A 72089-nucleotide genomic window follows, 5' to 3' on the forward strand; every position below is an offset into this window, starting at 1 on the left:
AATAGGGTTAAGTATTTACGTTTCCATGGAGTAAAGCCCGATCACTCCGAATGTTTTCCAATGTTGATTGGGGTAATTTTAAATATGATGCCTATTAACTTGTTATGTTATTGGTTTTACTGTATATGATAAACTATCGTTATAACTCGTCATGTCTGTATTAATTAAATATTTGGAGAAGATTCTTAACAGCGATTGAATTGATTAGTGATTAACTTTCGTTAATATGAATACTTATAATCTTCTGATATTCAGTAGAGCGGGCCCGTTCCGTAGCCTAAAGTACATGGTCCTTGTAATCGATGAAGTCTTTTATTCGGAATTTTCGGAGTTGTTTCAGATTACAAAAACTTGAACGTGACAAAAAAAAGTCAAATCAATCAAAAGAAATAGTAGTAATGTGTGTTTATGAATAGACTGGTAGTATTTGAAAATAGTAGGACATTGGATAAGTACGAAACACGAACATGATTACAGTAGAGAGCCACATTTAAATAAAAACATCAAGGTTGTCTTCAACTCGAACCCTAACTTCCCATAAAATATACAACAAAGAATAATTAAATTATTTTAATATTTCTTTTTATTGTTTTTCTTTTTTAGACTTTACTCTTTGACGATGTCATCGGAGAACCGGATGGGACCCACAGTATTGACTGCGTTTTCAAGCTGTCCAACACGTGCTTTGAGTTATGGAAGGGTTTGTGCTACAAGTTGCTGACCTTTTGTTGCGGTTGCTGCATAGCGATGGAGTGGGGTTGCGAATTCGCCTACATCGCATTCGCCCATATTTGGTTCATATCACCTTGCTTGAAAGTCTGTGAAATCAATTGTGGAGTTTGCCAACGTATCTATACCACGTGTATCAACTGTTGTTGTACTCCGTGCTACGAGTCCCTTGGAGGAATATTCCATCATTTCAAGAGATGAAAACAAACTTCCTAAAAACTTATTGGGCTATCTTTTGAAAAACAGACTGTGCTTTCTTTCAATTCAGTGAAATGTCAAAAACTTACCCCTTTTACTATATTCTAGAATTATTGATCTGTATTGATATGTAGAGATGTTAATAAAGTTTACAAAATGTTGTTGCTTGTTTCAAATGATAAAGGTACTGCAATCATCAATACTGAATAATCAAGTGTTACGAGTTGCAAATTACATAAAGATATTTGGATGGTGTGTACTAGTTGTTATGGTTTTAACTTGCAAACATGGAAACGGCTGGGTTCGACTTTTGATCCCGGCACTGCGTAAGATATTACACATACAGACAGGCAGTAACTGTCCCTCTTCCAAGCGCACGGTATCCGAATAAGCACGTCTACGGTTCAGTAAGATACGACCTTAAGAACGGGTGTTGTTAATCGGCGGAACGGAAGATGTAAAGTATCGTATGCAGTAATACAATGAGACCAGTACTTTGTAAAATCAAAAGGCTTATTATGAAGAAGAGAAGCAGGAATTTCAGAATCCAGTTTCACATACTTCGTACCAATACACAATTATATATGTATTTTAAAACCAATATCTTACAATGAAACTATTTGGCAAGCGCCAGTGGTAACCATCCTTTTTCCCGCTTTGTAATTTTCCTACACCCAAATTTGAATTATGATGTAACCTCTTTCATTTCAACAGCTTTAACTAAACATAATCCTTTTAAACTGAACTAGCGTTCAATCGAACTAGATAGTTTAAAGAGAATTAAATATAAATTTAGTTCTACAGAATATACATATCACATCAAATTTAAACGCGAACGAGCCCGGTGTGTATAAATGGGATGATTGTACTGATACCCTACGGATTAGTATTGAACCTGAATAAATGCATCACGAAATAAAGGTTGTAACAGCACCTATGAAAACTAGAGTAAAGTGTCCGATCCATAATAAGGGGAATTAACAGATTTATTATAGGGTTAAACATTCTATTTGAAGAATTTATCGATGTAAAATTTTACTCACAAACTGAATAAAAGTGAAACGCGCCTTTGTGTTACGTTTGTGAGCAATGAATGGTTCAAATTGAAAAAAAGGTTTAATTTTTATAATTGCAATTCATTCACGGTATTATCAATTTCAAAAAGGAATTTCAAGAATAGTTTTCATGCACTACATTATTTGTTTGCAAGCGCGTATGCATATATAGCACTTTCAGATTTAGTGATGTGTAAATTCTTGTTAAGTTTTATTTTTGTTTAATAAAAACAAATATAATAAATAGCTTTTGAATTATTTCATAAAGTAGCTATAAGGCGAACGAAGGATTTAAACTTGAATATAATTAAAACGTCATATCCTTATAAATTTCGATGTTAAGATAGAAGTATCTAATGGCTATATGCATCCTGTTTTAAGAATACGTTGAACATTAAATAAATCCAAACAATTCATTTGTTTAAAATACCTATATCTAAGTACACGTACTTGTCTACCCGAAATTAGCAGAGAATCGTCCACATCTGATACGTACTTAAATGATTTATCGAACATAGATGTTAACGACAGACTAACAACTCAACTTTATGTGACAAACGAGATGATTTCAGCTTCTCCATCATCAACTTCTCATATTTATGTAGGAATATTCCATATTATGTAGGAATATTCCATCAGTATGTCATTGGGGCAAATGCTGTCTGACGTGTTTTATCAGTATTCAGTTGTTCTTTACACACTGTTTTTGACTTCGAATTCCATGTACTCAGTTTGCCTATATTCAAGGTACAAGATTTCACAGTGGGTGTACCTGGTCGACAGTGGATCCTTAATCCTCCTAGGCACTTGATCCCACCCCTGGTATATCCAGTGGTCAGTGTTTGTCGAATTCTCTATTTTGTGTTGCTGATAGGAGTTTTGAGATTAATCATTGTTCGTTATCTTCACCTTTTCATGAAACAAAAGGTTGCAACAAATATACATAGATGTGTATTGGAATTTCCAATTTCCTTGGAATTTTCATCAACAATTTGTGTTTACCCAAACAAAGCAATGTCTTTGCTATTACTATTGGTTTAATAGTTATCAATATGTATTCATGTACTGAAATAGCATCAAATGACAAGGTTTTGTTTGAGGAAAAGGTATATTTCGATATCAAATGAATGGGCACTGGAATTCAATCGATTGCTCCAATTTGTTGTATCAGGTATTGTGAGGATCGGAGAACAGAGAAAACCCTTCAGATATCTGTATTTGATAACAAACTGGTGATATCCTGAAATCTTCTTCAGATATTTGTATTTGATAACAAGCTGGTGATATCCTGAAATCTTCTTCAGATATCTGTATTTGATAACAAGCTGGTGATATCCTGAAATTTTCTGAAATACTCCTCGTGTACACGTGCATTTAAAAAAGAACAAGTTTGAGTAAGATTAATTAATCATCGCATTGTACAGCATCTTAATCTTCAGTATAATGTTAAAATTTCAGCATTCGAATGTACATGTAGTAAAGAATTTTGAAGTTTTTCCTCGACTTCCAACATTTTTCTCTCTCCCGCTTTTTAGAGCTTATACTCCAATCTCATGGAACATAATTATAAATGAAATATAACTCGACATCAAATGACATTAAGCTCGACATCAAATGACGTAGACCTTGACATCAAATGACGTAGAGCTCGACATCAAATGGTGTAGAGCTCGACATCAAATGACGTAGAGCTCAACATCAAATGACGTAAAGTTTTCAGTTAAGTTTGAAATAAGCAAATTCTCTACGGTATATAAAACTTATACGGTACCAATTTCGATGCCCCAGATGCGCATTTCGACAACTAATGTCTCTTCAGTGATGCTCAACCGAAATTTGGGAAATAGGAAGTAATAAACAAAGCTATTTTAGGGAAAAACAGAGTGCCAAAACTGGAGTCAAATTCGTCTAAGGATAAAAGCTATGCATGTGGGAGATAATCCTTGATTTTAAAATGAATTTCTAAATTTCATCACAGCAATTAAACATACATCCGTATTTCAAGCTAGTAACAAAGTATTTACCAACTGGGCTGTATATGTACATTCTATGTTGTAATTAAGGAAACCTCTTTCAGGCCCGTCATCGCCGAACTCCCTATTTTTGTATTGCTTATAGGAGTTATGAGATTGATCACTGTTCGTCATCTTCACCTTTCATACAAAAATGACTGGGTCTTCAAATTCTGTAAATGCTTTGGCAGGTGAGGAAAACATGTAGTGATGTGTTTTAATTGTATCAATAAAACTACAAACTAGGAAGCAAATGTTTGATATATGAATAATGCATTGATACATTTTTCCGATTATCATCGTTACTCAATGACAATTTAAAGGTCGTAAAGAGGAAACTCACTCCGAACAGGAAAAGATTGATTATTTCTTTAAAAACCAGCTTCCCATTGTTTAGGACTTGTGCTATTTGTTACTAACACAAACGCAAATTCACTCATAATAAGGCTAGAAAACCAAGACAAAAAATTTAAAACGTCATTGTCAATATCTATAATGACCGCTCGATAAAATCAAGTTCGAAGTGCATATTTGTATATCAATATAACGGGTCATTTCTTACCAATCAGAGTTTATTGACAAAGTCGTGTCTAATATTTATACAAATTTGTGAACCATAGTGACCAGACGCACTAGACCATTTGGACTCTTAAGACATCAGACGCAAGTTTTCCGTAAGAAAAGTACAATGGCGGACAAAACTGGAGAAATTGATTTGGTGAATAGGGATCCTAACGGCCTTAACAGTCATCTCGGGGTAGGGAAAATTCACATTCTATCATAAATTGATATAACTAGCGAGATGGATTAGATCTTGAGGAATAGAAATTAAATACTTAAATTTGATGGTAGAAAAAAAAACCGTTCAAGAAATGTATAAAGATGATAGCCAACGTTATGCAGACGGATCTGGGACAGATTTATTCTAATGTTTCCCTGAGGGCGAACCATAAGTCAATATACGCTTATATATTTTGTTTTATTAATAGAATAAATTTTGTATCCAACCAAAAGATATTGGATTCAATCCAACTGATTGTTTTATAGATCTTGCCTTAACAACCTCTTTCGATATTTGGGTGTGAATGTATTTTCAGGGTAAGTATACGACTCTTAATTAGACAAAGAAATTCACACTTATTAAGATGAGAAAATGTAATCAACATGCAAATAAAAGTTAATCGCAGGGTACCGAAAAAGCAGATTGTTAAAAATAATGGATGTAGTATTTTCTGAAAATTTCACCAATCAAAATATAGTTTTTATTTAATAGATCCATCGGAATATTTTACAACCGTAAAATGATATCAAGTCTTCATTTATCGAGAAAGATTTTTCCTTTTTAAGTACCTTTTTGGACACCGCTTTCGCTTCACAGCGGAAATTCGTGAGATCTGAGTTGTTTTTAATAGGTACGCAGCTATGTTAAGGCTTCCCTGAGTTTGAAATGCGTTCAAAACATACATTGAATTGCGAGGTCGGTTTTTGGTTTTCACTTGTAATTTATATACTTAAGTACAGACAATTTATATAGAAGGATCTCTCGGCTATATATTATCATATCCGCTATGATATCACATTACTTCGTTGATCACGTGACGGTCATTTATAATTGAAGTGTTTCACATAAATTGCTTCAGCGCAGTTGTTTTAACAATTATTTTTAACTTTTTGTTTGATAAATGAACTCACCGAATCCTTCTGTACCCGAAATGTGCTCGGGGAAAATGGTAGTATTATTTACGTACAAAATAAACGTATTTCAGGAATAGTTCAACTTACCGACACACTTACCTACACATTTTAGGGTAATCTGTATTCAAGCAAAGCCATCACACATTTTCCCAAGCAAGATTCGGGTAGAGAACAAATTCCTCTTACGATTTCCGTAAAAGATGAATCCTCATAAATTTCCTGCGCTAAACTCTTTTATAAACACATAAATAAATTCTACCTCTTACCACTGGTATAAAACAGAGTACATTTCAAAAGTATATTTTTCGAAAGCAGTTTAAACACGATGAATTTCAATCGAGGGTAATTAAACAAACTATTTTAAAACATTCGGACATATAAGATATTAAATACAATTCAGACACGTGAATTTTGCAATAACCTTCTGACATCTTATAGGCAGTTTGAAATAAGGTCTAAAGTTTTTGACACTCTCCTTGTTATAACAGCTCAAGTTTGAAGTGAGTTGACGTCATTCTCCATTATGACGTCATATATTGGCAGTTAAGAGAAGTAAAGACATAAAGTGCTCTGTTATATATTCTATAGGGAAGCCTTAACCTACCCGTGTATTGACCTTCTTCATTGTAAACCCGACATTCAAAGTGAAATTCAACGATATTAGATATGATGTAAAATCAGAGATACCACTCACTGCTGAAATCATCTGTACCTTGCGTTGTTGAAATCCAAACTTCAGTTGAGTTTCTTTAAATGAATTTAACCAACAGAAAATCGGAGATGCTAATGTGTTCTGACGATAGGTTTACAGTGAACCCTTTAATTCATTTACCCTTTGACTTAGTGTTTCCCAGTGCGCCACCTGACCACCATTTTAAGGTTCTAATCGAAAAGGACAGCAACCTCAACTAATGCCAACCACTTCGCAAAGATAAAGTTATTGATCTCTATTGATTAATAAAGTCTGACAATATCGGCAATATAATCGAACACCTATAGATCACTGCCAGGCTAATGGTAAGATGATCTAATCAAATTCAGTTTCTAATCAAAGTCATCAATTGAAATACCCCATTTAGTGAAGTACACCATTCCTGAAAATGAAGTTGGTCGAAGGAGAAGTTGACACTAAGTTCGCTGTCGTTTCGTCTATTTGTATTTTGCTTTCCTCCCCATTTTCATTGAACAAATCTAAATCAATAATTGCTTAATACATAAGGGACTATTTTACCATAGATAGCATTTTGTGTTCGTATGTTAATTTCATGACACGTTCTGTATTCAAAATACTGCGATAATTGATTACCTGGAGAGTACATGTTCACTATCACCAAATGTTCACTATCACCACATGTTCACTATTTTCTGTTTTCTTGCTTTTTCAATAGACCCTACTTTTCAATGACGTCATTGGAGAACCGGATGGGACCCACAGTATCGACTGCGTCTTCAAACTGTCCAACACCTGCTTTGAGTTATGGAAGGGTCTGTGCTACAAGTTGCTGACCTTTTGTTGCGGTTGCTGCATCGCTATCGAGTGGGGGTGCGAATTTGCCTACATCGCATTTGCCCATATTTGGTTCATATCACCTTGCTTAAAAGTCTGTGAAATCAATTGTGGAGTTTGTCAGCGAATCTATACCACGTGTATCAACTGTTGTTGTACTCCATGCTACGAATCCATTGGTGGAATATTCCATCATTTCAAGAGATGAAAACGAAGTCTTTAAAACATTTTTCAATATGTCTTTCTTAAAGCTGGCATGATATTCTTGTGTTTCCGTCCATCGGTATATGTATATTAGAATATATCTTGTACAATGTCAGACGTTTGTGATGTTATACATTATATGGTGAGTAGTGAAGATGTCGATGTCTAGTGACATTGGATGCGAATACTCAAAACGACATTTCTCAAATTCCATGGTAGTTATAACGATCTAGTTTACCCATTCAACCTGCCGTTGGGTCAATAATGTATGACATATTTCCTATTAATTGAGGACGTTCTTTACACACTGATTTGAACTACAGATCACTGCGTTTCCCCGATCGAGATATACATACATGTATGTAGGACTCACGACAGGTATGACCGGTCGACAGGAGATACTTACTCCACCTATGTACTTACTCCACCTTTGCACCTCATCCCAACTCTGATAAAAAAAAAAACGTTGCCAATCTCTTTATTTCGGTCTTCGGTAATTGTCCGCATATGCGCAGAATGTGGACAGAACATTACAGCATGATGCCCAATTAGAAAAAAAGCGCAAAGTTAGTCGAATAAGAAATTTGAAATATTTTGTAAGAAAGGGGGTAAAAACAGAGCGAAGTAAAACTTGGACATAAATTGAAATTTACCTGGGGTATCAGTATGACCGTTGGATAATCAAGAGATAGATGAAATTCACAGGAACTAAAGAATATACTGCTGATAAGTACATGTAATTGTCAAATCTCAAAACGTGTCAGCAGTTTAAAAATAAAACAGAGAAGTTCCGTTGAAATAATTATTAATACTCAACAACCCCATAATTGCTATTCAAACTTATGTGGGTTTTTTTTGGGTGGGGGTTTGTTTTTGATTTTGTATTTTTTTTTTAAAATAATTTATAAAACACCTTTGGTTTCATTCAAAAGTATGTGATGTTAATATATTTCATGTAAAAGTCTGAGTTGACATGCAAACAAATTTGGGTTATCTTCAGAGTGCGGTTGAGAGCAAATTATACATTGGAATAAATGCAAGGTGAAGATAACGAACAGTGAAATAAAATTTCAGCATTGATATGATTTCTTTCCTGTTTAGATATTTTTTAAATGTTGAAAATGAATTGTAATATCATCAGACATCTTCTATATATAGAAACGACTGGCTGTTCTGGATGGCACTTGATGTGATATAGAATATGAAAAAAGAAATACCCAATACAATAATTGATATTTTCATCCTGATTTTAAAAATACATCGAACACTAGATACATCTAAATATTTCTTCTGAGTAAAAATATTTAAGCAATGAAGCTAATTTTGACCTATGTTATACGATATAATGTAACTTGTCGCAGCTTACGCTTTATAATCTGCGAAGTTACATTATATCGTACAACATAGGTCAAAATTAGCTTCATTCCTAATACTTTAATGTAAAAAGACAAAACTACACTGTACAAGTCTTCATTTATACAAAAAAGTAAACAATCACTGAGAAATAGAAATCACTTGCACCGCGCAAGGATTCACTTAGCAACAGACCGAGGAAGCGTCGAACGAGAAAACCGCCATCTTAGTTCTATGCATAACCGGAGTATGTACTTTATTAATGAAAAGCGAGGATAACGAACAGTGATCGATCTCATAACTCATATAAGCAATACAAAATAGATAGTCGGGCATACACAGACCCCTAGACACACCAGAGGTGGGATCAGTTGCCTAGGAGGAGTAAGCATCCCCTGTCGACCGGTCACACCCGCCGTGAGCCCTATATCACGATCAAGTAAACGGAATTCTCCGTAGTCAAAATCAGTGTACCAAGAACGGCCCAACAATCGCTATAAAATACATCAGACAGCATTTGACCCAATGATAGGTTGTATTGACGAATTAGATCGTTATAACGACCATATAAGTTGCGAAATGCTGACTTCAATCGAGATTGTTGAATCCCCTGTATCATTAACTTGTTTGTCAGTACCTTGTCTCGATTTAAGAACTTACTATATACGCAGAATAAGCTCTTGCGTATCGAATCAGTTAAAATATATAAACATCATATGCAGGTGATAATGTAATATTGCTACATAGATATGGGAAGTTGACAATGGAGAAGCTGAAATCATCCCGTTTGTCATACAGTTGAATTGTCAGTTTGCCGTTAATGTCTACTTTTAATAAGATATCTAAGTATGAAGCAGAAGTGGACGACTCTGTGGTGTATTTTATTTCAAACTCACCGGGATATATCGAATCGACATATGAATGAAAGTTATTATTGTTAATAGACAGAATCAATTTGAAAACGCAAGATACACCACCTTATAAAAATATATATAGAAGATATGTGTAGGCTATATATGTAGGCCTAATGTTTACTGCAAGATCGAGATTTGAGACGCTCCAAGAAAAAGTACTTCCGGAGATTTTTTTTAAAAATTCTTTAAAAAAAAAATTTAAACCCGACATCACACAAAATACGTCATGCACCAGAAAATGCTAGATGAATTGCGGTTTAATGACTTTATAAAAGTTTTAAACTACATTATAACTTACCATCACATATGCAGCATGGTCACCTATTAAATCCGACACCGTGAAATGTAAACAATTCACAGAGTGCGATCCACATGTCATCGATTTGGCATGACATCATCTACTATAAATACATTTTGTAACACATGACGCATTAAATGGTTTAATAGGCGGATCAAGCAATCCCTCAAATGAAAATATATTTTATAATGAAACAGCAAAGTTGCAAGTACCTATCATACCATTATTTTGCAAATGATATCGTTGTGTCAAAATTAGTATCCGGTGAAATGTTACCCTTAATGTTTCATGCACTTTTAAGTAAAAAACTTACGCCTTGTTTAACATCGAGAAGTAAAATCAAACAATGGTATTTTAAGTAGTTCCAGCAGCTGGTTGTCGAGGTGTGTCGCCATAGCAAGTTATACTATACAAAATAATGTATGTTCCTCCATCAGTTTCAGCCAAAGAGATTGCGTGTTGAAAGTGAAATTAAATTATTATTATATAATAACAATAAAATGATGACTTAACAACGATGGTGTTTGGATGAAAAATTCGTTTGATTTCCTAGTAAAAAAAACTTCTTCTGGAGTTCATCTACACTAGAACACGCAGGACTACTTTTCTCTGGAATGCGTCTTCCCCGTCCTACTTTTATCGCTATTTATAGAACGGGAATTCCCAAGCAAGCATTGTAAAGGAAATACATTGGTTTAATTTTTTCATTCCTGCTAAAACTAAACACAATCAAAGATGTGAATGAAATAAAAATTTAACGTAACAACACACATAGTAATGACGTGGTAGAATAATCAACTCTATGACTTAGGACAGAAGTAGACATATTTCACGAGTTTCCGGTATGCATCATCTGCTTTACGAGTTCGATGACATGGCGGAGCAAGCGGCGACTTTTCATTTTGGAGATATTTATGACATTGAACTGCAGTATGTGGACCTCAATGATTTATATAAAGAGGTGTTGAGGTTTTCACTTGATTTTGAAATGGAGCTGAGTCGCATTCCACCGTTTATACGTCAAAATCATTGTTCAATGTCTCCTACAATATAATGTAGCACACATCCAAGCACTGCTTTCTCTCTTCCTTTATTATGTAAAATTCAGCTTTTATGCATTGCACCTTTAATTTGGCGTATAATCCATTTAATCATGCACATTATCTGTACCTGACCTGAACGTTCAGTCACTTTTGTTGTTGTTTTCATTGATACATATAGGTATTCCTGCGCGACATTTCTAAAACGTTACTTCGAGGTTTTTGATGAGAGTAACTTTGTTTTTCCATTTTAAAAACACAATTAAATGATAAGAAATAAAACTTATAATTCTTGTTTTGATGCATGTATCAAACAAAACATCGGACGGTAAATATTTTCATCAATGCGCTACGTGCATTAGTGAAGTTTTCAGTCCAAATCTTCGTTTGATACATGCATCAAAACAAGAATTATAAGCTTCATTTCTTAATTGAAAATCAAAATGTATGTGTAAGCACATGCATGCTCTACCCTGACGAAACAATCACTTTGCTACAAGTTCAAAGTCACCATATATTCGCACTAGAGGAACACCAAATGGTAAAGACGTATTTAAAGAAATGATGTAGGCAAATTACATGCAGAATACAATATCCTCTGTATCACGGATTGTAAGGACTGGAAAAGAGAATAGGAGATCTTCAGATATCTGTATTTGATAGCAAGCAGGTGATATCCTGATATTTTATGGAATAATCTTCATGTACACGTACATGTACCTTTGAGAAAGAACAAACTTGAATTAAATAATTTAATTATTGCATTGTAGAACATTTTAATCTTCAGTGTAAAGTTTAACATTTCAGTTGAAAGTTTCTTCTCGACTTCGGACATTTCTCTCTCTCTCTCTCTCTCTCTCTCTCTCTCTCTCTCTCTCTCTCTCTCTCCTGTTTTTAGAGTTTCTACTCAAATTTGAAAGAATTTGCCATCAGGTCACAATGGCCCACTTGTGTTTGAGATAAAAAAAAAAAAGAAGCATCTACGGTCTGTGTACATTGTAGGTTCTCGTCAAGGAAACCTCTTTCATTTATACTGGATAGACTGGCTCTTCAAATTCTGCGAAATTCTTGGCAGATAAAGAAAACATGTATAATGTATCTTAATTGTATCAATAACAGGACAAACGGGTAGGTAAATGTTTGATATAATAATGCGTGATGAAAATGTATGTATTCCGAGTTGTTATCGTTACTCAATAACGCTTTAAAGGTCACAAAGAGGAAAATAACTCCGAACAGGAAAAGATTGATTATTTCTTTAAAACCCAGTTTCCCATTGTGTAGGAATTGTGCTATTTGTTAACAACACAGACACAAATTCACTCACAAAAAAGCTAGAAAACCTACACAAGTTTAATAACGTCATTGTCAATATCTGTAATGACCGCTCGATAAAATCGAGTCCTAAGTGCTTGTTTGTATACCAACATAACGGGTCATTTCTTACCAATCAGAGTTTATTGACAAAGTCGTGTCTAATATTTATACAAATTTGTGAACCATAGTGACCAGACGCACTAGACCCGCTTGGACTCTTAACACATCGGACGCAACTTTTCCATAAGACAAGTACAATGGCGGACAAAACTGGAGAAATTGATTTGGAGAATAGGGATCCTAACGGCCTTAACAGTCATCTCGGGGTAGGGGAAATTCACATTCTATCATAAATTAATATGACTAACAAGATGGATTAAATCTTGAGGAATAGAAATTACATATAATTGCAATTGATGATTAGAAAGATCGTTCAAAAGGTGTAAAAAGATGACAATTAAAGTATTGCACTTGGATACGGGACAAATTTATTCTAATGTTTTCCCGAGTTCAAAACATTAGTGCATATATGCGTATATATTCTGTCTTTGTGATAAAATAGCTTTCTAACCCAACCACAGGATATTCTGTTCAATCCAGCTGAATACTTTACATGTGGCATCTTCCCTTAACATAATTTGGATTTGAATGTATTTTCAGGACAATGATAAGACTCTCAGTTAGACAAATAAATTACTTATAAATACATGTATAAGAAAACTCAATCAACATGCATAAAAATATTGATGGCAGGATAAGTAAGCTGTAGATAGGTAAAACAGTACATGTAGTATTTCCAGAGTCAGAAAAAAATTCATCAATCAAAATATAGTGATTATTCAATGGATGCATCAGACTATTTCACAAACACAAAATGATGAGTTTTAACTTATCGACATAAGTTTCTCCTTTGGAATTACCTTTGGTGGTTGCCAATCTCCCGTCCCAGCGGGAACTTGTTTGAAATTGGTAGTCACTGTTCCTTCGACGCAAACATGACATCAAAAGTGAAAATAAACGGGCATTAGCCATTAAAAACGGGTTCCAATCTCTGCTACGATCATTTGTACCTTGGATACATCAGAACTGTAGTCTATCGTATACATCTGGTGAAATCCAAATAGCCGTGGAAGTCTCTTGAATAGACGTAAACCAACAAAAAATCGAACAATGTTAAGATAAAATAAGGATAGGTCTACATAAAGTCCTTTAAGATAGTGGTCTCCAATGCGACACCAGATCACAATTTCAAGGTTCTTTTGGACACGGACAGCAACATCAACTAATGTCAACCACTTGGCAAAGAAACAGTTCGCTGATCGATGTTGATTGACGCAAGTCTGGTAACGTCGGTGATAAAATCGGCAATCTATATATCCTTACTAAATTATTACTAAAGATAAAATTGTCTAATTAAATTCAATTTCTAATCAAAATCATCAACTGAAATACCTTCATCATAAATATAGGGAAATATATCACTCATGAAAATAAATTTGGTTGTATGAGAGGCTGACACTGCATTGGCTGGTGTATCTCTCTGTACCTTGTGTTGCTTGCGATTTTTCCTTGAACATATTTAAACGTGTTGCTATGTAGATTTTTTTGTGACGCGTTCTGTATTCAAAATACTGATAGAAATGGCTATCTGAAGCTAAATGTCGGAGATTATCTTACATGTTCATTATTTTGAGTTTTATTCTTGTTCTTTCAATAGACCCTACTCTTCAATGACGTCATCGGAGAACCGGATGGGACCCACAGTATCGACTGCGTCTTCAAACTGTCCAACACCTGTTTTGAGTTATGGAAGGGTCTGTGCTACAAGTTGCTGACCTTTTGTTGCGGTTGCTGCATCGCTATAGAGTGGGGGTGCGAATTTGCGTATATCGCATTTGCCCATATTTGGTTCATATCACCTTGCTTGAAAGTCTGTGAAATCAATTGTGGAGTTTGTCAGCGAATCTATACCACGTGTATCAACTGTTGTTGTACTCCGTGCTACGAGTCCATTGGTGGAATATTCCATCATTTCAAGAGATGAAAACATACTTTTTAGATTATTTATCAAGATGTCTTTCTTAAAGCTGGAATAAGCTTTATTTCCTTTCCGTCCATTGTTGTATCAAAATATTAAATTAAAAATTGTTATACAAAGTCAGAGGTTTATTTTGTTTTTTATCATGATTTGGTGATACATGGTCAAGGTGTTGATATCTAGTGACATTGAATGCGAAAACACAAAACGGTATTTCTCATATTTTATGGTATTTATAACGATCTAGTTTATCACTGCAACATATCGTTGTGTCAATGCTGTTTGAATTTTTCATAAAAAATGAGACCGTCCTTTGCATTTTGACTACAGACAACTTTTTCTTTATAACGGTTATATTTGTTTGGAAACCTCTCTCTCTTATAAATGAAGAGTTTGAAGAAGACAACCCAATGAAGTTATTCACAAGATATAGTGAGTGTTAGTGGGGTATGGGATATATAGGAAGAAAATAACAGAAAACGTAACGAACATATTTCAATAGAGCAAGAAATACAGTGTAATTGTATTTGAACCTACCAGAGTTCTATTGATCTCCGTAAACTGTCACTCTCATGTTTATCAGAAAAGAAATTCTCGTGAATGATACATGTATACATATTCATCAGTATGCACTACGTACTTGGTTGGTTGGTTGTATGTTGCTTAACATCCAGCTCGAGAATATTTCACTCATATGGAAACATCCCAATTGTCTGTAAGGGGTTGCAACATCTAGGTCTATGCTCAGTGCTCACGGCCTTTGAGTAGGAATGGATCTTTATCGTGCAATACCTGCTGTAGCACGGGACCTCAGTTTTTGCAGTCTAATAAGCAGAACCTCCCCCATGTTCTCACCTCTTAGTGCAAGCAAGGAGGACTGAAGACTATTCTAAGCCGGATCCTCATGTATTTCGATATTGCATTGAACATAGATGTTGACGACCAACTAACAGCTCAATTTTATGACAAACGGGATGATGCCAGCTTCTCCACCGTCAATTTTCCATATTTTAGCAATATTTCATTATGACATGCACACGGTGATTATGTCTCTCATCTGATTCGATATACGAGAGCATGTTCTGTGCATGATTAATCGTACAATCGAGACTACCCATTAACAAACAAGTTGATGTTTCAACGGTTTCGACAGTCCATTTTAAGTCAGCATTTCGTACATTCTATAGTCGTTGTGATGCTTTGATTTGCAAACACAACTTGTCATTTGGCGAACGCTGTATGAAATGTTTCATAGGAATTGTTAGGCAGTTCTTTAGATACTGAATTTGATTAACCCGTTAACCTGATCAGTATATATGGCTCGGGGTGGGTGTAACCGGTCGACATACACCTCCTACATACCTGCTCCCACCTCTTTACAGGAATTTATGTTTGCTTTGCTTTTTATTTTGTATGATAGGATTTATGAGATTGATAACTGTTCTTTATGTTTACTTTCGCATATAATAATCGTGTAACATTGACGTAATTTTTGTTAGGTCACTATCATATTGTACAAAATCCTAGTTTGAAAAATAAGGATTGAATCTCTCAATATTCGCATATGGTAAGGAAAAGTAATTTAAATTTGGAAAATTCTGCTCGACGCCGAATATTCATTGGATGAATGTGTCAACTCAAATTCCTCTTCCTCTTTAGAGCTTGCCATCACATCATGTTCTGTATTATGTGTGAAATATACCAAGTATTCCCGGTTAAGATATATTTGGGGGTAGCTATTTTATCCAAGTCAAATACGTTTGACAGGTAAATGGAAATGAAGCGTGATGTATCGTGAGCGTACTTTTAGAAACAGAGACCGGGACGTTAATGTTCAATATATGAGTAACGTCAACGTATTGATAGTCGTTTATTTCGATTTGGTACTTTAAAGGTCACAAAGAGGAAAATAATTCCGAACAGGAAAAGAGATTATTTCTTTAAAAACCAGTTTCCTATTGTATAGAACTTGTGCTGTTTGTTGCTAAAACAGACACGAATTCATTCACAAAACAAGCGAGGAAAAGCTAGAGAAATTTAAAAACGTCATTGTCAATCACTGTAATGACCGCGGTATATAAACGAGTTTCAGGTGCCTATTTGTATATCAACGGGTCATTTCTTACCAATCAGAGTTTATTGACAAAGTCTTGTGTAATATGTATACAAAATCTGCGAACCATAGTGACCACCTCCACTAGACTCACTTGGACTCTTTACAGAGCGGACGCAGAGAGTTTTTCTGTATACGAAAAGTACAATGGCGGACAAAACGGGAGAAATTGATTTGGAGAACAGGGATCCTAACGGATTAAATAGTCATCTCGGGGTAGGGAGATACATCATTCTATGTCAAAGAAATCTTATTAGTGAAATGGTTAGGTCTCGTAAAATAGAAATAAAGTTCCCGTTTGGGAAAATGTACATGGATGAAATTTAACGTTTTGCAGGTGGATGTGGGAAACATTTTTTCCAATATTTTTTTTCTGCGTACGAAACACAAATGAATATTTATATGTAGACATTCTGTCTAATTAATACAATGAATTTTTATATTGAATCACAGATTATGTTCTTGAATCTGATTGAATGAATTTCATTATTTCCCTCTGAACTGCCTCTTTAGATGTGGTAACTGTATTCTAAGGATAAATATACGATTGATAGGTTAGATAATAGGCTCTCTTATTATAGATAATGTAAAAAAAAATAATATAGAGGAAATTCGATCTATGATAACGACATGATTTATAATTTTCGTTCATCTATTTTGCTAAATACATATCACTGTGCTATAAAATTAATTTCATTTACTTTTTAAAATAGACCTCCGCCATTGCATACTAAATTGAAACGTTTTAACATACTATTTATCATACCTGTGAAACCTTACGGTTTCTTTTCATCGCAATATGAGTCTTATTTTCAGAATTTTGTCTGAGTTTTGCATTGACATGTCTGTAATATAGAATAATAATACTAAATGCGATTATATTCCATTGACTACTCATGATTACAGTTTTTATTGTTCTGGTACATGTATTATTAGACTCTCTTTGTATTTGTATTTGTAGACCCTACTCTTCAATGACGTTATCGGAGAACCGGATGGGACCCACAGTATCGACTGCGTCTTCAAACTGTCCAACACCTGCTTTGAGTTATGGAAGGGTCTGTGCTATAAGTTGCTGACCTTTTGTTGCGGTTGCTGCATAGCGATGGAGTGGGGCTGTGAATTTGCCTACATCGCATTCGCCCATATTTGGTTCATATCACCTTGCTTGAAAGTCTGTGAAATCAATTGTGGAGTTTGTCAGCGAATCTATACCACGTGTATCAACTGTTGTTGTACTCCGTGCTACGAGTCCATTGGCGGGATATTCCATCATTTCAAGAGATAAAACCAAACTTTTTAAAATTATTTAACAAGATGTTCTATTTAATGCTGGCTTGAGTTTCTCTTCTTTCCGTCCATTGTTTCATGTATATTGAAATAAATCTTATACAATGTCAGATCTTTGTTATACTTTCTATTATGAATTTTTGATAAGAAAATATGGTGTAGATGTGATATGACATTGAATGCCGAATACTCAAAACAGCATTTCGCAAATTTTATGATCGCTACAACGATCTAATTTACCAATACAACCTATCATTAGGTAAAATGCCCTATGACATGTGTCATACCAATGGGGAAAGTTCTTTGAACACTAATTTTGACTACGGATTACTCCATAAACCCGATGGAAATATTGAGGTCACGGCGGTTATATTTATATTACAAATGTCATTTTCTCTATGAACCAACCAATTTCAGCACGTGACACAATCCGTTCATTTTGACTATAAACGGATTATAAACTAGCTTAAAGCACGCAACTGAGAGAGCGTAATGATTTGAAAAAAATACAACATGTGTTACAAAGATCTTGCAAACTCGCACTTCTGATTAAGATTGTGAACTTACGTGGATTATCATCCTAATCTTGTGGTCTCCTAGCTCCAAAATACAGTGCACCCTGCAATGTTGTTAAAGGCAGGGTAAGACGAACTGTGACGTCACGTTTATGTTTTGACGTACATCACAATACGATTGTGACATAGGTGGATCTTAGGAGTTCGTTTTATGCAACAAAATATTTCCTAACTTATATAAGCAGTGTAAACAAATGGTGATTAAGTAAATGAATATGAATATAAGAAATGAACATCACTTTTGAACTGTTCATGGTCAATATGAACGGATTTGGATTTAAGACAAATTTTTTGTGAATCTCTATTTTGTATTCTTTATAGGATTTATGAGATCAATCACTGTTTCTTATCTTCATCTTTCCATATCGTGATGGTATCTGAAGGGTCGTGCACTATTTGTGAAAACCCTTACAACCATTTTTGGCATAGTATGGTCAATATATAACATTGTTATAATTATTATGCTGACTGTCCATTTATTTCCAAATAGATGAATATCTACGATTAGATCGATCACTCCGAATGTACTTGAATGTTGAGAAAGGGGGTATTTCAAATTTTGTATGAATAGTTTGTTATTCTGTTGGATTATAACCATCAAAAATGGATCATAACTCATCATTTTTGTGTCAATCAAATATCAGGACAAGTGTTTTTATAACGGTTTTATTTGTTGGAAAACCTCTCTCTCTCTCTCTCTCTCTCTCTCTCTCTCTCTCTCTCTCTCTCTCTCTCTGTAAGACTCCAAAGTGCGATGGTTTCGCCAAAGTGCGATGGTCTGCGCCAAAGTGCGATGATTTGTTAACGTTACGGACACCAAAGTACGACGGTCACGCAAAAGTATGACGGTCTCTCTTCTATAGGCACGCTACGCCAAAATGCGATGGTCTGGCAAGCCAAAGTGCGATTAACTATCATTTATAGGCGCACCACGCCAAAGTGCGATGGTCTAACACTCCAAAGTTCGATGGTTGCGGGGTAGAGTAACGTTTGTGAAGTCATTTATTATGACGTCATTCGTAACTTCTTTCAAAATCCAACGTCAGTTTGCACCAACAAAGTTCTTTCTACTGGCAACAAGACCTTCGGGATGTCGGAGAAAGCCTGGGTGAATAAGATTTACATGGACGATAGCAAGGACAATGTATTGTAAGAACGGCAAAGTACTTCGACCAAACATGCTGTAATTCATGATCATTTCATTCTATCATTTGTGATATACACATAATAAATTACTTGGGGGAGGGGGTATGCTATAATGGAAAGTATTCTATGCGATTTTGCGCTTGAAAATTTTGTGTCCATTAACACGACAAATAAATGGTAATGAAATAAGTTTCTATTATTATAACTATTTTGCATTGATATTTAGGTGAAACAACACATGGTTGGTACAATCTGTACCAAAACACTGTGTGCATTCAGTTTGCAAACCAACGTGCCACTCCATCGCACTTTCGCGTGCCACACCATTGCACTTTGGCGCATTATTATGGAGTCCTACATATATAATTTAACCACGAATAGAGAAGAGCTGTGGGTCGTAATAGATGGCGTGTTAGCTTTGGAAGCGTGCTGCCATGATATCGAATTCGGGAATGGGAATGGGCACATTATTTATCTGAAGAGTTTGAAGAAAACAGAGTAAGCTTAAACAAAAAAGAGATAGTGTTAGTACGTTATGGAGATATATTATAAGTGAATACAATGTAATTTGAAGACGACAACACAATAGAATTATTCACAAGACATAGTGATAGTGTTAGTAGAGTATTGGCTATATTTTTATTTTTTTAATAGAGTAAGAAATAGTTGTATTTGAATCTCCAAAATTCAGTTGATCTTCATAAATAGTCACTTATATGCACAAAGTCTTCCATATCTACTCACAATCAAATCACATTAGCTCGATTGTGTTTGAGATATGCCAAGTATCCCTGATATAAAGATAGGTTTCGTTTGGGGTAGCCATTTTCATTCACGTCATAAAAAGTTTTGCAGGTCAACGAAAATGATGTATCTTCAGTGTGCCTTCAATAGATAAGTAACGGCGATGTATTGCTAGTGGTTTATCTAGATTTGCGAAGTTGTTGTCCTAATTCAATGGCACTTTAAAAGTCACAAAGAGGAATCATAACTCCGAACAGGAAAAGAGATTCTTTCTTTAAATGACAGTTTCGTGTGCTATTTGTTACTAACGCAGACACAAATTCGCTCAAAAAACAAGCGAGGAAAAGCTAAATAAGTTTCAAATCGTCATTGTCAATCTCTGTAATGACCTCTCCATATAATCGAGTCCCAAGTGCTTATTTGTATATCAACACAACGGGTTATTTCTTACCAATCAGAGTTTATTGACAAAGCCGTGTATAATATGTATACAAAATCTGCGAACCATAGTGACCAACTCCACTAGACCCATCTGGACTCTCAACACAGTGGACGCAGGTTTTCTGTAAGAAAATACAATGGCGGACAAAACTGGAGAAATTGATTTGGAGAACAGGGATCCTAACGGATTAAATAGTCATCTCGGGGTAGGGAGATACAGCATTCTATGTCAAAGAAATCTGATTAGTAAAATGGTTAGGTCTCGCAAAGTAGAAACAAGAGTACATTTGATAGTACAAAAACCGTTTGGAATAGTGTACATGGGCGAAATTTAACGTTTTGTAGTTGGATGTGGAACATATCTTTAAAGTTGTTTTTCTGAAAGCGAAACAAAAGTGAATATATGTCTACATATTCTGTCTAATTGATATAATGAATTCCATATCGAATCACAGATTATGCTATTGAATCAGATTGAATTATTATTATGATTTTCCCCTGAACTGCCTCTTTTCACGTGGTGGCTGTATTTTAAGGATACGTACATGTATGATATTGTTAGTTTAGACAATGGGCGTTTAAATCATAGGTAATGTAAATAAATACTATAGAGGAAATTCGATTTATGATAACGACAATTTTTCACTGCATGATGTGGAATGTTAATTTTCTGTCTATTTTACATAATAGACTCTACTTTTTTATAAATTAAATTCTATATACGTTTAAACATAAATGTAAGTCTCCGTATATAAAAAAAAAAGAAGTTTGGCATACTATGTGTGATGTTCATTTATTACATCTGCAACTCGTTTCGTGTTTTGGTTGTTTTTATCATCGCTATATGAGTCTTATTTTCACAATCTTGTCAGATAATTACTACTTAAATTTTGTATCGACATGTTTGTAAAATAGAAAGTATGCGTTGAATTACCAGATTTGATTGGATTCCAATAACTACTTCTAATTACAATTTTGATAATTTTGATGTATGTATACCGGAAGGCTTTAAGACACCCTTTTCGTATTTATAGACTCTACTCTTCAATGATGTCATCGGAGAACCGGATGGGACCCATAGTATCGACTGTGTCTTTAAGCTGTCCAACACATGTTTTGAGTGCTGGAAGGGTTTGTGCTACAAGTTGCTTACCTTGTGTTGCGGTTGCTGCATAGCTATCGAGTGGGGTTGCGAATTCGCCTACATCGCATTTGCCCATATTTGGTTCATAACACCTTGCTTCAAATGCTGTGAAATGAACTGTGCAATTTTCCAACGAATCTATACCACGTGTATCAACTGTTGTTGTACTCCATGCTACGAGTCCTTTGGAGGAATATTCCATCATTTCAAGAGATGAAAACAGACTCGTTGAATTATTTATTAAGATGTTCTTTTCAAAGCTGGAATGAACAATTTTCTTTTCTCTTCATTGTTATATTAAAATAAATTTTATAAAATATCAGACTTTTGTTACATTTTCGAATATGAATTGTTGATTATTAGTACTGGTGCCCAGTGACATTGAATACGAAATACTTAAAACGGTATACTATTAAATATATTTCAATAGAGTAAACACTAGTTGTATTGAAACGTACCACAGCTCCTGTAATCACTGTAAACAGGAACTACACGTCACTATTTAAATTCAGAAGATAACGAATAGTCACCAATCTCATAAAAGGAATACAACATAAAAAAAACCCTGAATATATCAGAGGTAGGATCAGGTGCCTAGGAAGAGTAAGCATCCCTTGATCAGTAATCCGCAGTCAAAATCAGTATGTCAACTCACTCTGACACCCCAATATTTTCATCGGAAACATTTTAGGGTTTCTAACAATCTTGAAACAAAGTATCCACTAAAATAGGATACTTTAAACGTATATCTGATGGCGTGTGTAGCTTCATTGTCCGCCGTAACACTGCTGTTTACAAGTCGACAACTGCATGCTATTTGTCAAGTGTTGACGATGATAGATATGCCTATTTTGCATTTCTTATGCATTCTGGATACACAATAAGTCAACTAAGTAATATCTACGCAGTTCGATCCCGAACCCAACATGGTTGTTATATTTGCATATGCATCAGTTGGTAACAGGGAAATCGTATAGTATGTGAAGAAGAAAAACCTGAATTCAACTAAAAATTATACTTTATGAACTTAGAATTTTCTTTTGCAATGCATAATGTATATATATATATATATATATATATATATATATATATATATATATATATATAGTCACATACCATACTTTTGGAGATTACTAATTAAAATTTAGGGATGATACCCATCCCAACCTTGATATCATATGAACGAGTGCTGAACAAACAAGTTTGTAACAATGTATAGTGAGATATTCATAATTTTAGGAATATATCTGCATGTTTTATGTTAATTTCAGGGTCTATGTTCATAGTTTCTTACAAAATGGTATTACATTTGTATACACACATCTCCTATTGTCCTAGTGGGGCCATTTCAGAAGTCAATACAACAAATTTCTTTCAATGATACAAGTACCTGTCATTATATTTCTCGTAAGCGAGATATAGAGCTCAGAAGATTTTTTAGTCTGGTATTAAAAAGACCAATCCCACATTTTTTCTTTAATACGTTTAATGAATATGAAAGCTTTCTAAGAAGTGTAATAGAATATACCAATATATACACGTATCATAGATGGCTTAATTAATGTCAAAGTTTACAAACTGTTATACGAACAATCTATAGATGTATCTTTTGAATGGAAAACGATAATGAGAAGGTGCATTTTGATTGGTTGAGAAATATATGTTTCTCTCGATTGTTTCGGGGTCTTTATCGTGAGAAATTTGCTCTGTAAATAAAGAACTCGGGACAAAATGTAGATTTTTAAATCATGTATGTATAGTTTGTTCTACATAAGACATATATTTACTCACGAAAGAAGCTTGGAAAAGCTAGACAAATTTTACATACGCCATGCATTGTTATTCACTGAAATAAACGCTCAATAAGTGTTTAATTGTATCTCAACATAACGGGTTATTTCTTACCAATCAGCGTTTATTGACAAAGTCTTGTATAATATTTATACAGTTATACGAACCATAGTGACCAGGTGTAACATACCCGCTTGGACACTTAACACTGCGGACGCAGAAAAAGTTTTCTGTTGGGAATCAAAACGATGGACAAAACTGGAGAAATTGATTTGGACAACCGAGATCCCAATGGATTGAACAGCCATCTCGGGGTAAGGGGTGTGCTCAGTTTCCGTAGAGTGACAATTTCTATAGGAATGTGAATTGGTTTTTCAACCAATAGTTAGATTTGTTGTTATCAAAGGTAAATTTTTTAAAAAAAAAGTAGAAAAACAGAACACACGCGCTGGAACAAGTATCATACTAAACGACAATTTAATGTTCTGTTGATTTATTATTTTACGCGAGTACTTTAAAATATGGCGAATATATACGTCAAATCGCGTGAACACGAATTCGCGGGTCGTCTGTTAATTAAGAGTTCTTGCACGTATTTTAGCAACAGAGAATTAGAAGCGAGTAATTTTATTTCGCGAGTTACGTCTCTCGCGATATTACGCGTATATTTCGGAATCTACAGGTACAGCTACAGATACAGTTTTAAACGTTCTATAATTTGATACGAAAATCATTTCACGAGTGTGACAGGGTTTGTTTATTTATTTTTCTTAAAAGTTTTATTTAGGAGTAAAGCATTTCTTCTAGAATAATTGAAGTTTAATTATTTGGTTTCCCAAGTAACTGCTATTTTGAAATTTGTGCAGAATCGGAACGACATGGTCCCGACAAATGTAGTGTCGCTTAATTGATAATTTTTTGATATAGATAGTATTAAATCGGACAGAATATGAAGAAAGTGTTTCCGGTGTGACAGATGTGTTTCAATGTGAAAACTGCAATTCTATTCGAGGACTTACAATACGCTTACGTATGGAAGTACTAATTGCACTACATTCGTCTGTCAGTGACGGGGTTATATCCCACAAAACTGCGATCATAAATTATCATTAGATGTCTGCGCATATATATTTTTGTAACGCACTATAATTAATTTATCTGCAAACCATTACGTTTTATCATCGCGCTATCAGTCTGACAAGGAATATGTAATACGTAATCTCCGAGTTGCCCGATAGTTATTTCCCTTTGTTAAACTCTTAGGCATGGTGAGGCGCAAAATCTGTTTACGTATTCTCGTGGTAGGTACAAATGCCTTCATATATTGCATAAAGGATGATTACAATACGTCATGCTACCACCCGAACTGCAGGGGCACACAAATTTAATAAGTTTATGAGAGTTTGACAATAAAATAGCTCAAACAAAAATCGGTAATCACTATCTTTATTTGAGAAAAGTATCACTCACGTAGAAGAGGAAATAGATAATGATTTCATATTTAGTTTAATGGTTTAATTCAATCAAATCATTTTCAATATGGTCAGTTCAATGTATACATGTAGCAATGGCTGACATAAACAAAACTTACGTTTTCGAAACTTTTAACCTTATTTCATTTATGCTTGCTCCTCCTGGGCACCTGTTCCCACATCTGGTATACCCAGAGGTCCGTGTTTGCCCAACTCTCTATTTTGTATTGCTTATAGGAGTTATTAGATTGATCACTGTTTCTTTATCTTCACCTTTCATTTACATAGTCAGTCTATACTATATATACTATATATATGTTACTTCTTGTACCCACCCAAACGTTCAACAGAATACTGAACGTACCTCCATCACAAAAGAGCTGATATCTCGGAAATTGCGAATTACTTTCACAACCGAAGTGAACCCCAACGCTGTAATGTATACGGAATATGAATAATTTCGAATGATATGTAGTGTTTTTGTATCGTCATGTTTTAAGTGCGAGTTCAAACTACTAAATTTAATTGATTTCCATTTACTACTCCTGATAACAGCTTTCATAATTTTGGTATGTGCATTAATAGAGTCTCTTTCTATTTGGATTTATAGACCCTACTCTTCAATGACGTCATCGGAGAACCGGATGGGACCCATAGTATCGACTGCGTCTTCAAGCTGTCCAACACGTGCTTTGAGTTATGGAAGGGTCTCTGCTACAAGTTGCTGACTTTTTGCTGCGGTTGCTGCATAGCGATGGAATGGGGTTGCGAATTCGCCTACATCGCATTCACTCATATTTGGTTTATAACACCGTGGTTGAAATGGTGTGAAATTAATTGTGGAGTTTGCCAGCGAATCTATACCACGTGTATCAACTGTTGTTGTACTCCGTGCTACGAGTCCATTGGCGGAATATTCCATCACTTCAAGAGATGAATACATTCTCCAACATATTTAGATATATGAATCAGGAATGAGATTACTCTCTCACCGTGCAAATATGATATTAGCATAATTATGTTTTTTTATTTCTTCTAAATTAATTGTTGGGTATTTCAGAATTAAAGTTTATTGTAAACTTTTGATTTGTTTTGCTCTTTATATTGCACCCATCTGTAATCAATGGATTGTTCGTAGCATTGTTTTTATCACGCCTCAGACAAAATTGTTGAAATCTGATTGGTCAGATCTTGGTCACATGACGCCGTGAAAAAAACCGTATCATGCGAGTAAAATCCGTATTGGGCGAGTAATTTTATTTATCGTCGGGTTCGACTTGCAGCCGTTTCAAAAGGAAAGACATTTGACTAAGTTGTATGATATAGACCCCCACATATACAGTTAGAGGTCTTCGACGTGATAAATTCGTTACACAGTCAGTTAGTGACCTGATACGGAAAAATACATGGTGTGAAAAGAACACCCGTATCGGGCTCGGCTTCGCCTCGCCCGATACGGGTTTTCTTTTCACACCATGTATTTTTCCGTATCAGGTCACTAACTAACTGTGTAACTAATAATGTTGTCTGGCTCTACAATGGGCATAACTAAATAATATAGTGGGATAATCGGTCCGGAATTGTGGTGTTTGTAAAACCATTGAATGTGTAAATCCCACCTCAATATAGCAAATCGATAGCAGAAATAGTTGCCCCCCCCCCCCAAAAAAAAAACATATAGTATTTCAAGACAGGTAGAGGCATCGATGTATATTTTGTTATATTTACATTGAACCAATGGTTTTGCCTTTGATGTCTTCACAAATTGTATCGTAATGATAGGCATTTGGTCACTCAGTTGCAAGCATTGCGCGTATAAATACGGACCTACTTGATAAATATACTTGTCTATTTCAACGGTAGGGGATTTTGACAATGATGGAAATAGAATGTAGATATTAGGTGAAAATACATGAGGGTATAAAATTCACGCCGGTGTATTTCATGAAATGCTAATGCGCTTGAACATGACGAAGTGCTGATGCGCTTAATGGCGTAGTACTAAAGCGGTTCATGACGTGGTGCAGATTAATGCGCGTCATGACGTAGTGCAGATTAATGCGCGTCATGACGTAGTGCGGATTAATGCGCGTCATGACGTTGTACGGATTAATGTGCGTCATGACGTAGTGAAGATTAATGCGCGTCATGACGTAGTGCAGATTAATGCGCGTCATGACGTAGTGCGGATTAATGCACGTCATGACGTAGTGCACATTAATGCGCGTCATAACGTAGTGCAGATTAATGCGCGTCATGACGTAGTGCAGACAAACTTCCACCAGAGTTCGTTTGCTCACAAACCAAACTCTTCCACTTAGGCATTATGGGATAGCGATTTCTTAGGCCGCGTATACTGTGACGTCACTGTAGAATGACGAAAAAACATAACGTCAAACGTAAACAACTTTCAAAACAAGAACGTAAACATCAAGTTCATTACTTTACACAATAATTTGAACAGAGTCTCCCTACTTTTTAATGACCTTTTGATCATTTTATGTTTAAAATAAAATCCATACTTTTATATTAATGCTCTTAATATCAATATCTTCAAACTTTTAACTGCGAACTACTTCTTTAGTTTTATTTGCCTGCAAGATAATCGCGGACTCACAATATACAAATCTGTATATTGTGCTGCGTCACATAGGAGAGGTCTATTCGTAGGTGACGTAATGAGGCCTCGACGGGGAGTTTGGTAGTGCAGATTAATGCGCGACATGACGTAGTGCAGATTAATGCGCGTCATGACGTAGTGCAGATTAATGCGCGTCATGACGTAGTGCTGATTAATGCGCGACATGACGTAGTGCAGATTAATGCGCGACATGACGTAGTGTAGATTAATGTGCGACATGACGTAGTGCAGATTAATGCGCGTCATGACGTAGTGCGGATTAATGCGTGTCATGACGTTGTGCGGATTAATGCGCGTCATAACGTAGTGCAGATTAATGCGCGTCATGACGTAGTGCAGATTAATGCGCGTCATGACGTAGTGCAGATTAATGCGCGACATGACGTAGTGCAGATTAATGCGCGACATGACGTAGTGCTAATAAGCTTTATGATGCTTGACGTTGTAGCGTCGTTGTTCATTTCCCATGTATTTTTCAAAAATGAAATTAATTTCTTAACGGAAATTGATTTTAAAGTCAAATTTCAGGAAATATACTTCCGATATTTACATGTACATGCGTTTGATAAGAATTATAATCATTATCATGTCTTTTTAAAAGTAGATGTGCCGTATTAATTGGATATTATGAAAGAAATGAAAATGTTCTTTTTATATCAAGTAATATAACTTACGCACTTTATGCAAATGCAATCTACATATGTAACTTCAACGGCTTAAAAAGCAAACAAGCTAATGTCCTATAATATCTACATGTATCATCATAGTAGGATTATAAACGTCCCGCTTCAAACCATGCATTGTCACGTGACGTCGCAAACTGGATTTAGAAAGAAAACGATAATGGCGGCACGAAAGCATGGATAGCCAACAGGCTGCTGACAGAACACATTCAGCCATAAGAGACAGTCAGACACGGGACGGGGTAGGGAGTTCACACATTACAAAGGGGAATTGTATCTTATGTTTTGAATTTAAAGATCAAATTACAGTAATCCGACTGCAGAAAGGTAAACGAAGTCCTTTTCTTTGGTGCTGTTTCTAATCCGTATTTGCGCACACCCATCATAAACATCAATCCTTCATAAATATGCATTAGAAAATCGCCGTTTTGACCTCGCATTAGATAGACCAATACTTCGTTGATATAAATCAATAATTTCTTGAAAATACCAGATATTATTATTTTACATAGTTTATCGCATACTGACTGGTCTTGTTTCCGACATCAAAAATATTGTTTAATACGACCCATATACTGCACCTTTAATCAAGTAACAAGGAAGCTTTGGGCACTTTTCATATCTATGAAATATTTTCCTACTATCCCATAATATAAGGATAAAAGGGGTAACACTTTTTAAAATTTCTATACAGAAAACTTTAAATAATTTACAATCAGAGAAATTCGTTATATTTCACCACCTTGAATATCAAATTGTGTGGAATTTTCTTATCTGCCAGACTTTAATCGACAGGGGGAGTATTGGCCTGCAATCCTTCACAATATCTCCACGCATTCGGGATGTTCCGGTTGGGATCCAAATCAGACAATCGATTTAGTGTCGTTTAACTCTAAATCCAATAGGTTGTTATAAGTAGATTGCGTAGCAAAATTACAAGCCTCGATTGCATGTACTATCTCTGAGACAGGATATTGACTTATCACTTAAAAAAAATTAGTGTCAGTGCATTACCCAGACAACCACAATAGGAAAACAAAAACCTAAAAAGTCTTATGAAGAACTTACGATTTTGTTTATTTATTAATTGTTTCATGAATGTGTTTACCTTTTTAAGTTCATTATGAACACTATCTACCAACAAGGAAACTTAACCTCTGATGACCTCATATTCATGAATAATTAACAGTGAAAATGTATTGGTCAATACTGATTGATTATAACGGAATGGACGGTGCCATAACAACAGGCATCATCCCATACAAACAAAAGAAGAGCACAAAGATTAAAACGAAGGAGATAAGCGTCATCCCCCTCATATTTCTCTGCAACAGGTGACTAGAAACGCGCAAAATGGTGGACAAAACCAGAGTGATTGATCTAGTGAACAGAGACCCTAATGGATTAAACAGTCATCTCGGGGTAAATATGGCGTTTCCTTCTGGTACGAAATAAACTGTCTGATGTGTACAGATACATTTTATAGCTGTGGAATTACTCGCCTCATATGTATTTTTTAGACTGCGTCTGATATGATAAGTTCGCAAGATTTAAGATTTAATTCGCACTTACTTATAGAAGAAACAGATATCTTGAATTATAATTTTTTTTTATATATATAGCAACAAAAATATTATGATAATAATATATAGATTTTTAAAAAAAAAATTAAAAATCGCTTTTAATAACATTTCAGATTTGCTCAAATACCGTCATCAAACAGTAACAAAAAATCATTGAATTTGAATAAAGAATATTCATTGCTAAAAATACATTAATACGACTGCTTAAACTAATATAGATATAAAATAAATATAGATATAAAAATGAAATAAATATGAAATTTCAAATGTCACAATGTATAGGGAGATGTAATCATTAAGGCGATTTCATCCTTTGATATATGAAGTAAATGGATTACTTATTGTACATGCTACATGAATGTAATCGTATAAGGATTTTATCATTGAATCTGATTTTCTGCCGTAACCGCAAAAACCAATTGGTAAAAATTACATCATACACTTCCATACACTAACGCTGCCAAAACCGGAGGAAGGTTTTTATTAAAAGAATGAACACTATATTACACACTGATTTTGACTACGGATAACTCCGTTTACCTGATCAAGATATAGGGTTCACGGCGTGTGTGACCGGTCGACAAGGGATGCTTACTCTTCCTAGGCACCTGCTCCCAACTCTGCTATATCCAGGGGTCCGTCTCTGTCCCACTCTTGTTTTGTAATCTTTGTGGGATTTATGAGATGAAGCACTCTTCACCATCACCACTTTTCATCTATATCTGAGCGTTTTAGCTGTGCAGGTTAAAAATTTGTAGAATGTAAAATCAATTATTTCGTGAAATAATTTTTTTGAAATTTGTTACAAAAGATAAATATGTTCTTGTGAACTTCATGTCGTTGTTGAAGCGTTACTATTATAGTGAATTTCATGGAATATTCCAATTCAAGTGATAATCCCCATCATAGAAACAGCAAAATGTCAACCATTACAAAAAAAGAAATTATTTCACAGCATTCGATTCACTTACTAAAAAAAAAAAAAGAATTTCATGTTAGACATTTACCTAAATGTCCAATGCAAGCAATTCAAATTGGAACATAAAAGGGCAAGCCCAAGTGATCAGATGTTTAGCTCTACTCAGAAAACGCGTGTTTTGACAGGTATGTTTTAAACACCTATATACATGCAGGCACAATGAGATATTGCAACAATACACTTGTAACGCGCTCATGAAAGTGATGTTGGTATTCTAATTAATTAGATAATTAAATAGATAATTAATTAGATAGTCTAAGGAAAAACATAACGTTTCGAATAGGAATTGTCAAGATTACCTATTGTATATTTAAAAAATTCAATAATTACTGGTCTGATTTTACATTCTACACGGTGACGTAAATGTATCCGGCCATATAGATTAAAACTGTCCTGTATTGACAAACATGTCTGTCGCCTATTTATATCATTACATGTACATCAGTTCCAGTGCGCAACTTTTCTAATATACTATGTCTGCTTTTAAACTCGACTAAGTTGCGATTTGAAAAAAAGGGCGAATCGAGTACATGTATGTACATTTGAATTAATTCACTTTCCTTCGAACTGAACAACACCTAATGGAAACCACTATGATGTAAAATTTTCTTGATCGTTTGATATAGCAATTATCGCAATAGATCCACATAACCCAATACATGTAAAACTCTCGTCCATTGACAGGATTATTGATATCTTTGAGAATCGGCCATTTTATTTTAAATTTCAATACACGAACGACTTAGAAGACCTGTTATAAACCTAACCATCGATTTTCAGAATCAATTGACATTTTTAAATGAAATTACATTATTGTTTGATAAGGTATAAACCAATTAGTGTACACAGTGACGTCACAATACAGCCTCTGTAGCAGCGGGAATCATAAAATCAATATTACATTGTTTTCTGTGTAAACGAAAAAATATATAGACCAAATTGTTTCAGTGTAGAGAATAAAGTACTGTAGACATATTTAATTCCACGGAGTCGTACGTTCGCACACTATCATTTTTGGCTTGGTTCGCGGGCAGAAAATTCCTCTGAGTTGCATGATTATGTTTTACATGAAATTAAATATTTTAAATCCTCTGGTATGAAATTACGTGAATCTCATGTGACCGCGGACTTAGCAGAAATAAGTGCCGCGTGTAAAAAAAAAATGTACATTTATAATCTCCTTTTTTGCCAGAACGACAACATACCCAGTTTACTTTTCTCAATTTCACTTTAAGGTCAATCTAGCCACGATAGGAATATTTGGGTATTCGTGTTTTAACAACATACTTTTTCTTCCAGACGTTACTGTTTAATGACGTTATCGGAGAACCGGATGGGACTCACAGCATCGACTTCATCTTCAAGCTGTCCAACACGTGCTTTGAGTGCTGGAAGGGTCTGTGCTACAAGTTGCTGACCTTCTATTGCGGTTGTTGCATCGCTATAGAGTGGGGTTGCGAATTTGCCTACATCGCATTCGCCCATATTTGGTTGATAACACCTTGCTTTAAATGCTGTGAAATTAATTGTGGAGTTTTTCAGCGAATCTATACCACGTGTATCAACTGTTGTTGTACTCCATGCTACGAGTCCTTTGGTGGAATATTCCATCATTTCAAGAGATGAAAGAAATACGTGTTGCACGTCCAGTATGCAGACAAGTCATTTTACAAATAACTGTTATAAATGCTCTAAGAAAATCTATGTGACGTAACATTCAATATGTTGAATTTGAAATAATAGATTGTCATAACATGTTAAAATATATGTTTACGTCTAGGTGAAATCTTTATAATAACGTATCTATTAAAATTCCTACTACAATACTGGGAAAAAAATGTTTGTGTCATTTTATCATAATATACCGTATAGCGGTGTTTTTTTCACGGGTGATAAATGTAGCTTATTTTAGCGGTTAGATAGCTTTCTGCTAAAATTTCACTCGCCAAATTGCACCCAATTGCGACTTCAGTATTTGCAATAGAACTAACTCTTCCTTGCCCGCCAAAATTTATTCCACTAAATTATTAGCATACATTTGAGCCAGCAAATCGCCAAATATTAGACCCGCGAAAAAAAAACTATACGGTACTAGTGCGTATTTTTTCTCGCAAGACCCTAATTGTGACGTCATGTCGTGAGGTGTTTATTTCTCTTGTTTCGTTTCATTTTATTGTTATTGTTATTACTACGTTATGTTATTATAATTACGAATATATTATCTTGATCATTTTCCCTTATTGCTTTTATTCATTAGTGTAATTCATCATCAGGCAATCGTATCTAAGGATTATTCTCTCGTATAAATCAACGTAAATCTTGCGAAAATAAAATGTTTCCTCTTTGGAATATCACCATGGTATGATATTAACATTTCTCTCATTATCACCAGTGTGAAATTGACTTTACCCAGGTGAGACAGCCATGTGAGATTAATAGAATCCTTCATTAGTACGAGTGTGGGATTGGGAAATTCCACCAAGGGGACAAGATTCACAGTATAGGACAAGGCTTTACCGATTCCTAGGCAGCGAATCTTGTTCCAGAGGTGGACGTTCCCTATCCCACACGAGTAAATAATGAAAGATTATTTTTCTCACATTTTACCTAAAGTTTAGTGCATAAATTTAGAAGACAATTAACTTGATGCTCCTGAAGTTCGTTTAAAGTCAGAATTTCGCAAATTCTATGGTCGATATAACAATTAAATTTACTGTACAATTTAATACAGCCTGTTATTAAGTCGAAGGCGGTCTGACGTGCTTTATGCCAATTGTTACGCTGTTCTTCACAAACTAATTATGAATACGGATTGCTTCATTACCTAATTAAGATATTGGACTCAAGGGTGTGACCGGTCAATAGGGCATGCTTACTCATCCTAGGCACCCACTATAGTGTGTCTAGGGGTCTGTAGTTGCCCTATTCTTAATTTTGTATTCTTTATAGCAGTTATGAGATTGACTACTGTTCGTTATTTTCATTTTAAACCTCATCTTTATATGGTCTCCATGTAGGTAGCCGTTGTTAATATGAAATGTCATCACTGGTGAATGGCCCTGGGTACTTAACATGGGACGAACTCTGTCCCAAGTTCTAAGGCTAAAACGATTCACGGAAATATCGACACTGTTCAATATACATGTAACGCTTGATTCAATGTTCGATTCAATGTCTCGATCTTCGTTTCCATTCATTTTTTAAAATCGTCTTCGGTAAAATCCATCGGGCTTGACCTGTATTTATTATTTTTACATGTACGAGGGACAAATTGGCGTCCGACAATGGTCAGACCGTTGTTAGCCTCGAGTCTGACAAAAACAATAATGAACTTATTCAGTTTAAATTACAGAGCGGACGGGCATCTTACCGTTCGGCGATTTGGAAACAGTTTATTTTTGAAATTTTGACTGTGAATCTTCGAAATTAATTTTTTCTTCTAATTTATTACTGGTTTCTTCTATAAAATGTATCGTAGTGAAAATAGTGAATCGTGATTTATGTATTGCAATATGTATGGTATCGTTTCAGCCCTAGTCTCAATCCCCTATAATTCAAGCTGGTAATCAGGGGTGGATCCAGGAATTGCGGTTACGGGGGGCGCTACTTTATGAGGCAGGGGGCGAAGCCCCCGAAAGCTCCTGCATTTTACAGATTTTATGGGGCTTGAAATATTTCTCCTATTTAGTCATTTGTACTATTTTCTATCATTTTGATAAGGTGAAATTAATAAAATGACCCAAATTTTAAGGGTTTTTTGGAAAAAATTAAGTTCTCCCAATAAAGTAATTCAAAAAATCAAAAGATTTCGTCATTTATTTCTCCAGGAGTGGAAGAAATTATTGCTTCTTTTATCGTTTAGTACATGTTCCGAAACAAGATTCCGCGATTTACTTTAAATTTGAAGAAAGAAAAAATTCGGGGGGGGGGGGGGAGGGGGGGGGGAGGCGGCGGATGCGCCCCCCTCTAATCCGCCACTGGTAATATATGAATTCTCCAGATCGTAAAATTCCAACCAATCAATCACACATTCAACCAATCGGGCAACCAATTGTCAGTGGATGTTAAGTTGGAGATGCTTATGGCTTACATTCACTTAATCACTTTGCTATCGTGTAAGTGAGACAAACCATTTAGTTCTTACACGATCAATGTCATAATATGTCTATTGGTAAATATGGATTTTGTGATTGAGGAGGTTGAAAGAACTATCCTTGATCCATAGCATGCAACTAATTTTCAGTTCTTTTGGTAAGAGTCTTGAGACATTTTATACTACTACCCGGTACAAAAAGTGTAGATAAGACCCGATTGCTACCCCACGAAGGAAATAGAAACAGCATCTTCCAGAACTACTGTGAAAATGCTAGAAAAGCCAGGAAAATCGACTTGGCGTATTGTTTCAGTAAGGACCATTGTAATGTTCTTTTCTTTCAAGTGAACATTAAAGTTCCCGATTACGTCATTGATCGATATTTTTATAAGTTGACATAGCTTCATTGATCGATATATTATTTTTATAAGTTGATATAAAGACATACTACAATGACCGATATCTTTTATAAATTGATATAGTCATACTTCATTGAGCAGTGTCGATACGATATATCTCTGTGAAATCGAAATAAAAGACTCAACAGAGTCTTTCACATCTGCCTGGAAGATATTTTATTAAAAAAATTAATACTAATAACAAACTAACAACTCAACTTTATGACAAACTCGATGATTTCAGCTTTTCCGTCTTCAACTTCCAATATCTATGTAAAAAATATTCCATTGTGACCTACATATCGTGTTTATATTTCTCAACTGATGCGATACGCAAGAGCTTCATGATGAGTTTTTAAATTGAGGCAGGCTACTGATAAATGAGTTGATGTTACAAGGGTTTCAACAGTCCCGTTCAAAATTATTTCGCAAATTATCTGATCGTTATAATGATCTAGTTTGCCAATACAATCTATCTTTGGATCAACTGTTCTCTGACGGGTTTCATACCCGGAAGACGGGGGATGCTTACTCCTCCTATAAGCCTGATCCCACCTCTGGTATATACAGGGGTACGTGTTTCCCCAACTATATATTTTGTATTCCTTAAAGGAGTTCATTGAATAAAAATAATATTCGCCTGTGTCAATGAAAAGTTACGCCAGAAGCATCGAAAAATACAAAAGACATTTTTTTTTACATATACATTTCTTGTAAATCAGCACGGGATAACTCTCTTGTCCTAAGATTGGCAGCCCATAGTTAGGCGTTTGGTGACCGATTTTTCAACACAAATTTATATTTCAACCCAATACTTACCTATTTTATCTTCACACAAAGCTTTTAAGATAAGGAAAACGTCCGGACACCCTGAATAGACTATATAAGAGTTGTCTTGTCGTTGTAATCGTCAGAGACACGCGACTATTTATATCATATTCATTGAATAATTCATAAAAGATTGATAAAACTGGGAAAATAGACATGATCATCAGGGACACAAATGGACTTAACAGTGTGGGTAGGATTTTTTTTATGATGGCAATAAACACATGGACAGAATACCTGGGAATGGCCATATAATATACCTTACTATTCGTGTTTTCTGTAAGGTCAGTTTTGTGAGACATCATGTTCATTTACTCTGGTATATACTGCACTAGATAACTGCATTTCAATCATTGATATAAAGATTTTATACTGTTAAACGTTTACAACGTATATGAAAATCAAACGGTTTGTGTGATATGAAAATTAGAAGGGAGAAAACAGGAAAGTGTGTGTATTCATGTACCTGTGATTATTGATGTTAAAATAACTACACTCCCCATCCCACTCAAGTTCCCTTTACGAATGGTAATTGAAAATCCCATCCCCTTGTGATAGATGTTTGACATTAGTACGGTAAGTGACATGAGGTGGTGAAGATGAAAATGAATAGTTTTTAAAAGTAGACTTTATATGATCGTGTTTTAAACATATTTTATGGATCACATCAAAAGGATTGGAAACAAGTTTTAACAACTTTCTAGTCCCTCTCCTAAAAGTATCACAATTTGTCATGTGAGGTAATAACTAACAGATAACAAGTACAAATGATTGAACAAATGATTGGAAGAAATACCGCAATCTAGGAAAAAATAGAATGTTGCATTCACTTTTGGTGAATATAACATTTGATTTCCCCAACATCGAGCCAAATATAGCTTGTGAATTTCATTTTGGTCACTCAATGAATACTCGCGTCTTACTCACTTTGGACCACCAGTATATTGTACTATCATTGTATAGAATGATTGACTTCTATCACGAACTAGATCAACAATTGTTAAATTATTGTAATATCTAACCTGCTTGATAGATGACCCATCAGGTGCCGTTTGATAATTTTTGCATGTTTTCGACGTTTTAGAAAATTTAGTTACATAATACACAAAACCACGTGTCTCTAGTAACTTTCGACGAGGTCTCTCATTCTAGCCGTATACAAAGATGGCCGACCAAGTATCGTTTCGAAGGCTCTAGAAATTGTTTTAAGTTCTTCAAATTATAGGAATTTCTACATTTCAGATATATAAACCATCGTATTGACTGAGTACATGTCAATAATTGTATTTTGTTACATTATGTTCCAGACTTTACTTTTTAATGACGTCATCAGTGAACCTGATGGGATTCACAGTATTAACTGCGTCTTCAAGCTGTCCAACACGTGTTTTGAGTTCTGAAAATGTTGCTGTTACAAACCGCTGACCCTCTGCTTTGGTTGCTGTATCGCTGTAGCATGGGTTGCGAGTTTGCTTACACCCATTGCTTTCTGGTACATCTGGTTGATTACCCCGTGTTTTACACACAGGCACCTGAGGTGTGGATAGCTTGTATATATCTTATGTACACCCCCTTTCTAGAATGAAATTATTTTTTATACAGAATCAATAATTCATCCAAAATACGTTATTTCCCCCCACCGATCACCCTCATAGGTCGTTCAGAATAGTCAGTTTCTACCTTCTGTAAACTTTTGAGATGACCACTTGTGAGATACTAATTATATATATTTATATTAATTCTATAAGTCGATACAATCCATGTAATTGAGATTAGATTTCAATATGATTTAAAATGTCTGTAAAGTATCAATTTTGTGTAATTCAACCAAGCCAAAGATATATTCCAATTCTCTGTTCTGACATAATTCTTTTCTCAGTTTATGGTCATGGAGTCTGTGTTAATGTAAACCTCTGTTGATGTATATATGTTTTGATGTATATCTTGGAATCAACATGTACACATGATGTTAGTTTCATGAGAAATGAAAGCGGGCGAATAGAAATGGCAAATAAGGATGATAAGAGATTCAACACCCTCTTTCCCTCAAAATAAATTCATATATAGATATACAATGCTTTGCTCGTCATAGACGAGCAAGGGATATTAGTTTTAATTCGAAATTTATGAATAAATGTAATTGTATGTTAATATTTCCTCTTTTTTACAATTGATATTGGAGATTCCGAGATAAAAAATGATATTTGAATCTGTTGTAGATGGCATTGACCGTGACGCGAATGAAGTCGATCATGGGTCCTCCATGGATAGCTTGTAATTTATCCAGTATCTACCAAACATACTCAGCGGTCAATCGAGACACGGGGTAAAGTAGATTTAAAATTAAATTCGTGTAAGTCTGTTTTTGCATTCACTTAGCAATTCGTCCATTTTCCGTCAAACAAAGGTATGCGGGATGGTCGATTTAAGTCGAAGGTTGACCATTAGCTCTTCTGTCAATATTGACCATTTCTTTGTAAATGTCTTGAATGCTGTATGGATACTCAAAATATTTACTACCATTTACATATCTACGGCACATTACCAGTCCCAGGAACTGTCCGAGTTTGGTCATGTTACATGCGATATTTTTAGTATGAATTATTAATACCCCCGCACAGAAATCTACAGAAAGTTTCTTAAAAGAGAGAATGTAACCATGTGGTTTTACAAACACTAAATATCATTTTTATTGGAAATTCATAAAATAAAAATATCGTGTAATGATCAGAAATTTACACTTAAGATACATTTGACGTTTTAAACATTGTATCCATGTTTCAAAGTTTGATGGAAATTTAGAAAATAACCACCCGTATTTATGTCCAGTCTCCAGGGAAAGCCGAAATCATATTTGGTGAGAGAAGATTCTGAATTAACATTCCAAACTGAAAGTTTAGTCTTGTAAAAATATATTCTTAAAACACAGAAAATTATATTCCTTGAACAGTATTGATTTTATTTACACGTAATTCTAAGCCTGTGGTTTGTTTTCGAATAGTTTTTATTTCTGTTCTTTTTTCTTATTTTCACTGTACGCATATAAATAGTTTTTTCTGATCTATATCCAGTTTACCCAATGTTTTAAACTGTCCTCTTTTAAAAACTGACATTCATATAATGTATAAAATGCTTTAATTTCCGTCTTTTGCCGAAAAGTGTGAAAACATTCTAGTTGTGAATCCTGCGAGATTCACAATTGAGGTGTTTGTTCGCCTTCCCTAGTTCTATTAAATATTGATTGATCAGGACTACTGAAGCCATAGAGGTTAATTGCAGGTACGGGTTTGTTTAATAAACCAATAATACATTACTTACTGGGAAATCCTACAGAGACTGGCCATTTTCACGTGGGGTGTCAGTAGCCTAGCAACGGACGCTGTCCACCACAACAAACACTGTTCAACATTTGTCGATTTAAGTAAACCATTACCAGTTAAGTTGAGGGTCAGTTCTTTTGTATAGCAAAATAATGGGATTTAAAGAAGGCAGGTACTTGAAATGAAGTTTAAGTAGAAGGTTATATTTATATATATACAGAGAGAGAGAGAGAGAGAGAGAGAGAGAGAGAGAGAGAGAGGGGGGGGGGCTGATAAAACTTGAAAAGTGAGGACTGTTTTTAACCATTTGACGAATGTGGTGAGGGCAGAAGTGCGCTATGAGGACAAAAATCATGCCCTTACAGCTATGTCTCCATAAACAATGACAATGACAATATCTTTATTCTCTTAAACTGATTTACAGTGTAGAGAAATAAACAAAGTGAACGTAATCTAGATATACATGCAAGTCGTGGGTAATGGTACATTTTGAAAGAGAGAGAGAAAAAAAAACTAGAATACAATGTTGTTAGTGCGTGGATTGATTAACCTGGAGAACATACTCTCTCAGAAATGATTTTGATAAATTTACTTAAATTGATTAATTTACTTCTGTTTTGTGTATTTAAAAGTTGTTCAAATTTAAAGATATTCGGGTTTTTATAGTAATAGCTTGCTATGAGCATTGCCCTTGATTGTTTTTATAAAATTACCATTACAATTGAACAGATAATGAAATTCATCCCCTATCTCTTTCATATTACATAACTGACATAGTCTATTTTCTCTGGGTTGACCACACCATCTACCTGTTTCTATAGGTAGTTTAGTATTACATGTTCTAAATTTACAAAATGTTTTCGATAGATTTGTTGAAAGAGAAGTAGTAAATAGTTTTCAAAACTTAATGAATTTTTGTATATTCTATAGTTACGGCCTTTAGAAGAATTATACATTTCATTATATGCCAGGATTGCTTGAATTGGTCATACAATGCATGAAACACTTTTTTTCTTAAGCCAGAGAGCATTGGGTATTTGCTGTTGTTGCCATATATATGACAGTCCACAATCGTTTAGAATTTTTTAAATATAATTATACCAGGGGTTGTTAAACTTTTTAATAAAATAGTAGAGTTTTGATGATAATTTTGAGTATTGTGATATAATTAATTTTTCCCAAAAATTTATCATTCGTACTTTTGTAGTAATAGACATCGGATATCTTCCTAATTCTCCATAGACCATGAAGTTTGGAGTGCTTTGTTTTAGATTAAGTGTGTGTTTACAATATTTCAATTGAAGTTTTTCTAATAAAGGTGATTGAGTAAAGCCCCATGTTTCACAACCATATAAGAGTATACAGGAAACATTTAGATACAAGATATTAGATTAGTGGGGGACAAGTGGTGTGGGGACATGTTCTTACTGATGTTCTCTCTCAAAGCCATTTTTTCACAATTCCAAAGAGAGCTTGGATAAACTTTTATGGATGTCGGCCTATAGCTACACGTATACCTAACATAGTGATGTGTTACCTTTACAACATGTATGTATTCTTTTCTACGCATTGTGAAGACGTGCTCGCTTAACAGGTTTTAGCAGAGAGAGAGAGGGGGGGGAGGGGGGGGGGGGCAGTAAAACGTGTAAAGTGAGGACAAATTTCAACCAATGGACAGACGTTGTGAGAACAGAATTGCACTATGAGGACAAATAAATGTCCTCACAATTACGTCCTCATAAATGTGACCTACAGCATGTGAAAGATGCAGATACAAAATATTAGCTTAGTGAGGACAAGTGGTGTGAGGACATGTCCTTACTAATATTCTCCCTCAAAAACCTTTTTTCCATAATTCAAAAGAGAGTATTAGATAAACTTTTATAGATATCCCTATAGCTATACCTAACATAGTACTTTTTTGCCTTTAGAATAATATATGTGTGTATTCTCTTCTACACATTATGAGGACGTCCTCATTTAGTAGGTTTGGTCGGCTAGAGAGAGAGAGAGAGGGGGGGGGGTATATGAGTGAGTTGTACGAGAAACATTTGAATGTTCACGCTGTGTTATAACACTTACAGTTTAGGAAAATATAGAGAGAAAAAGTAAACATCCCAACTCATAAGTGGAACTGAATATATCGCACAAATTTGTTTTAAATGAAAGTAATCATAGAGAAGTCCAAATAAATACGACGTTTTATAAAGTGCCGGAATTATGGGGGTGGGGTGGGGGTGGGGGCGGAAAAGGGCATATGCCCATTATATAAAGCAGGAGAGGAAAGGGGGAGAAAAAGAAAAACAAACCTATTCGAACAACACGTATAGATCAGCTACACAAGAGCGATAATTCAAAAATCACCAGTATGAAAATTCGGAAACACGACTGCAGTTATCTTTCTTTCTGTTAATGTACTTTGGTTCTTCACCCAGATTAATTGTTCTTTCTGTAAGTTCATGTGTTTAATGATCAATCACATATTGGAAATCCTCGTCTTTAACTTTAACTCAATCTTTGATCCTTTTGATGTTGCCTACTGAGAACGATGTTCAGTGTAGTCTATAATCCAAATAGAAAGAGTTGATATCACAGTCAAAATTATTAAATAAAAAAGCAGGAAAATATTCAGTTCCAAAATGTATTCAAACCACAGTGGTTTGAATATATTTTGAAATATATATATATATATATTCTTTAAACAGCGATGGATATCATTTGTTTGGTTATATCCATAATGGAGAGGACGGTAAAGCCCAAGAAGTAAATCAATGTTTGCTGTTAAAAAAATACCACGGCATGACAAAAACGCTGAGGGGGCGGGGGTCCGAATTCCTGTCTCCTCCGATCGGACCATCCTTTAGAAATACGTTTAACTTTCTAATTTGTTCACAATCCCGAACATTTATTATACAATAATGGTATGATTTGAAAACTCAAGACAAAACAAAGTTAGATGGAAGACAAAATTACGTGAAAGAATCTGGAACAATAAAATAATGGAATGATTTAAAAATGCAAGGTCGATATTCAAGGTCGCAACGAAATAAAATTAGTTGTATGCTGAATTACTGTTCTAGAAAACAAAATTACATCGAAAACTCCGGAAATATGCATTAAAGGTACACTGATGGTCGACACCCAAGGCCGAAATGAAGAATAGTATTCACACGCAGACATATGTGTCTAATTCTACCACCTGACTATAGTATTAGTGTTTCAAATCTTAATTTATAGTATCCATAGTTCTGAAATTATGAAAATAAAAAAAATCTACATTCTTAGTAATGCACATGCAACGTAAAATCTGCATAAATACATGGCTGTATATAAATGTCCCAGTTGAAGGTTTATGTTCAATTCAACCCCAACCCCACATATGCACTTATTTTTAATTACAATGAACTTCGATCTTTGTTTCTATGCGGTGACAAAGCTGGACATTATTCTTCCAGTTTACCTTGTGTATTTATCTCTATTGTTCCCATGACGGAGGAAAATCCTTGCAATTAACATGGAACTAACAAGAAATACACGGAGGGATTAACTGAAGTACACAGGCATGCTAGTTTGTCAAACGTAACAACACACGGAATATACTTTGTTTTCTGTATCTCATTTCATATCTGTTTTGTTTAACTGAAAAAATTCTTATAACAATATGATGTATATAAAGTGCTTACTATTCTTCTCTCACTTACATTTTCAAGTTTTTTGTGTGCTTTTTAAATTCGCGATTGAATTATTTATTGCATATTAAATTATTACTTTAAAAACCTCCGAATTTTTGTTAAGTTTCAGCATTGCGGAAACCATTAGGAATCGAAGCCTACAGTTTCCGCAGACTGAAACTTGACGGAAACTATATAATCGTTTACGCACGGCGTAAACCATACGGGAAACCTCAACTTCAGGTTTCCGCAGACTGAAACTTGACGGAAACTTGCGGAAACTATATACCCAGATAGCAAGACTACATTGGGCCAACGTTGGTTGCAGGTTGTATGGTTGGTCGAGTGCTGGCGTTGGACAATGAATGTTGGCCCAACGTTGGCCCAACAAGTGATATGTTGGTATGACAGCTAGAATGTCGGCGTTGGGTTTACAACGTTGGCCCAATGTTGGTACATTGTAGTAAATGTTGGCATAAAACGTGACCAATGCATTGTTGGGGATGTAATGTTGGCCCGACGTTGGTCCAATGAATGATATGTTGGCATGAAAAATGGACGCTTAGTGTTGGGGGTGCAAAGTTGGCCCGACGTTGGACCAACGAATGATACGTTGGTAAGAAAGTTAGTCCGTCAGTGTTGGGAGTGTGATGTGGGCCCGACGTTGGTCCACTGTAGTAAATGTTGGCATCAAACAAAGCCACTATGTGTTGTGTGTGTAATGTCGGCCCAATGTTGATCCAACCAAGTTATGTTAACAAAAAATAAAAAAATAAAATAAAAACACAAAAAACCACAACATATATTAATTGCTAATTAAAGCTAGGGCATGTACGTGATGTTTGCAGGTAGGACCGTCGTACACTCGGTGTTGGTTTTGCAAACTAAGAAGTTGGCTCAGCATTGCTATATCGTATACATTAATTAATCGAAACGAAAATCGTTGGTAAAACATAAATGGTCACTAAGCATGCTTAAATTAATTGGAGGAAGGGGGGGGGGGTCACACAAATAATTTGCAGTTACTGTATTAGTAAACATTTGGTGTTTATTGCCATTCAAAACTATATATATTGGAGCTTCTGAAATTTAATTTTCATATGTTTTAATTTTTGCTTTCATATGTTCATATCATGGGGAAAAAATGAGGGTGGGGGGGGGGGGGGGGGCGGGTGGGGGCTTAATCAAAACATTTCCATTAAGACAGCTACCCTAACTTTCTAGGTGTTGTGCAAATTTCATAGGGGGAGGGGGTAATTGATAATTAAAATCTAAACATAAATGAAATGGACTGAATACTGTTTTGTAAATAAAATAATTAGATTAGGGGTTTTTCTCAATTACTCATTTAAAATAATGTTTTAAATATCCAAATGAAACTTTATACCATAACCCACTATTGATTAAGCAACAATTTGATTCATACTAAAATAAGTGGAGTACGGCGTGGGGTGAAAATATATTACAAATTTCTCTTCAGCAACTGACTATAATGTGTCTTAGTTTCGTATTTACACCCATGTACATACTATAGGCATCATGGTGAGACCTACATGTTGCACATCATTTTTTTCAACGAGCACTCAGCTACACTTGACATGTATCTTAAAATTATTCTATACATTTTTACTCTCAAATCTCACTTCTATGGGGGGTATCTCCATTTTTTAAGAAAGTTTCATACGAAACTGTCCCCTGCTACCTTTACAAAACTTTCGTTTGAATGGTAGCCTACGTCGCAGTGAACACAAGAAAGAGAACGGATTATTTTAGCCATTGTTCTTAGAAATGTAAGTACATTTGCTTAGTTGTTTGTTTGATTTAATTTTTTAAAAGTTTTACTGAAAAGCTAGTGTAACACGTACTATAGCTAAAGCTAAAAATCACTGCTAGATCTATATATGATTAGAAATCTTCGTGATTTTTTTTAACAGCGTGCATATAAAAGTTGAAACATTTACCATTCTCCGAATAATGTGACAAAATGATTGTTTTACTATTTGTTTCGTTTGTTTGATGTCATGCCAGTATTGGATCGAATCAACGTATTTATACAGATACAAAATACAGATTTGAGTCAATTAAAAAAAAGTGCGTATTTCATCTCGGAAGGCACTTATATTAGTCACGTGACCTAGTCATGTGATCTGTGTTATTAATAGGAGACCACTTGATTGATCAATGTTTGTTACTTTGTAGGTACATTTGTATGTGTGATGAACCATTGCATATGTATTTTTACTATTTCACTTGCTTTTCGTTGATAAATTCACAAATTCAGTACTCATTATCTGATTAAGTTGCCTTGCTTTTTGCTTTTGGACAGTAGGGTATGATTTAGATATTTTTATTTAGCCCCCCCCCCCCCCCTCCTTCAACATGGCAGAGGGTGGTTCGGTCCCTTCATACTGGACAGTAAGAAGATTAGATAAGATGGGTGTTGATATGCATTTGCAAGAATTAGACGATAGAGGTACTAAGTCTCCTTGTAGAGATACAAATTTGCAAAATGCAAATTTTAGTAACCAAACCATGCAGAGGGAATCAGATGACAGTGATGATGGTGATGATGAATTAATCAGACAACCTACTGAACATGTAGAACATTTCGTAGATTCTGATAAATCAGATGACGGGAATAATTTGGTCGAGCTTGAAAACAGTGTAAATTTAGTTTTAAGTGATACCGACACCAATTCTAGTTCAGATGATGAACTCAGTAATGTATTGGACAAATTAAAAGATTGGACAATAGCAAATCATGTAACCGACTCATCAACTTCCAAGTTATTAAAAATTTTAAAGCCTCTGATTCCAAGTCTTCCCAAAGATCCACGTACCTTGAAAAAAAAACAAAAAAAAAAAAAAAACCCAATACACAATTGTTGAAAAATGTGGCGGTGAATATGATAATTTAGAAATTATTATGTTAATTTATTTATGAAACTTTGAGCAATTGCATATTCATGCATCATTTGTTAATTAAATCTCACTTTTAAATAATGTGATTTTTAAAAAAAAATTTATAGCCACTGTCAGAAAAAATCCATTATGCTGCAATGCTACAGATGTGGAAATTTCAGCGATAGCTAGGGACTGGTTTCGCTATGCGGGTGATAGGGATGGTGGAAGGAAACTGAGAGAGGAGAGGAAACAACAACAGCAAAAAGAAAAACAGCCAGAAAACACACAGGGACCGGAAGGGGATACAGATGATTAATTTTAAATGGAACTTTTTCCTTGAGAATATTAATTTTTCATATGAACTTTTTTTCATTCTTCAACTCCATTATTTACTTGAAAACTTTTATACAAGAGATGATGATGTTAGGCTGATATTTTTAATATTCAAAATCAAGAAATGCTTTAAACATGCTAACATGCTGAAATTACTATGTTAATTTTTTTAATCAAAGAAATTAAAATCTTTGTCATTTATTTTTTTAATTTTCATTTATTTATTCAGTAGGTGTTTATCTGCCTTTTCTTGTTGTCTACTGGATGTTTTTGTGATAAAAAAAAAAGTGTTGGCAAGTATAAGAGTAACTTTTCCAACAAAATGCCAACAAAGGACCAGCAGTAAGAACATAAATGAACCATCAGTTAAACATTGGCCCAACATTGAACCACCAAGTTGGTTTAATGTTGGACCAATGTTTGGGGCAGTGTCATGAATGAGATACCAACATTGGGCCAACGTTGGGTCAATATTGGGCAAAACATCATACGAGGGGCCTATGTTGGGCCAATGTCAGATTCCCAACAGTCTAACGTTGGGCCAACATCAGGCCAATCTGTTGGTTGAACGTTGGGCCGATGAGCAAGATGGTGTTGGCCCAATGATAAATACTGACAATGGGCCAACGCAATATTCAACGTTGGGGTTGCGTTGGCCCAACGTCAGCTTGCTATCTGGGATAATCGTTTACGCACTGCGGAAACCATATGGGAAACCTCAACGTCAGGTTTCCGCAGGTTTCCATATGGTTTCAGTTTTGCGGAAACCAGCGTTTTCATCCAGTGGTTGTATGTTGACTTATATGATATGTAGCATTAGATGAATTAGATTAAAGCGAGTCATCGAACATTAATGATTACACAACAAAGACACACGTTCAGCTCCATCATCATGGGTGATGTCTTAGATTTTTACAAAATCTTTATTTCATCAAAATTTATGCACGATAAAAATGTATTTTTGGAGAAATTTTATTCACTGGGTATAAAAAAACAAGCAAACAATTTGATATTGAAAGGTCGCATAGGGTCTATTTAAAAAAACCAACATAATTATCTACATGCTACAAAAAATGTTGTCAAGGGCAATAACTCCTACGTCGATGTTTCTCTAATATATACAATGTCTATTTTTCAATGGTTTCCTAGATATCCAACATTAATTGATATATATATAGTTATTTTTGAAGTAGCAATTTTGTTGTTGTCATTTTAACCAGTTTTGTGTGTTTTTTATGACGCTGTTTAATGAAAATATGCGATTTTCTGATGCTAACGTCTACACTCTACATGTTTGTGAATACTAGTACATGTTGGACATACAGGCACCTGTGACATGGATCGTGCTCATTCCACATACACACACCCTCTCACACCTCATTTTGTTTGTTTTTTTAATTTTGGGATAGTCTTATTTGTTCTACTTATATTATGTAAATATGCATTAAAGATCATCCAAAAATGTTATTTTTCGTCTCGATTGTCACGTGATTTTTACTAATACGTGACAGGGACAAAAAGTAACATTTTTGGATGATCTTTAATGCTACAAAAAATAAGTTGGACAAAATAGGTATATTCCAAAATCAGATAAAAATAAGGCGATAAGGCGTATGTGTGTGTTGGGGGGGGGGGGGGGGGGGGGGTATTGATCCATGTCCTAAGTGCTTTAAAATAGTGGCAACATATACATTTTCTTTGGTTATTGATTAAATCATCCTACATCAAGTGGATATCAATATAGTTTTTCTGCTTTCTACTTTTAATCTTGATAAATCACCATACGGTGAAGCTGCCGAAAGAAATGTTTCCGGGGAGGGGGGGGGGGGGGGTAAACAGAGAGAAAGGTATACAGGCGGATCAAAATAATGCAGTGGATAAAAAATTATACAAAACAGCACTAAATTCCAACAACACCCGATACTTAGAAGTGTCGGATCCACATAGTAGATACAAGGTTAAATTTGAAACAAAAAACATTTTACATAAAGCACTAAACTGAACAACGACACGAGCAACTAGATAAATCGTGGGGACGATATGTCACATCTTAAGGACAAACGAAAACGTTTTTAGAATAAGAATACAAACATGATTGAAATGAATGGCCGGGCGAATACAGATAGCCAACTAGATCAAGGTTGGTGCCGAATTTTAAATTGACAATTAATGTGTTTCTTTCTTTGTTGTTGCAGAAAAGGCATCTCCGTATGAAATATTGGAACAGTGTGTTGTTTACATGTATGCAAATACCGTTTATGTAGACATCCTTCGTCCAGACATCATGCAGCACTGGAGGAACCACGGGTATAGACCGGACATTCTATGGATATTGCATACCATGTAGTGAAATGTTTCATACCAGCGTACTGCACAGCAATACAGAATATTGGATTTTCTGGGGGAGGGGGGGGGGGGGACTCTTTCATGATAGAAGTTAAAGTATATACAAAAATGATGCGTCACTTCGTCCATTGTTTACAAATTAGGGATCGTTTATGATGCAAATATTTTTTGTCTGATTTAAAGATTAATTTTCTTAAACAAATATCAGAGTTCCAAAACATTAGGATTTCTGGTGTTTGGTGATGGAGGGCAACATACACATACTCACACAAAATCAGAATACCAGGTACATCGCCCATATTTAGTAATCGGGAATTCTGGGGCATATATAGTTTGTGTTCTTTCGACTGTAAGTTAGTCTGTTTACCTGTTTGTCCAAAAATTTGCCAGAACTTTTTAATGGCTTACGGTAGGGCTTTATTATTTTACATATTTGTATTTCTGGCGACAGGACCTTTCTTTTGAGTACTAAAATTGTTGACCTTGTGATTTCACCTTGGCGTTTGACTTATAACATGTACATCGTACTTTCGAAAGTCATCCCTGGTCCTAATATTCGAGTATTTAGTGATGGGGCTTTCATATTTCACATCTCTTAACGAAACATTTTTAACCTCATGACCTTGGAATTTGGCAAACTTTTGAAAAACTTTTAACCTTGGTTATAAATTTTGAATGGTTAGTGATACAATGTAAGGTTTCCATATTTCAAATGTATATATTTCTTTTCACACGCGCTTTCATGTAGTACCATGTTTATTTGGCTGTCATGCGGGGGCATCAGTGTTTCTTGAACACATCTTGTTTTTGTTTTTGATTTGCTCGAGTTATTAGAACGCGGGACCAGCACCAATCTCACCATTTGAAAAGTTGCACACGTTAACGCAGAAAACGGGATGTATTATAGAAATACTAAATATTAAAACCGCAACGGAATCGGAGACGAAATAATGATTTCAATATAACAATTCCGTCTTCAGTGAGTAGTTCAACCTAATACATCCTAGGCTTGAAGTGATAAAGTTTAGGATATCAACATATTTTAGGAAGCAAATACGCTGATAACCCTTCGTGTTGTCTGAGATAAAATATCACGACAAGATCATCCTATAATATATCTTACCATCATAGCGCCATCTACCGTGTTTAAGTAGTCATTACGTACACCAATCACATTTTTAGTAAGTATTTGCTGCTGAAACATTTCGAAATATACAGGAAACTTGACCGATGTAGACTAATACACGCAAATATTTTACGTCGGATAATATAGATTGGGAGGTTGTTTGCACAACGTAAAAGAATATGGAAGTTCGAAATGCACAGTGTCGTGGGTATATAAATTGTAAAGTAACTTGATACAAGTAGTTGGATCTTGTCTCTTTGACAGGCGCGGATCGTTATATCATGACGAGGCAATTCACATTTTATCTTATGATCCGCACCTTTCAACAAGACGTGCTCACATACTATTTGGATCACGTTACTGTAGCAGTAAGTTTTGACAACGGGAACACGAGAATATATAATAAAACCAACACCTTTGAAGAAAGGAACATTGAAATTCACAAGCACGGAAAGTTGTTGAAAATTTATGAAATCTTTCAAGCTTCATATATTATAAAATTTGTGATATAAATGTAAGCACAAACTGATGGATTGATTGAATATTGTTTAACGTCTCGCTCGAGAATTTTCATTCATATGGAAACGTCATAATTGCCGGTGGAGGGCTGCAAAATTTAGGCCTATACTCTGCGCTTACGGTCTTTGGGCATCTTCATCGTGCCACACCTGCTGTGACACGGGGTCTCGTTTTCTGCGGTCTCATCCGAAGGACCGCCCCATTTAGTCGCCTCTTACGACAAGCAAGGGGTACTGAGGAACTATTCTAACCCGGATCCCCACGGGATAAGTACGACATGGTTTTCCATTGACATCTGCGGTACTATATAACAACACTATTATGCACTGCAGACAATGTTCATACAGCACAAACAGACTTTACTTAAATTGTCTCTATACCCCTTCCGTGTAATCATACAATAGATGCTGGAAAATTGTCATTATTTTGCAAGGTATCCTTCTCGCTGCTTGGATACAAACATTCGGAGTAACTTTAGTCGCGATTTAGATATATGAAACGAATAACAAATACCCAATTGTATGAGGAGTTTAAACAGGTATACTTGCTTTTGTTCCATGACCAAAGGATTGCAATGCATACTCTATAAAACAACTGTGGATTTGGGTTTGCATGAAGACAATTTCAGACAGTCTGCTCTTGACAAGTGGTGAAAATGGACGGTCTTGACTTGATCAATCGTGACCCCAACAACATCAACGACCATCTCAAGGTAGGCTGAATTCCATTAATTATATAACAGAGACTTCATAAATATACACTTGTATCGACTAATTCCAGAACAAAATAAATTTCTGAACTGAAATGAATATTTTGTCACAGTGTTGAGAATCCGTACGAAAAAAAAAACCAAAAAACAAAAAACAAACATTTTGGCTACGAAATGAAATGGAGTTATCTTTCTTTTACAATTTTTTACAGAAGAAATTTTCTGTCTGGCAAATATGTAATACTCCACAGATAATTTATTTGTACCAGTAGATTAAGAGCAAAATTAACTAGCATTTCATGGAAAGAGGAAAAATGTTTTCCAAAACCTGTTGACATATAACTGATTTTATCGTTTATTATTATTTATTTTATTTACTTATATATTATTTACTTAAGGAAGTTAGCTTACGAAATTTTGAGCACAACTGTGCAGAATACTGTAAGTAAATATTTACTGGTTCAATACTGATTCCACTGGTGCAAACATATTACACATGAACCTTATCCAGTTGACAAAAAATGTGTCAATTCAAATTTTGAAAGGGTTTGGTAAGGACTATATTTTGTGATGGAGGGATTGATTAATCCAAAAGTTCTAAATCTGCATGATATTACAGTTTCTTTTTCATCCAATATATCTTCAATCTTTATACTCCTATACGTGTATTTCAGTTTTATGATTTATGATACTAGTAGTTGAGACTTGGAACTACAGGTAGTTCAAATGTTGTAATGCATCAAATTTGGTTGATATATTTTTCCATACAGAACACCGATTCTTAAAAAAATTAATTAATTTACTCGAAATTTTGTATAAAAATTCAGTATTTTTACCAATGATTTAAAAATTGGATCTCCAAACCCCCACTCTTTTAATTCCAGTTTGATTTTAGGACAAGACCTTGAAAAGTATGTGAAAGTTTAGAAATTGACATTACTCCTAATATGTCCCTTTAAACTCTCAAATTTTATATCATGATTTTTTCCCCGCATATTATCAAATTCAAAAAGTTCCTTATCTTTGTTTCCATTACTTGTATATTTCCTCTAATTGAATATGATATGGTATTTTATCTACCTGATTTAGTTTCAGAATGATTTTACCCATTTTTAAAAAATAACAAATACTTTATATTTCTGGGGTAAGTGTTGATTTGCTATGACAACGGATAAAAATATAGATTTTAACACTTATTGATTTTCATAAATAGCAGAAGTTTATCACCATGTAATAAAAATTTACAACCTCCCCTGGAAAATAAAAACCGTATTCCTGTTAGTGGCCATATATATCTACATTTATACTTACTTGTTAAGGATAACACATACTTTCAATCTGTATAATGTACATGTATATGCTATTTCTAAAAGAAAGAACGAGTACATGTAATAGCTGAATTTGCCGGAAATTAAACCATTACATGCAATTCATGATATATGTAGATATATCAAAAAGGGGCAAATTCATTATCAACATGGTTATATTTAAGGGGCAAATTCAAGTATGCATTTAAGCGGCAAATTCAAGTATGCGTTTAAGGAGCAAATTCATTATCAACATGCTTATATTTAAAGGGCAAATTCAAGTATGCATTTAAGGGGCAAATTCATTATCAACATGCTTATATTTAAGGGGCAAATGCAAGTATGAATTTAAGGGGCAAATTCATTATCACCATGCTTATATTTAAGGGACAAATTCAAGTATGCATTTAAGAGGCAAATTCATTATCAACATGTATACATTGAAGATACAGGTAATTTATCATCATGTGCAATTTCAAGGAGAGGCAGTTTATCAAACAAGGATGATACATGTATGTATTTTAGGGACAATCAATATATCAAACATGTATACATTTAAAGGGCAAATAATCTGATTGTTCCGGTCATATATTTAAGGGCCAGCTTTGTTACAAACATGCATATATTTAAAGGCCAGATTTGCTACCAACAGGCATACATTTATTAGGCATAAAACAATATGCATTTGGTGGGAGATGTAATTTATAAATATACACGTATTGAATGGACAAGTTAGGTATCAAAATGCCTGACTGACGGAACAGGTTCTTTATCAACATACGTGCATTCATATAACGGGTTGATTATCAACATGCGTGCATTCATATAACGGGTTGATTATCAACATGTCCTTATCAAAGGGGCAGTGAAAGTGTTACATGTCACCAATTGAGATCAAATCAAGAAATGAAAAGGTGAAGATAAGGAACAGTGATCAATCTCATTACTCCTATAAGGAGTACAAATGAGAGAGTTAGGCAAACATGGACCTCTGGACACACCAGAGGTGGGATCTAACTTCAAATAAATGTTATGGATTTAAGTCAAAGACGTATTATTAGATAACATTAGCGGGATTTTCTTTTTGAAACAAAAATGTCGACTTCGTTAATTGAAATGTTAATTGAAATGTTCCGTTCCGCTTTATGATGCATGGCTACAAACAAACAAATGTATTTTATTTCCATTACGTTGATTATTTGCCATACTATGCAATAAATTAAATGGAAGTTAGGTACTTGCTAAATCTGGTGTGTCAAAAAGAACAATCCGTCTTTGTTGTTGTGCATGGTTAATTAAATTTCGACATAGTCAGATTTACTCATGTTATCCCTGGAGTCTACCCATGGTATCCATACAAATTTTTCTTGCTGACGATGTTGATGAGTTTTCTTATATCCCGAGGAAATTACCGATTGAATGATCATTTTGTTAGGTGTTTTCCAATAATCACTTTTTATAAATAAAAAAGGTATTGGTCGCTATACAACGCACGTGAACTCGAACGTTTGTGTCCACGTGGACATCAGATGAGGTACTTTTTCTTTAGAAAAATCGACCTCTTTGTCCGTGGTACCCCGCTTCTGTAAATGTATACTATACTACACTGGTCAGTATTATCGTGCTAGTACTATGGTACCCTGCTTTTCTAAATGTATAATATACTACACCAGTTTTACCACACTGGCACCGCGTGCGCAGCAGGATGGACCCTGAAGATGAAATTTGTGAATTTCAAAAGATTCTATTGGAAATCAATGTCACTCTTCGTTTCGCTTTTTTGTGAGTTAGATGATTAATGCTGGTAGATTATATCAAAATATAAAAATGTACCAAAGATTTGTTTGTGTGTGTTCATCTAGGTACTGTCAAAAGATCAACAACAAATTTAAAATATAAAGATAAAAAAGGCCAAAAACAATAATAAAAAGCGGTAAAAAAAAAATATGAATAGATAAACACACAACTTTTCAACACAAATACAAATAAAACTGTGTAGATTTACATAAACAAGAATTCAAAGAGGTCCAATACAACTCTACGTGCTGGTTATTTTCAAATGTGTAGCATGGTGCATATCCGGTATTCTGTGTTTACATTATGTTTAAATTCTATACACTGAAAATTAAAAGCAGTCCAAGATAATACTCGTATATATAAAATTGTCATCGTATAAACTTCATCACGAACCGCTGATTTCTAACAAGAAACGGTTGTCAATCAAATCATCTCTTTTTTAAACGTCTTAACGACCATATAATTTAAATACCATAACTGAATAAAACTGCAGTTGTTGGCGAGATAACCCCATCATATCAATTTAAATACAATGGTTACACGGTCTGCTATTGTTTCTTTTGAAGACTTTTTTGACAATGAATTAATTATTTTAGTTAATGTTTTGTTTATCGCTAATGATCACCCTGTGTCTAATTTGTATAAGCTAACAACTTCATTAAGAAATCGCCGCAGTCTCCGCGCGCCTTCGGACCAAACCGCCATTTAAGTTTACTTCTTTGCTCAAAGTTCAAACATGGACTTCAACCAATTAGATATGGAAAACCGGGATCCCAATGGGATTAACGACCACTTGAAGGTAAATGAATCTCTGTATTTCGAAGGTAAATAAATCGCTGTATTTTGTATTTGGATTGAGACTGGTTATAATTACGGAATTTGCACGTGGAAAATATCGGTTCCAAACTATACGTATGCGTTATATACTGGGTATAGTCAGTTTTTAAATCGAGGTAAGCTACTGACAAACAAGTTGATGGTACAGGGATTTCAACAGTCTCGATTGAAGTCAGCATTTTGCAAAATATATGGTCGTTATAACGATCTAGTTCGTCAATACAACCTCGCATTGGGTCAAATGCTGTCTGACGTGTTTCATACCGATTGTTAAGCCGTTCTTGGCACACTGATTTTGACTGCGGATAACTCCGTTTACCTGATCAGGATATGGGGCTCACGGCGGGTGTGACCGGTCAACAGGGGATGCTTACTCCTCCTAGGCACCTGATCCCGCCTCTGGTGTGTCCAGAGGTCCGTGTTTGCCCAACTATCTATTTTGTATTGCTTGTAGGAGTTATGAGATTGATCACTGTTCGTTATCTTCACCTTGCATACTAAATAAATGATTTTTAGATCTCCAATTAAAATGTGTGCGATTAATTTTGCATTTTCTGAAAACAAAGGAAAGAAAAGTAATTAGCCCGATATATAGATTGCTGATAACATGACGGGCAATGGTCCACCAAATCATTGTCAAAAAACTTTCAGATGTGGGTTGTTTTTTTTGTTTTTGTTTTTTTATCATTAATTATTATTATTTTTCTTTTGATATAAATATATTTGAATATATTGTTTTATTATCTATCCATTGTATAAGATCCAACAAGTCATTATTTTTTATGTACATTGTAGTACAGTGAATATATATCGCAAAATCGTAATTTTTAAACAAATCAAACTTGTACCCCTTGGCTATATAAGATATTAGTAATTAACAAAATATTCTTAATGCTTTTCGTAAGATTTTCATTTTGTAAAACACAGAGTTGTCTACCTTTAATGTAACTAAAACAGAACAGAACCTTTATCTCGCATGCGCAAGAACCGCCCTACAAATCACACCTGAATTATTTCTTAATGCTCAAGTATTACAAAAGTGTTTTAAAAATGTATATGTATAATTGGAATATGAAATGCATATCCAATAAAAATAATCATATATCCTAAAATCAATAGAACTGTGACAATGTTCCTTTATGTAAGTAAGGTGCAATGACAATGAACTTTATTTTCATTGTATACAAGAAGCCATGTAGAGAATATAATATGATATAATATAATATATATATATATATATATATATATATATATATATATATATATATATATATTAGGGGTGAATCAATATATCGATATATCGAAATATACCGGTATACGCCTGTCCAGCGATATACGATACGGTGTTTCGACGATACGATACGATATAATGTCGGGTTTAAAAATAGCCCTTTTAATAGTCGGGATCGAAGTTCATAATTTAAAAATGGCTTCTAACAGGAACACGATTCCTCAGACTTTAATACCCGCTTTTACATTGTGACATCAGAGATTCCTCAGACTTTAATACCCGCTTTAACATTGTGACACATCAGAGATTCCTCAGACTTTAATACCCGCTTTAACATTGTGACACATCGGAGATTTCTCAGACTTTAATCCCCGCTTTTACATTGTGACATTGGAGTTTCCTCAGACTTTAATTGTCATTGTTTGTTTTGTTATGAAATAAAAGATATTAAAAACCACTTCATTTTTTTAAATTTTGATATTTTACTTCAGAAAATGCTTAACTACATTGTATATCCAATATATCGGATATCGCATCAGAAAATATTGTATCGTATCGTATCGGAAAATCTTGAGCAATACACACCCCTAATATATATATGCACAGACGTATACAACATATGTAAAATTATAGAAAATATTACATTCATGCATCAACACAGAGAGCATCTTCACAAGTCAAGGGTTATTGATTCGTGCGAGGTAACGAATCAATAACCCTTGACTTGTGAGGATGCACAGAGAGCTAACTCGCTCACTTTCAGTAATCTAATAATTTTAAATGACCCTTGTTTTGTTACATTAAAAGGTGTTTCAAATTTTAAAACATTTGGATTTATTGATAGCATTTTGGTAAATATATGATTCTTGAATATTTTATAGGAACATTTGCACATTCAAACAGATGATGAAATTCTTCCCTAATTTCATAAAAAGTACAAAATCTAAAAATTCTCTTACCATATCAAAAAATCCCCTCTCTCTCTATTGGGAAATTCTTTATCCTCGGTTCTAAAACTACAATATCCCTTGGATAATTGCCAAATTAATTGAATTGATAATTATGTTTCAAATGCATTGTGCAATTGTAGTATATATAGAAGAGAGGAGGTAATCTTTGGCTGGAATGGGAATCGAACGCTGGAGCCTTGCATTACTAGTCAGGTGCTCTAGCCACCGAGCTAACCAGTCCAATATACACAGTCCGTATAGCCTTAACTACTAGACAAGTATACAATACTCCCTCCTTAATTTGTCTTCGCCCTCGAAGACACACACACCCCAGATTATTTTCGCCCCTGGCAGGACAAGTTGCATGCAGGTGTGGTCAACAGCACCAAATCTAGTATATAGGAGACAGGAGAAAATCTTTGGCTGAACCGGGAATCGAACCCGGGACCCCTATATTACTAATCAGGTGGTCTAACCACTGAGTTATCCAGTCCGATATCCACGGTCTGTATTGACCTAACTACTACACAAACATACACTCTCTGTTTATCCAATAATGGTCGTTTGTTCCAAAATATTTTACCTTCAATCCTAGTCCAGAGTACGTGGCACATGCATCTAGTGTAGACAACAGTTTCATCATATATCCGAGATACAGACGTGTTCTAAGTTTACAAAAATACATTGGAATATCAATTATATCAGTTTTACCGAAGGGGGGGGGGCAATCTCTACCCAGAGTTATCGTTCCTTACACTCACTTACACCTCTGTAAACGTCTCAAGGGTTTTACAAGATTTTTGTAAAATGGCACGTATGCTCAAATAAAGTATGGTTTTGACTTCAGTTACAAAAATATACGTAAATAAATAAATATTGAGCAGATGTCAAGTCTTTTTGTGACACAAGAAGCATTGATTTGGGTTGAAACGTAGATATTGGGTAGTTCTATTGCACCAGGCCTATAGATAGGTACATGAAGAATATATAGTAATGGAAAAAAATATACAAATAGTTGCTTGTCCTACATTTTCCAGATATTTTATAAAATAGTTCTTAGTTTTATTAGCCGCAAAAAAGTGGATTTACATGTGGAATAAAATTGTTTATTTTGAGACGTTAACAGAGGTGTAAGTGAGAGCAAGGAACGACAACTCTGGGTAGAGATTGGGGGGGGGGGGGGGGGGGGGGGGAAGGGGGGAGTCTGTTCGGGAGACTATATCACATTTACTAATTCTTTTAAAAATGAATAGTTCCCCGCTGAATCTCTATACATTGTATTATTTGTTTTCAGGTGCGTATGAATGGATCCTGTTTTTGGACGATTGTCGTTCGGTTTATTTTTGCCCAATCAAAACAAGTGTAATAAATAACATTGAATTTGTACATATGCACAGGAATTTGGAGAATCCACTCTCAATGGTCAGCAGAATTATTACCCCATTACCATTATAAGTTATTTTAGAATTTCGTCATGATATAATGATTCTGATTAGATATCTTTTACTGCGTTTTGAAATATAGGATTAAACATTCTTCTTGAGGAATTTATCGATGTGTAAACTCCGGACATTTGTGCACTTTTATGTTAAGTTTGTGAGTAAAATGTCTTGAGTTTACACATCAATAAATTTTTCAATAAGAATGTTTGATTCTTATAATTCCAATTCATTCACAGTATTAATTAACAATTTTTAAAAATGTTAATAGTTTGCCTGCACTACGGTATTTGTTTTCATGTGCGTATGAATACATCGCGTTTTCAAATTTATTAACGTGTAAACTCTCGTTCAGCTTTATTTTTGTCCAATCAAAACAATTACAATAAATAACATTAGAATTATTTTGATTTAGATATAGATGTGAAGTTTTCATGACATCTCTCTCCATACGTCATCATACAGTGACGTCATACGTCATCATACAGTGCTTCATACATCATCAGACAGTGGCTTTCATTGCGATGGGTTTTAATCAACCTGATAAAGTATACTTTTTAAAATTGTAGACGGGGTTTGATGACGTCTTGGCGGAAACCGATGGCACCCACAGTCTAGATTGCATTTGGAAGGTGGCGTATTGCTTTTTCCATGGCTGTAAAGCCTTCTGGTACAACCTCTGCACACTCCTTTGCGGATTCTTCATCGCCTGTTTCTGGGGTATTGAGTTTGCTGCTATTGCCTTTGGTCACGTGTGGTGCATCACGCCGTGTTTGCGTGTGGGTATGATCCATTGCAACCTCTGCCAGAAAACTCTGGGTACCTGGGTGAACTGCTGCTTTGCACCGTGTTGCGAGGTCTTCGGTTTGATCTTCTCGAACATCAAAATTGAGAAAAGGTGATATACAAAAACTGACTAATGGTATGTTATGAATTCTAAATTACTAGAGAGGAATCGGAAACTTTGACCAGGAAACCCTTTATGTGGGAGGAGTCATGTTGAGTTCTGTTCAGTTTGGAATTCGTTTTGTTTGGACTGCAATAGCTATTCATTTTTGTAATCGCGTGAAGTTAACAATGACTGTCCTTAAATAAATGTGGAGCATACATGTAAAGACTGCAGTTTGCTTTTAAATAAAATGGAAAAGATTAATGGTTAAATCAGTATTTGTAACTGTGTTATTTTTCATGGCACACATAACTACATTGTATCAGTTCACGGGATTACCTTGTAGGACAGTTTCAATATCACCATGCTTACATAAATGATTTACTCTAATTATCAGGATATTAATTGTACAGGTACTGCAAGAATGGCAAAAATACATGTTTGCTAAAATTCTTAACACATCATAAACTGTCAAATTGTTTTCAGATATGTTTTACCAATAAATAGCCATTTAAAGCGAGAAACAGAAGATGCGCTTTATAAGTTTGCACAGAATGAGCTTTATCAGCGTAGACAGAATGAGCTTTTAAATTATCAGAGTACAGAGGGAGAGTTTTATACGTGTACACAGAATGAGCATTATCGGAGTACACAGGATGAGTTTTATCGGAGTACACAGGATGAGTTTTATCGGAGTACACAGGATGAGTTTTATCGGAGTACACAGGATGAGCTTTATCAGAGTACAGAGGGAAAGTTTTATACGTGTACACAGTGTGAGTGTTATAAGCGTATATAGGATGAGTTTTATCGGAGTACACAGGATGAGTTTTGTAAGTGTACACAGGGTGAGTGCTATAAGCGTACACAGGATGAGTTTTATAAATGTACACAGGGTGAGTATTATAAGCGTACATATGATGAGTTTTATAAGTGTACACAGGGTGAGTGTTATAGGTGTACATAGGATGAGTTTTATAAATGTACACAGGATGAGTGTTATAAGCGTACACAGGATGAGTTTTATAAGTGTACACAGGGTGAGTGCTATAAGCGTACACAGGATGAGTTTTATAAGTGTACACAGGGTGAGTGCTATAAGCGTACACAGGATGAATTTTATAAGTGTACACAGGGTGAGTGCTATAAGCGTACACAGGATGAATTTTATAAGTGTACACAGTGTGAGTTTTATAAGCGTACATAGGATGAGTTTTATAAGTGTACACAGGGTGAGTACTATAAGCGTACACAGGATGAGTTTTATAAGTGTACACAGTGTGAGTATTACAAGCGTACATAGGATGAGTTTTATAAGTGTACACAGGGTGAGTGCTATAAGCGTACACAGGGTGAGTTTTATAAGTGTACACAGGATGAGTGTTATAAACGTACACAGAATGAGTTTTATAAGCGTACATAGGATGAGCTCTATAAGCGTACACAGGATGAGTTTTATAAGCGTTTATAGGGAGAGTTTTATAAGCGTACATAGGATGAGCTTTATAAGCGTACACAGGGTGAGTTTTATAAGCGTACACAGGTTGAGTTTTATAAGCGTTTATAGGAAAGTTTTATAAGCGTACACAGGGATAATTTTATAAGCGTACACAGAACGAGCTGTATAAGCACACATAGAATGAGTTTATAAGCGCACACGGGGTGAGTATTACAAGCGTGCATAATATGAGCTTCATAAGCGTACATAAATTGACCTTAAGAAATGTAAAACAAAAACAATGATTAACGGTGTTGCATGTATTAACAGCATGGTGTTTGGTAGTCCCAGGAGGTCTTGTTATTTCGTCATGTCATCAGTCGGTACATCGGATCATAAGTTTGTCCCTGCAGGTCTGAGACCCAGGATTCAACTGGATGAAAATAAGATTTTCGCCACCTGTGGTATTTCTCCCTGTTGACATGCTTTCTTTTTTACCAAATGTGGCAAGCCTTACCCCGGACTCAAACACTGTACCCGTGGTATACTTGTCAAGGGTTTCAGTGTGACTGCGCTATTTGCAAGTTCCTTATTCAATACGATCCGATATATCTTGAAGTCGCATAGTAGCAGTACTGCAATATCTTATTCTAATCTCGGTTGAGATTCTGCTTGGCTGAATATTTATACTGACGCCTTCACCGAATCTTGGAGCAGACCTTCATAATTCATGGCTGTAAATTTACTATCAGCTTCGACTGGTTCTAGCAATTAATGTGCACTTAGGTGACACTGCTGATCGCTTCAAATAAGTTATTTGACTGTTCAACTAACTCTCTATCACTATTAATTTTGCATTGCTTACCGTTTAGTTCTGAAAATCCCAAAATTAAAATTGTCACTAAATTTTCCGTGCAAATGATAACTTCATGGCACAATATTTTATCTCCTGAAACTGAAGAGTTCCTATAGTCTGTATTATCTCGGTACTGATACATTGTATCTCCACATAGGGAGTGTCACCTAAACAGCAGTGTCACCTAAGTGCACATTAATTGACCGAAGCTGAGATCGAGTAAATTTCCAGACATGAATTACGAAGGACTGCTCCGAGATTTTGTGAAGGGGTCAGTCCAAATATTCAGCCAAGCCGAATCTCAACCGAGATTACTTATTGTCATGCGTTTGTTTTAGTTTGTAGCTAATTCTAAATTTTATCATTTTACATTTCACTTAGAAATAGAAATAAGCTAAAATCGGTATCTAAAACAAATATACAAGCTAGAATTGTAATGTAAAAAAAAAAAAAAAAAAAACAGAATCAAAATCATAAATTCGATAGAACATGTAAAACATCTATGACATTATTACCCAAACTGATATTGAGACCGCTCATTTCTTCATTTCATTCGATTGTTATGCTACATGTAAGAATCTGGCTTGTAAAATACAGTGCACTTAGCAATGAGTTCACAATAAGAAGAGGAATTCATGATTGACCGTCACAAATGCATGCATATCATGAAGACAGAGTCCGTGATTTATTTTCCGCTCACAATATTGTGGGGCAGTTTACATGTAGCTATTTCTAGTATCACTGCCGCTGTAGATAATTAAAACTTTGCCCGATTTACATTAATTAGATATGTCTGTATCCCACTTATAACTCTGTATCATTCACTATGATAAGTTTGTTGTTTAAGATAAAATAACGACGAAGGAAACAAGTGATTAACCCCAGTTGACCCTGGCACGCTTTGATGTTGCTCTCTACCGGCAGGTGGCGTTTAAGAACGTGCAGGTTGGCGTAATGAAGAACGACGTGATCCGCCTATCAGTACATCTATCTGCTCCTGTACACGGGCAGTGTTGTATTATCTCTACGGTCAGAGGGGGATGTTAATTTCATTTCACGTGTGCGCGAGAGATTGGCGAGGATTCGCATAAAAATACTCACCGTTTCCTCTTGATGGAAGCAAAGCTGCAAGTATACATTGCTGAGAATAAAATCTCTCTTCGTTGAGAAGACACGGGCGGCATTTATATAAAGAGATTCATAATGACGGATCGGCGGTCTCAATATGAGGGTGTTGATGATACAGATGTGATTAATTTTACTATACCTTTAGAGGAAACAGGGGAGACGGTCCCCCTTAGTCCCCCTAAATCACCGGCCACCCGGCGCGCACCCCCACCGCCGATAATGCCGGTATCAGAGCCGCCAAAGACCACAGTAAGGCCTGGATCCGTGCCTGTTAAGCCAATGGCACAGACCGCCCCTCAAAGTGCCAAAATCAACATCGAGGACAGAGACCCTACACGCATGAATGATATTGTTAAGGTAGGTGGTAAATATAAGTTTCTTGAGTGGAAAGTAATTCTATAAAGCCAGAAAACTGACAGATGCATTTACTTTTCTGGGGTAAAAAAAACATTTGGTTATCAAAGCTTTCTGACTTCGCTAATCATTTCCTCTGCGTAATTGTGCACACACGAACAAAACCTATATCGCATATCTGCATGTCATATTGCTGGCAGTGTGTGGGGGGAAATATACAACTGAAATGTGCAGGGATAAACAAAGAAAATGATATGGGGAAAAATCAACTAACTTGTGTGTAGGGATATATACAAAGAAAATGATATTAATATCCTTCACTGACGTTTATTTCATAAAAACACCATTTGCTCTTCCGGCTATTTGGAAGCAATGATTCTTTTTTTTTTTTAACTTTTCCTTTGATATGTGAGGATGAACATCGGCGGTCACGTGTTAGATGTTTACAAGCGCGATGTCGTTATCAATTACCGTCCATAGACACGTGATAATGCCATTCGCTTTGAAGCTTGTGCAGTACAAATGAGAAAAGCTTATGTAACACCGTACTGATCAGTAGTGGGTGTATGGAATTCGGTTTAATTGTTACAGATAGGTGTATCTTATCAATGGGTGCAGTTCATCAATTTGGACAAAATATATACAATAAATTTATCAGTATTGAGGGGAGGGTAAGGGGTTTAAGAGCGCAGTATTGATACAGAATATACATGCTGTAATTATTTTTTTCATTGAATTATACAGGTAGATTTTGACGACATCTTCGCAGAACCAGTGGGAACCTACAGTTTTGACGCTATCTGGCGGCTGAGCTACCGAGTTTTTACGACAACCAAATTTTGGTGCTACCGTATACTGTCTGTCATTTGCGCACTCCCCCTGTCCGTCTGCTGGGGCATTTCCTTCGCCTGCCTAACGTTTGAACATATCTGGTGTTCTGTTCCCAGTATGAAGGTGTTCAAAATAACGATTCAGCCGTTCGCGTTCATGTGGAGTACACTTCTACATCTACTTTTTGAGCCTTTCTGTACGTCTCTGAGTCTGATATTCAGTAACATTCGAATACTACTCAAGAAGGACACCTAGGCCCCAGTAACAATATAAACACGATCTGAGTAAATATATTTTGTAGACTGATATTTAAAAGATTGTTTCAGGGATACATGTATATATTTGTTGTCGAGTTCGCTGCTTGTGTGTCATATATAGAATGTATCGGTTGTCTTTCTTGAACTGGCGAAATCTCTACAAGTGGAGAAATATGAAAGTCATTCCTCGCTACTGAAACTATGTTTTGTCTTTTGAGTGAGGTCTCTAATACATTTGACGCAAGTTCAATTTCTACATGTAAGCTACTCAGCTGACGTGTAGGAATCTACAAAGAAAGTGGACTGTGTCGAGTACAAAATATAACCTTTCCGACACATGTCGCTAGACGAGTATAAAAGTCATTTTCTGACATCGAACAGTTTTCCGACACTTGCCGCTGGACGAACGAGGGGTGAGGGTTGGTTAAGTATATCTGGTGTTTCGTTATGATTTCTCCAACCCCAGTTTTTGTGGTTGAACACAAAGTTCAAGGACCATAGAAACGATTTCTCTATAATAGAAAGGAACAAGGAATGCCAACTTTCACCAAAGTTACATAATAACGAAATCATATGTAGGCAAATCCACGAAACCATCATATAATAATATTATGTTAGATGTGGGGCACGAAATCGTGTTGGTTACGGTACTACATGTATACAAATAAATATAAAGACATTGTTTTCATATACTTTTCAAAGTAAACATAGGTTTTATCATGACGTTTAACAGCGCATTGAAAACTTGGGATATATACCTTTAAGAGTTCTATGAAGTGCCGACATTGAGAACCGGATGAATCGTTCTTTGTGCATGCTTATGGTACAGAGTTTCGTATTTGTATACAGTTTCGTATTTGTAGTGGTTTCAAAAAATAAAAAAAGTGTGTAAATTGTAGAGTTAGAATTACTTGTAGAATATTGATCATTCAATTAATAGCACATGTAGAGATTAACAATAAAACCGATATGGAGGGGTGTTGGTTTATATAGAAAGTATATGTTTTGGGGTGGGGGTGGAGGAGACACTTCTCTGGTATTTTTTTTATCTCGAATTTTTATATTTCTGCCATCGCATCTTAATACATGAATCAAATAATTCTTAAACTATTTTACCTTAAAAATACCTACTTTCACATACAATTTCACCATTTGCGTGACCATTTTCAATTCGAACCGGCCCCGTTCCATATTCACATGTTTTCATATGCAAACTATTATCCATGAATATATATATATAATATTTAATATTCTGAACGAAATTAGTTAATAAAAATTGTTGCGTACTTTTAATGAAGTTTAAGAATATCTGAAATTATCAGGACGCCATTTTACGGTTTGTATTGTGATCCACCACTCAGGGGAAAAATCATGTCGAGAGTAGTCCCCATCTCGTCAAATGTGTGTTAAAGGAGACGCACCTGCAGTTTGAATATTGACTGACAACACTAACATTGCTACGTAAACAGCCGGGGTGAATGGAATCTATCAGACTTTGGTTCGATTTGGGTTTTAAGAAATGTTGGAAGATATTTCGTGACAATAGGTTTTGTGGAGAAATAGTATAGGGATTCATCGATTTTAAAAGAATATAGATATCCACTGATGTTGAAATATTTTATAGGGATTCATTGATGTTAAAATATTATATCGGGATTCATTGATATTAAAATATTATATATAGGGATCCATTAATATCTAAATATTATATTGGGATCCATGGATGTTAAAATATTTTATAGGGATTCATTTGTTTTAAGATATTATAAGGAATCATTGATATTAAAATATTATATATAGGGATCCATTAATATCTAAATATTATATAGGGATCCATGGATGTTAAAATATTTTATAGGGATTCATTTGTTTTAAGATATTATAAGGAGTCATTGATGTTAAAATATTATATCGGGATTCATTGATATTAAAATATTATATATAGGGATCTATCAATATCTAAATATTATATAGGGCTCCATGGATGTTAAAATATTTTATAGGGATTCATTTGTTTTAAGATATTATAAGGAGTCATTGATGTTAAAATATTAATCTGGATTTATTGGATGGTAAAATATTGGAGTCAAATATGCAAATTCGGAGCAAAAATGTTGCTCTTCGCAGGATTTGGTTTTGTTCTGTTATCTTATGTATTCATTGTATTTCATTTCATTTTGTATTTGTTCATTTTCTTGGTTGAATTTTCAATTCAACACAAATGCATGTATACGTTCTGCATCACAGGAAATTACTTTAAAAGCGGTGATAAATCAGATATTTCTCATTAAGATTCCTTTAAGATATCTTTACCCTTTCTGACTTTAAATCGGAGAATTCCAAAATAATTTTATATTTTAAGACAACTTTTAAATCCGATTCGAAGAAATGTGTGCTCTAGCGCTAAAAAAAAATAAAAAAAGATAAATATTAAGATTAAGTATTGGTTCTCGATACTTTTGGTTATTGAAGAACACAAGATTGGAGGCCAGTGCCACGTTGAGTAAATGCTGTATATAAACCCACACAGTGAATTAAAAAGTTCAAACACGACACAAGTTTTCTACTTGTAATTATTATAAGTATTGTATTAATAAAAGAAATAGAAATAAATAACAAAAATAAATAGAAAAGATACATAAAAAAATAGATATTTTTTTAGAAAGATGAATTTAAAAAAAAAAAGTTCTATAACTATATGCACGTAATTTACATGGATAAGATTTAAATATAAATTCATCCTTGGTTACCTATATAAACTGCGATGCCATCTGTTGCCGGTATTTAAATTTACCTCTTTACATTGTAAAAATAAAACACCCCTTGATTATTGAGCATACATAGATCTTCAAATTATAGCTGCGTCATTGGATTCCTTTAAACAGTTCACCTAAATTTTTTAAATTTTTTTTTGGCAATACGTGGTAATCTGACATTTTATTCCCAAGGTTATGTTTTGAGGGTGAATATGGCAGAAGAATTTAAAACTTTCTATGAATGTATTAAAGTTAGATTTTTCTTGTAAAACTGCATGATTTGCTTTCCTTCTCTGTGAACACATTTCGCTTACTTACATTGTGCAGTACAGCAGTGGTATGTCTCTGTACATGTACAAACATCTGTATATAAATGTATCTGTACTTACATGTACAAACATCTATATATAAATGTACCTGTACTTACATGTACAAACATCTGTATATAAATGTATCTGTACTTACATGTACAAACATCTATATATAAATGTACCTGTACTTACATGTACAAACATCTGTATATAAATGTATCTGTACTTACATGTGCAAACATCTGTATATAAATGTATCTGTACTTACATGTACAACATCTATATATAAATGTACCTGTACTTACATGTACAACGTCTGTATATAAATGTACCTGTACTTACATGTACAAACATCTGTATATAAATGTATCTGTACTTACATGTACAAACATCTGTATATAAATGTATCTGTACTTACATGTACAAACATCTGTATATAAATGTATCTGTACTTACATGTACATGTACAACGTCTGTATCTCTGTATAAGTTTATTTACTTGTTAGTGTACATATTATATAAATTTATATACACTGCATCTCTGTTTATCTCAAATGTATGCACTTTCGTAAAGCTAGAACAAAAGGAACAGAGTTTGAATTCACTATTGGAACAAATACATTAGAAATAGTAGATAGCTATAAATATCTTGGAATCATATTTACTTACACTGGAAATTTTACAAAAAATGCAGAAAATCTTGCTAAAGCTGGAGGACGGGCACTTGGAAAAATTATTTCTACAATACACAATAATAAAGAATTTGGATTCACTGCTTACGAAAAATTATTTTACTCTTGCGTTTTACCTATATTAGACTATTCGTCCAGTGTTTGGGGGTTCAGAAAATTCCAGTCAATAGATAATGTTCAAAATCGAGCCATTAGATATTTTTTGGGAGTACATCGTTTTGCGCCTTTATTGGCAATCTATGGAGATACGGGGTGGATACCCAGTCAATATCGTCGATGGATTAATATGATAAGATTTTGGAATAGAGTATTGTTATTTGACAGTGAACGCATTACTAGAAAAGTGTTTGAAATGGATTATGATATATGTAGAAACAACTGGTGTAGTGCTCTGAAAGAAATTTTGCAAAATTTGGAACTGGAAAGTTATTTTGACTCAAAATTGTTAATAGACATGAATGTTCTTCAAACAAATATGCATTACTATTACTCAAATATCTGGAAAAATGAAGTATTTAAAGTACCTAAATTGCGAACTTATGTGTCTATAAAATCAACCTTTGGTCGAGAAAATTATGTAACATTGGATATGCCAAAATACTTTAGGTCAATTATGTCGCAGTTTAGATGTGGTATTTTACCTTTAAGAATAGAGACGGGAAGATATTATGGGGAACCTGCTGTTGAAAGAATATGCTCATTGTGTTCATTAAATTGTGTGGAAGACGAAATTCATTTTTTACTCTATTGTCCATTGTATTCTAAACTCAGAACAACTTTGTTTGAAAATACGGGATTTGATCAAATGTCAATGTCAGATGTAGAGGTTCTTCGAATGTTAATAACAAACTACCCAAGACAATTAGCAAAATACTTGTACTCCTCCTTTTCTCTTAGACAATCTATTATATTTGGAAAAATCAACAACTGAGCTATTTATACATTATATACTTATTATACATGTATACACATGTATGTATATATAATTATAGAAAATGTTATTATGCGCAATTATTTGCATTATATATTATTATATCAATGTTTAAAGTGGCATATAGGCCCGACGGGCCGGGTGTTTATTGATTTGTGTATTGTGATAAAATTGGATGTATGAATATATGTACACATGCCACTATAATAAATAAAATTACTTACTCAATTTATTTATCTTTTCTTTTAATTTTCACTTACTTATTTCTTATCAGTTATTTTATTCACTTATTTTTTATCTTACTATTTTAACATTCTAAGTAACGGTGTATGGATCATATGCTTCAATTGAACACTAAATCGTGTGTATAGACCTTGCTACAACCTTATTCTACACTATAACAGAAGCATGAATGCATTTAGATTCTTCTTCATTTTGTCCTTGGTCATACATACATGTAACTTTTATTTCATTTTTGTTTGTTAATAATTACATCAATGAAGTGTATTATTTTCTGGTCAAATATAAAAGTATTGCTATTCTGAGAGAGAGAAATATCATCTTATCAAAATATAGATCTGTTTTAGAAAATTGCTCGTTATTCTTACAGTCAAACGTATGATTTACTAAGTCGTGTAAATTTCTGTTTAAACTTGTACCCGTCCCACTTTAAATAGACGAAATGTGGGAACTCCGAGGCGTAGCTGATCAATAGATTTTGACAGATTTTTAATTCGTACTTTAAAACACGTACGATGTATATTTCCTTTTAAAATAAGAAGGTCGACGAACGATAGTCATTGCTAAAAATAGATTTAAAACATTTTTCTTCACTAATTACAAGAAATATTTTGGTTGTATCTGTGCAACCATTCAAGGGGGATTGTTTGAATTCATGCACGAGAAATTCTATCTTGACAGAGGCACAATTTGTAAACCCATTTAATCCGTAGTAAGCTAGTAACGAAGAGTTTACATTCGGTGCACATTTCTACATGATTTCACGAGGGGTTGAGATGAAATGAGTGCATTCTTATTCGTAATACACATGTTAAAGTTTTTATATTAAAGCATTTTCAGCATATTATTCATTCTTATAAATTATGAGTTTCGTACATACATCAAACGTTTTAAAAATCTAAAGCGTATACATAAGTAATAGTGTATGTAAAAATATGAGAAATAGCTAAATATTCTTGATTGCAGTTTAAATTCGCATATACAACAAACGTTATAGGAAATAATATAAGATTAAAACTACTTAACCGGGTTTTAAGTAAAAAAAAAATGAATTAAAAAAAAATAAACAAAGGAAAAAACCTGTGTTGAAGTGTAGAAAACGTGCACATCACCTATACTAGACTTCCTCAAGTCTCTATGTTGTTTTTATTACTTTATCATTTCGTCTAAATATCTGTTCTCTACCATACTTAAATGTAACCAAAATCTATGTAGAGATAGCCTGAATTAGATAAACTTTTTTGGTATATCTTAAATGTATTTTCTTAATTTGTTTAGAATTAAAAAGTATTAAAGAGAGCACTGATTATTAAACATAGAGACTTAGGCTTAGTTTACCATTCTAAAACTTGAAAGGTAGACATGAGAGGTCATGAGAAAAAAAAAATATTCTCGATATTCATAAGCAAAGGTACTTCAAAACTTATCACGTTCTCGTGTTTACGTACGTAGACACATAACCCGGATTTTGGAAACTGGCACATGACGTTTTTATAAAATTTTATCCAATGAACAGGTGCATTATAAAATACTTTTGACGCAGTATTCCTTATATCCATTGTACGTCAGCGGGAACAATTTGCAAACTGTAATGCAAAGAATGAATGAAAAATGAAATTGAAAAAAGCTGTCGTGCACATACATGTACATGTAACTGCAATGCTCATTGTGAGTAAAAATTTATTTCACCGGGTCATTCTTTAATACCATTACAAACCAAAAAGAACGAGCAGATAATCTTACATCAGTATAAATAGTTGCTATGAATAGATGATCTTACAATAGTATTTAAAGTAAGTATATTGTAATAGATCATATGAAAGACATTACAAAAACACTTAATGACGTTGTCACCGGGATGTAAAATGTACGGATAAACTGGTTATCCGGTTTTCTCAATCCGTATTCTGCTGAAACACAGCCCACATGTTTCACAGATCGGTCCCAGGTAGCAGCTGAGGTAGGTTCCTACGCACTTCTGAACGTAGATCGCGTAAATGCTGAAGCAGCGATATGCCGGCGTGGCGCACCAGATTTGCTCAAAACTGATGATTGCGAATTCGCAACCCCAGAACAGCGCTAGAAAGATCCCGCACATAGCCGTCAAGAATATGTAGCAGCAACTCTTTCCGCCCTCAAAACATTTGCTGCTGTAGGTCCATACACAGTCAGCGCTGCGAGTCCCGTCCGGCTCCCCTAAAACGTCCTCAAAGTTAGCCTGCAATACAAGACACCATGCTGTGAAATCTAGGTCTCATTGAGATTCACGTTTGCAAAATTCGTAACATCTCAAAAGGCTAATATTCGTTGTTTTCGCGGTATCAATATGTCAAAATATGACAGAGATGTGAATCGCAATAGAAAATTCGCCCCCTTCGTCTAAACCACCAACTATCGGAAACAACAAACAGGTGTTGTTGAGCACCATGGAAATGACTGATATGACTTGTGTAGTTGATGTTTCAGGTATTTCGTGTTGTCGTTAAAAAAATGAGTGCAAAATTAAATACTTTACTACCCAAGTGGGATGAAGGAGATAGCTGCAGCGTGCATACACACGTGACCTTGATTTGTACACAGATAGGATAGGTTTGGTCCCCACGTGATTGTGTTTTATCCTACATTTGCAGAATAAT

General features: G+C 34.7%; 5 protein-coding genes and 1 long non-coding RNA gene across 7 annotated transcripts in view; 5 read left to right on the forward strand and 1 right to left on the reverse strand.

The window, feature by feature from the left end:
• The first annotated feature begins 4552 nt into the window (after positions 1–4552).
• On the forward strand, positions 4553–7195 carry LOC125677173 (uncharacterized). Its single transcript, XR_007370973.2, has 3 exons — positions 4553–4751; positions 5042–5092; positions 7078–7195. It is a non-coding gene; the product is annotated as an uncharacterized LOC125677173 (long non-coding RNA).
• Positions 7196–16527: 9332 nt separating this feature from the next.
• Positions 16528–17806, forward strand: LOC125654765 (caveolin-1-like). The gene is made up of 2 exons (XM_048884801.2): positions 16528–16689; positions 17435–17806. The coding sequence occupies exons 1-2, from the start codon at positions 16621–16623 to the stop codon at positions 17759–17761; spliced, it is 396 nt and encodes a 131-aa protein (XP_048740758.2). The 5' UTR covers positions 16528–16620; the 3' UTR covers positions 17762–17806.
• Positions 17807–29753: 11947 nt separating this feature from the next.
• On the forward strand, positions 29754–32735 carry LOC125673580 (caveolin-1-like). Its single transcript, XM_048910192.2, has 2 exons — positions 29754–29822; positions 32262–32735. The coding sequence occupies exons 1-2, from the start codon at positions 29754–29756 to the stop codon at positions 32586–32588; spliced, it is 396 nt and encodes a 131-aa protein (XP_048766149.2). The 3' UTR covers positions 32589–32735.
• An 18362-nt stretch (positions 32736–51097) lies between these two features.
• On the forward strand, positions 51098–59931 carry LOC125674953 (caveolin-1-like). 2 transcript variants are annotated; one of them, XM_048912352.2, is made up of 2 exons: positions 51098–51212; positions 59340–59931. In XM_048912352.2, exons 1-2 carry the CDS (start codon positions 51156–51158, stop codon positions 59670–59672), a joined length of 390 nt encoding a protein of 129 aa, XP_048768309.1. In that variant the 5' UTR covers positions 51098–51155; the 3' UTR covers positions 59673–59931. The 2 variants fall into 2 exon arrangements, with proteins under 2 accessions (XP_048768309.1, XP_048768308.1); XM_048912351.2 differs by lacking the exon at positions 51098–51212 and adding an exon at positions 54913–55112.
• Positions 59932–62840: 2909 nt separating this feature from the next.
• Positions 62841–65416, forward strand: LOC125675823 (caveolin-3-like). Its single transcript, XM_048913630.2, has 2 exons — positions 62841–63438; positions 64180–65416. The coding sequence occupies exons 1-2, from the start codon at positions 63157–63159 to the stop codon at positions 64519–64521; spliced, it is 624 nt and encodes a 207-aa protein (XP_048769587.1). The 5' UTR covers positions 62841–63156; the 3' UTR covers positions 64522–65416.
• A 5699-nt stretch (positions 65417–71115) lies between these two features.
• Positions 71116–72089, reverse strand: part of LOC125655801 (caveolin-1-like) — a 2505-nt gene continuing 1531 nt past the window's right edge. Inside the window, exon 2 of the mRNA XM_048886312.2 lies at positions 71116–71671. Coding sequence (XP_048742269.1) covers positions 71336–71671 — 336 coding nt within the window. The 3' untranslated portion in view covers positions 71116–71335. The remainder of the gene's footprint in view (positions 71672–72089) is intronic.

Source organism: Ostrea edulis, chromosome 7, assembly GCF_947568905.1.
Source record: "Ostrea edulis chromosome 7, xbOstEdul1.1, whole genome shotgun sequence".
NCBI lineage: Eukaryota > Metazoa > Mollusca > Bivalvia > Ostreida > Ostreidae > Ostrea > Ostrea edulis.

Bases quoted from the DNA above. Each gene is read 5' to 3' on its own strand.
- LOC125654765 (XM_048884801.2), top strand. From the start codon at position 16,621: ATGGCGGACAAAACGGGAGAAATTGATTTGGAGAACAGGGATCCTAAC. The intron at 16,690-17,434 runs GTAGGGAGATAC...TTGTATTTGTAG, and splicing joins GATTAAATAGTCATCTCGGG to ACCCTACTCTTCAATGACGT.
- LOC125674953 (XM_048912351.2), top strand. From the start codon at position 55,050: ATGGACTTCAACCAATTAGATATGGAAAACCGGGATCCCAATGGGATT. The intron at 55,113-59,339 runs GTAAATGAATCT...TTAAAATTGTAG, and splicing joins GGATTAACGACCACTTGAAG to ACGGGGTTTGATGACGTCTT.
- LOC125675823 (XM_048913630.2), top strand. From the start codon at position 63,157: ATGACGGATCGGCGGTCTCAATATGAGGGTGTTGATGATACAGATGTG. The intron at 63,439-64,179 runs GTAGGTGGTAAA...TGAATTATACAG, and splicing joins GCATGAATGATATTGTTAAG to GTAGATTTTGACGACATCTT.
- LOC125673580 (XM_048910192.2), top strand. From the start codon at position 29,754: ATGGTGGACAAAACCAGAGTGATTGATCTAGTGAACAGAGACCCTAAT. The intron at 29,823-32,261 runs GTAAATATGGCG...TTTTTCTTCCAG, and splicing joins GATTAAACAGTCATCTCGGG to ACGTTACTGTTTAATGACGT.